General features: G+C 44.3%; 1 protein-coding gene across 3 annotated transcripts; it reads right to left on the bottom strand.

Annotated features, from left to right (window-relative positions):
• Positions 1 to 22,201: 22,201 nt before the first annotated feature.
• Positions 22,202 to 48,186, bottom strand: SAYSD1 (SAYSVFN motif domain containing 1). 3 transcript variants are annotated; one of them, XM_069954219.1, is made up of 3 exons: positions 48,101 to 48,186; positions 28,907 to 29,145; positions 22,202 to 24,805 (listed from the first exon to the last, which is right to left on the bottom strand). In XM_069954219.1, exons 2-3 carry the CDS (start codon positions 29,111 to 29,113, stop codon positions 24,473 to 24,475), a joined length of 540 nt encoding a protein of 179 aa, XP_069810320.1. In that variant the 5' UTR covers positions 29,114 to 29,145; positions 48,101 to 48,186; the 3' UTR covers positions 22,202 to 24,472. The 3 variants fall into 3 exon arrangements, with proteins under 3 accessions (XP_069810320.1, XP_069810317.1, XP_069810319.1); XM_069954216.1 differs by lacking the exon at positions 48,101 to 48,186 and adding an exon at positions 38,252 to 38,341 and having other exon boundaries at positions 28,907 to 29,119; XM_069954218.1 differs by lacking the exon at positions 48,101 to 48,186 and adding an exon at positions 38,252 to 38,341.
• Positions 48,187 to 72,089: the final 23,903 nt, after the last annotated feature.

Below are 72,089 nucleotides of genomic sequence, written 5' to 3' on the forward strand. Positions count from 1 at the left end.
TTATAAGGTATGGTTCTACAGCTGGCACAGAGAAGCCACTTTCTGATAAAAACGGCAGATTTCTTTAACATGCAGTCAAAACCATAGGGTATAGTCACATGGTATAGTCAAACCACATTTTTTAACATGATTAGTGCAAAACAGCAACAAAATTTAGTAATTCAGTTTTACAAAGAAATCAACTACAAACAAATTCTGCTTTTGGTGCAAATTTGCACCAAAATCCATTTGTTCACGCAGATGCTTTACTCAGGATTTCAGTCCTGATACAATGAACGTAGAGAGAGTGAGGTGGTATGACATCCACTTCCTACTTCCTCAGAGGTTTAGGTTGAAACCCCTTCCCCATGCTTTATACTGCAGCTCTGTTTGTTCAGTTAAAGGTCTATACATACACAGATGTAAAACAACCAAACACAGACTGGGGGAGGGGCTTCAGTAAAGGGCGGGGCTGGAAATCTTATTAAACATTTAGATATTTACTACATTAAATGCAAAGTTAGTATTGATGTATAAAAGTAACCTGATCCATCACCTCACTTTACAGATATGTCCAGACTCACCTTTTCATGAGTTAAAGAAAAAGTCTGGCCATTTTTTTTAAATCTGGCAGTCAGCAGGGGCAGGAGGAATTTGACCAGGAGTAAAAACTTACCTCTCCCCATACCTGCTGTGAGCGGCGGGATTGGGCACTGGGCTCGGGGATCTCCGGCACTGACACATCATGACCTGGCTGATGCACTGCCTGCTCAGCCAGTCAGTGACTGGGGCGGGATGCTGCTCCAGTCACTGATTGGCTGAGCACCCAGTCCATCCCCCGAGTTGGGATGTTATTACAAATCAGGGAAAATGCCTTCAGGGGTTGGTACCCGAGGCTGGCCCTGCTGCTCACTGTGGGCATGGAGAGAGGTAAGTTTCTATTCCTGATCCAATTACCCCTCCCCCACCAGATTTTAGGTAAGTCTAGACCTATCTGTAGAGTGAGGTGATGGACCAGGTTACTTCTATACATTTATACCAACTTTGTATTTAATGTAGTAAATATCTAAATGTTTAATAAGATGTCCAGGCCCTTTATCGGAGACATGAAAAGGCCTCAGATAACAATTTTTAGTTTTTCCTCTTATAGACGTACACAGGGATTACACTTACACTAGTGATCTCACTACAAGCATCACTAAGAAAAGGTAAGGATGGACACATCTATATGTCATCACTGCTTACAATGAAAGACAACTGATTCATTATATTGGGACAGTTAATAGATTGTGAGCTGACTCTGTTTTATTTTCACAAAAAAACAATAAACCCAAATGTTCTATAACACAGAGGAGCTGCTTATCCCTGACTCTACATCTGCTTATTTGTGTTCATTCTCCAGCACAAGCCGAGCTAATACTCTCTCTACAAATGAATCCACAAATAAGCTAAAACAATAAGAAAATTTCATTATGAAGAATTACAAAGTAACAACCATGACCGCTGCTCCGGAAGCTTCATTACCCCCTTAACCAAGCTGAACTTGTAGAGCGATCAGTCCAAGACCCAGGTCTACAGTTGCTCTTTGTTGGTGCATGTTATTGCAACGGCAGCAAGCGTGGATCGAGGAGTAAGTGAGCGCTAATCTGAGAGGTCGGCGCTCACTTGCTCCTCACCATCGGCCTGTGTAATAGGGGCTGAAGTCATCAGTGACCTTTCTTTTCCCATTGTCCCTCTAGACTACAGTCAGATTGTGTGGCTCCTTCTGGGATTGCTCTAGGATTCCTACGATAAAGTAGCTGTCATCTGATCGGCTGCCATTGTGTACCAGCTTCCGCCTTTGTGATCAGCAGGAGTACTATCGGAGGGATCTTTACCATATCTGAAGAGTCAGGGGGGACAGCTTACAATGGCTCTCCTACCTGCCCTGTGTTCACAATGAATGAATAATGAACTGAGTAATAACACTGAAGCTCAGCTTAGAAGTAACAACCTTGTATCTGTATGTACAGCCCTGAAGGTAGGATGATGGGGATGATACTCTTAGGAGTTGTACAGAGATGCAGGTCTTCCCTCTGATCCGGCATAACCTCCACACAAAGTCAAGCGCCAAAAATCAAGGAGCGTAAATAACATTATCGCCGCAATTTACTGCTTGTGGATCAGCGCTGCACAAAGGACAAAGATTTCTATCATGGCTTAATGGGAAAACAAGTGTCGAGTCCTATAATATACTGCAGATGTTCTTGTCTTACGGGCTGAGAAAGAGTCATTGATATTAAAGATGTTCAACCTTTACCAGAGAGCTCAGGGAAGTTAAGCAGGGTGAGGCGCTTCAAATGACTGTATGAGGTTGGACTACAGCTCCCATCTCCCTAAAAGCTGAAATCTTATAGCAACATATATTATTATATGTATTATTATTATTATTAATATATATATTATATGTATGTTAGTGATATGGAAATCCCAGATCTATAAGCCCAAAGCTGTAGGGGGGGGGGCAGTGGCCCCGGGCGCAAGCCTGTGGGGGGCGCCAGTCTCCCTTGACACAGAACTCCTCTGTCAGCAGCTTTATTCCGGTTCAATAAATTTTTATTGAAGTTTTTCAATACATTTCCGATTGAAATCAAAACCGATCCGTGGAGCCTGAACCCAACGCTATGATCTTTTCATAGTGGTAAGTATTATTTAGAGAGTCTATAAGTTCTTGTAATTCTGGAATTATAGGCGTTTTCCAATGCCTGGCTATAGTAATTTTAATGTAAATATAGAATAAGCTTATCAGTCTTCTATGTTTTATAGGAAAACAATCAGTATTTAGGAATAGCAGTGTTTGATGTGGACTGTGTGTGGCAGAAGCATGAATCACAGTATTAAAGGACAACTCCCGCGGGACCCCCCCCCAAAAAAAAAAAACAGACACACACAGACACCATACTCACCATCCCTCCGGTGACGATCGCCACTCCATTCGCCCGCCGTCCGCCTCACCGTCACCGCCGTCCGCCGTCCAGCGATGTCTCTGATTTCCGGGTCCTGGGGATGGAAAAGGCTGCCAGTGCGCTTGCGCACCGGCAGCCTTTTCATTGGCTAGAGCGCATCACATGGCTTCCAGCAACCTCAGCCAATCAGGGCTGATGAAGCTGGAAGCCATGTGATGCGCTCCAGCCAATGAAAAGGCTGCTGGTGCGCATGTGCACCAGCAGCCTTTTCCGTCCCATTCACTCTCTATGAAGACGCCGAGGAGGAAGAAGACTCGGACCGCCCCCCAGCTCTGACGTCGTCGTCACCAGATGCCGCCCGGGAGAAGAGGACCGTGACGATCGTAATAGGTAATGTATATATTCTTTAACTTCCGGGCGGGGGGGTCGGGGGTGCGAAAGTGGGGGAAGGGGGCCAGACCGGGTATTTAACCACATTACAAAGTTATATAACTTTGTAATGTGTGTTAAATAAGCTCAAAAAAATTTTCGTGGGAGTTGTCCTTAAGCAGTTGAAGGCCTTGTTCTCAGTATGCAATAATTTTTGGGCACGACCAAAGAACATGGGGCCAGGTGTATTAGGCGCCCTGTTGTTTTAAAAGCTGCTAGCAGCAGTCCTGTACTGTGCGGGGGAGGGGTGCGAGGAGCCTCTAGCTCCATGGGGGACATGTGGTATGTGCAGCTCTCCGGATGGCTCCGACCCGTCCCGAGCTACAGAGGGAAGAGGCTGCTCTTCAGCCGTGCACATACAGCCAGCAGCATTAAGTGACAGCCTCTCCTCCCCCGACCCAGCCTGGATACAGAGGAAGACAGGTCATGTAAGTCCTGCTGTCCACTATTAAGGCCCTATTCCACGGAACGATTATCGTCCGTATTCGGCCGATATCGGCCGCTACGGACGTTAATCGTCCCGTGGAATAGAGTGCAATGATCAGCCGACATCGTTCATGTCGGCTGATCGTTGCAGTCGCTTGTTTTTCAACATGTTGAAAAACAAGCGACTGATATAGCAGCGATCTGCTGCCGTCGCTGCCGCAGCTCCCCGCCGCCCCTCCCGCACTCACCCGCTCGCTGCAGCCGTGTTAAATAGCGGCGGCAGCGAGCGGGGAACGAGGAGCAAACGAGCGCTGAGATCGCTCGTTTGCTTCTCTTAACGACCCGTGGAATAGGGGCTTTACATTAGGGCTGAGCTGGGGGGAGAAAGTGGGGGTCACTAGACGGCACAGTGTCAGGGCCTGGATGGATGTGGATGTGTGTGTGTGGGGAGCTGGGGAAGGGGTCACTGTGGGACAGAAGTTCAGTGTCAGGGTCTGGATGGATGTGTGTGTGTGTGTGTGTGAGACAGGGCAGGAGCAGGGTCCGGATGGATGTTTGTGTGTGTATTTGGGGGACAGGGCAGGAGCAGGGTCTGTGTGTATTTGGGGGACAGGGCAGGAGCAGGGTCTTGGTGTGTGTGTGTGTGTGTGTGTGTGTTTGTGTGTGTGTGTGTGTGTGTATGGGACAGGGCAGGAGCAGGGTCTGGATGGATGTGTGTGTGTATGGGACAGGGCAGGGCAGGGCAGGGTTCTGGGGTGACCTCTACACAATGAGCCTTTACAGAACATCTCGGAATTCATCAAGACTAGCATACCCATACACTGGTCGTAGATAAAGCCCCATCCCTATGCACACTGTAGTAAGAGGAGCATGCCCCTAAGTAAATCCGTTGGACCTACACCTTTTCACTGATAAATGCCAGGGCCATAAATGATAAATTTCCCTTAGGTATTCTGATCTTCCATAATGTATTCAGTGTACAATGTTCCTAGGACCCTCCAAGTACTACAGCTGCAAACACTACAACTCCCAGCATTTACTGATGGCCTTAACCTCTCAGGATATGCTGGGAGTTGTAGTACATATGAACAAAGAACTCAAGGGGTTTTACCCTGAGAAACTACAACTCCCAGCATACCCAGAGAGGTCCATAAGTGTAGGGCACTCTGAGAGTTGTAGTTGTTAGTCATAAGGCAGCAAGGGCGGATTAACTTCACCACAGGCCCCGGGCTGTTCACCAAGCCTGGCCCCCCAATGCCACTGTAACTATGGCAGCACTAGTGTGGTGGTCATAGTACAGGATAGATAATGTCATAATGACCTCATTTGTGCAAAATTGTGGTAAAAATCAGCATTTTTTTGCAAATCATGGCAGACCTGTAGGCAGGAGACAATACACCACTGAAAGTAAAAGTCTTTTGGGTGATCATGGACAAGGCCCGAAAGGACCTATTATAATACACTACTGCAAGGTAGTTGTGGTCACAGATACAGGGCAGTGCAGGATGGGAGTGGGTCAGCATGTTGCATGTCCCCAGCATCAGTTCCACAATGGGACCCGCTCAGACTGCAGTACAGCACAGACATCGGGGCCCACCAAAGACCCATCCAGTGCACTTTGATGACTGTGCTGTGCTGTAGGGACCTCATGGGAATCCAAGACCAAGATACTTGGGCGAACATATCATTCATCTCTGAGTGTGTGCCTTTAAAGCAGGAGGTAGGCGGTACAATTAGGTTATGGGGGCCCCACACTTTTTACACTGGGGCCCTCTGCAGCCTGGGTTCGTTCCAGCTTCAGCTCCCTGCACCTCTGCTCCGTGCTCCCAGTGTGCAGTTACAGCTCTTAATGCCGAGGAGTTTCTGTTTGGGGCGTCTATGTGTGTGTGTGTGGGGGGGGGGGGGGGGGGGGGGGGGGCTCTAAACTGAATCTTTGCCCCGGGTGCAGGAAAAGCTGGCTACACCTCTGTATAAGCCGAGCAGCAATACTTCTCTTCATCAGCTTTAGCTTTTGTTGCAGCAGATTGGCATTGATCGCTATAATTTATTGTTCAGCTCCTTTTTAAAACTCACTGGACTTTATGTGTTTTCTACTTTCTGCTTCAAAGTTTACTCATTCTTAGGAGCTTGGATACAATTCAATACAATCTTTTGTTATGCACGACAAGAGACCTCCTGCCATGTGATGTCTGGAAGATGCCACGGCCCAGTTACAGATCCAGGTGCCTTTCAGGTGCTGGTTAGATTGTTTTGCAGCCATGTGCTTTCTGGGTGTTTTTGTCTTGTCCACTTTGTCTTCATGTAGGTGAAAAGGTTTTTCATTCTGCAATCTCTGTACCATGGTGAGCCAGTGTCATAGCACTACCTGGTAGTGCATGGAGATACCTCTCGGACTCCAACAAAGTATCTTCTTGAACTTTCCTGTCTTATCTGAATGTATTTCCTAAGAGGAAATTATCCATCCCAACACCACCACTGAGAAGGAGTAATCTATACTAACGCCTCTGAGAAGGAGGGATCTATCCTGACTATGAGCAGTGATCTATCCTACTGACTCCAAGAAGTAGCGATCTGTTACTGACTCTGAGAACAAGGGATCTATCCTACTGACTCTGAGGAGTAATCTATCCTACTGACTCTGAGGAGTGATCTATCCTACTGACTCTGAGGAGTGATCTATCCTACTGACTCTGAGGAGTGATCTATCCTACTGACTCTGAGATGGAGTGATCTATCCTACTGACTCTGAGAAGGAGCGATCTATCCTACTGACTCTGAGAAGGAGCGATCTATCCTACTTACTCTGAGAAGGAGCGATCTATCCTACTGACTCTGAGGAGTAATCTATCCTACTGACTCTGAGGAGTAATCTATCCTACTGACTCTGAGAAGGAGCGATCTATCCTACTGACTCTGAGAAGGAGCGATCTATCCTACTTACTCTGAGAAGGAGCGATCTATCCTACTGACTCTGAGGAGCGATCTATCCTACTTACTCTGAGAAGGAGCGATCTATCCTACTGACTCTGAGGAGTAATCTATCCTACTGACTCTGAGGAGTGATCTATCCTACTGACTCTGAGATGGAGTAATCTATCCTACTTACTCTGAGATGGAGTAATCTATCCTACTTACTCTGAGAAGGAGCGATCTATCCTACTGACTCTGAGGAGTAATCTATCCTACTGACTCTGAGGAGTGATCTATCCTACTGACTCTGAGAAGGAGCGATCTATCCTACTGACTCTGAGGAGTAATCTATCCTACTGACTCTGAGGAGTAATCTATCCTACTGACTCTGAGGAGTGATCTATCCTACTGACTCTGAGAAGGAGTGATTTATCCTATTTACTTTGAGAAGGAAAGGAGTGATCTATCCTACTGACTCTCAGATTTATCCTGTAGACTCTAAGAAGGACTGATCTATCCTACTATCTCCCCCACGAGGTATCAGCAGATGACTCACAGCTCGCTCAGCTCCGATTGGCTGAGCAAGCTGTCAGTCATCTGACGCTGCCAACCGCAGAAGAAGGAAGTGATGAAGAGATGAAGATGTCGACAGGAGCTCTGGGGACCGGCGAACGGCTGGAGATTCAAACCGACATGGAGCCAAGAGTGATGGTGAATAAAAAAATTTATTTTTTCACTGTTTTTTTTTTCTCAGGCAACAGAGTTGTCCTTTAAATTTCATAGGAACATTATTGCTACACAGGTACCCCATTGGGAGTAAAACATTGTATTACCTTTAGTCACCTTTGATGGAGCACCTTCATGTGCATTACCCATCAGCCTGCTCACTATTCAGGGCCATCACCAGGATTGTGAACTGATAAGTGATCACCTACAGAGGACATGGCTGCAGAAGAGGACGGGGCAGCGAGTGCGCGTCCGCGGCTCGTTCTTACCGTTCATGCTGAGATAACAATATAGATGTTCCTGGCAATAAAAACATCTCGAGGATGAAACCGGTTAATTAATTGTTTCTTCTGAATGTTCCATTAGTCAATGGATGAAATTTATCGCCGTGTTTAATGTCCCAATGAATTACAGTGCTGAAGGCGCCGCATCATGTGCAATGGATTCCTGCTGAGGAAATATGAGGTGACAGTAATTTATTGTATGACCTATACCTGCCCACAACCACCAATATCATTTTATTTCACAGCAACAAAAATACAATTATGTTGACGGAGGGTCCTCAGAATAAAGGTCAGGAATCTGAAGACGCCAGCGAATGACTAAAAAGTCTAACGAAAAGCAATGCCCAATCCTCAGATAAATGATGGATCATCTTCCTTTTGCCCTGTGTTCCTGGAACATCTGCCATATTGGCTCACAGACCAACATGTAATACTATAAAAAAACATTGTGCTGTTTTGTTGAATGCATTACCTGCACATATAAGGGGGCCCAACAGAGTCATGGCCCTGTGCCTAATGACACAGGTATAACTATCAGGGGACAGACAGCTACAATCTAGCCAAAAATGTCAGGGGTCCAGGTCCAGTAAAACTTACAATCTATCTGCCGGGATAGAGTGGTAAAGAACAGAAGAGGATACTTGTACTCACATATCGATATCTTTGATCTGACTGCCTTATGCCCTATAGTGTTGGGATACTTGTCCTATTAGGGTAGTATGAGTAGACTTCCCAGGGTTTCCAAGAATAGCTGTGCGCTGCAGTAGGATACATAAGCGTTAGCTGCAGCTGTGTCCTACTGTGGTTAGTTCCCCAGCCTCAGGTATGCTGCCCTATGTTGTGTAGAGAGTATCCCTGGTGTGGACAAGGTGATTCTCAGAGGGGGTCTAGCACTGCAGGCTAGTAGTGTCTACTTGTATAGAAAGAATAAGTCTCTTGGTCCCTGACAAGTGTCCTGGCCTGAGCCAGGCCCTGGCTTTACTGCAGCAGGAACTGATTTCTTGTGTTGCTCTCTCTCACTGAACTGACTAGAAAGAACTCCAGAACTCCTCCCACCAGGAACTAACCTCCCTTTAAAAGGGGCAAACTAAACTGACTTGTGATTGGTGGGGCTGTGTGTGTAGAGCAAGGAGAGCTAGGATAGGCGAAAGAAAGGAGGGAAAATATCCGCATCTGTGACAGGAGGAGAACAAACATGTGACAAATACAGCTAACCCAATGCTTCAGCTGTGCATAATACAACATATACAAGAAATACAGCAGTGATACCTAGTGGGGAAAAACAAATAATACACTTCTCCTTCATCCCACTGTGAGAACTTGAGTGACTTTCCCAAGTGCATAAGAAAACTTAGTGGCCCAACTGTGCCAGGACACTACAACTATGGAAGAGGAAACGGAATGGGGAAACCCCTTCTTTTCTGACTTTTTGCATTATGTCTCTGTTGTGAAACCTACTGCATTATTTTTGTAGCATTATCCCTGTACAATGACAATACTGTTTATATGTGCTGTAGGTCCTGTGTTATTACATCACAGAATAGCGTATCCTTGTATTCTGACATCACCATGTACATGTACTGGTACTTTACTATTTATATACTTCCTAGGGCATGTACTGGTACACTTTTTCAGGTGACCTGGGTTCGGTACACAATCTATAATACATGTGATTCCAGTGACAGATGTCATTCTACAACACTAGCAGCCGGCAGTGTTGTCATTTGGCTGGTCTCCCTGAGATCAGTGATCTGTTTCTCTTATGGCTCTACTAGGCATTGCTCCCACCTAGCCAGAATCCTGCTCCACACTGATGAGGGTCAACACCCCGAAACAGCTGTATGTGGATGGTTACCCGACCCTGGGTTTTCCCTTGTCATTACATTGACTTATAGGGCCACTTAATATGGTGGTTTCGGTGGTTTCCTTACAGGAGTCACCCCTTGTCTTGGTCCTTCCCGGAGGGATATCTGGCTAGTCCTGTGTTTCGAGACTCTTTGATGAGGCTCCACGGGCTCTTCTTTTACATATTCTACAACACTGTCATTCACAAGTAAAGCAGCACAGTGTATCTGGTGTCTTATATAAAGGCATCCAATGGAGAGAATCTGCTCCAATAAATGTACCAGTCCCAGATCCCACCCCGAGCCCCATGACACCTGCACTTACGACTATAACTGTTTACGCCATAAGCGATGAAATAATATTGGTCATGGAGGAGTAACAAGGATGCTTGATGTCTTGTGAGCTCTTCTTCCCTTTCGGTTACATGAGGCGTTACAGAGTTTATCTTCTGCATACATTTGTCTTTTCCATAGACTTCCCCCCTGTTTTGTAATCACTGTATTTCAGCCTCGGGCGGCTCAGGAGGATGACGCTTCAGCTGTTGGCTGTTATTAATGATAATTGAATACAGGAGCGCAGGCGTCGCTAGGAAGATGAGCGCCACGAACCGTAAGGAGCAGACTATGGAGTCTGCACTCACTGCATAGGAGCAGCGGGGCTTCATCATTGTACACCAAAAACCTCTGCAACTTTCTAATAGCCTACCTGTTCTAATTTCTGCTTGCTGCCAGTGAATGGAAACAGTGTAGTTAAAATTTGTAAAAATACCCAATACTTATACCTATGACTTTAAAGGAAACCTTACACAGAAACGCATCCAATGGAACATCACTGGCTGGAATCAAATAGAAAAAAATAGAGTGGAGTGAAAGCCTCACCGTACGGGACCCCTCCGTCCGGGTACAATCCAACAAAATAGCAGGAGACAGCACCTCTTGTGACAAATGTGATTCCTCTTTTCACATCTTATGTGAAAGCTTAAAGGAAACCTGCCACCTCCACGGCCGGGCACAACCCACCCGACCCCCCGATAGAGCCCCTCCTACTGGTCCCGCCAGTGATTTCCTATGGACATCAGACTCATCTCTGCTCATTTGCATATTGAGCACGCAAACAAGCGGGTGGTGATTTCTTCACGGTGGGACTGGCAGGAGAGTATGGGGAGCTCTATCGGGGGTCGGTTAGGTTTCACCCCGGGTGTGGGGGCGACAGGTTCACTTTAATATTGAGCCCAGACAAGGTAAGCCTGGACTATTGTAACAAACTGTCAGGATAGCAAAGAGATTTATTAAATCTCAAGTCTTCCAGTACTTATCAGCTGCTGTATGTCCTGCAGAAAATGGTGTTTTCTTTTCAGTCTGACACAGTGCTCTCTGCTGCCACCTCTGTCCATGTCAGGAACTGTATAGAGCAGGAGAGGTTTTCTATACGGATTGGCTGCTGCTCCCAACAGTTCCTGACATGGACAAAGATGGCAGCAGAGAGCACTGTGTCACACTGAAAAGAATACACCACTTCCTGCAGGACATCCAGCAGCTGATAAGTACTGGAAGGCTGGAGATTTTTAAATAGAAGTAAATTACAAAAAAAAAACATAACTTTCTAAAACCAGTTGATTTAAAAGAAAAATATTTTCTTCAGAGTACCCCTTTAAACAGAAGTAAACAAATCTGTATAACTTTCTGACACCAGCTGATTTAAAAACAACTTGTCCCCTATGGGCACTTGGGTTTCTTACTTATGGCGCATCACTCTGACAGTGTAGGTCAAAAAGGTTTTGAAAGTTTTTACAAATGGCCAGTGATGAAGTTAGCTGAGGTCAGGTGGTTGCAGTCCTGAAAATGGTGACTGTGCACTAAAGAAAGTCTGTAGGCGATGAGAAGTGTGGGCGGGATGTGCACGCAATGGTTTATAGTGACAAGGCCCAGGATGGATATGAGCTCAGGCTCAGATAAAGCATCTAGAGGTAATGTAGATAGCGAGCTAATTACTGCAGGGATACAGAGGAGAAGCAGAATCTGCCGGAATCATTACTATGGCCTATGTAAATCACAGGGACGGCAATACAGGCTGCGCTGCGTATATACAGTTATCAAAGTAAATGTAATTATCCTGGAGGCTTAGTGGTTGGAAGAACAGAGACGTGATAGACAGAGGGAAGTTTCTGAACTGAGTGGAATTGTTTACATTGCATATCTGGGTCCCGGAAGTTACTCATCTATCCAGACCCTAGGATTGCCCTGTAACTTTCTGTAACTTTGTTTCCTTCATGCATTGACTGTAGAGAATCGAGCAGGGAGGTTAAAAGAGAGGACTGTGCTGATGTAACTGTATGACTGCACAGTTCTTTCTATGATTTTAGAGATGAGTGCAGGGAGGGAATAGAGAGGACTGTGTAGCTGTAACTGTATGACTGCACAGTTCTTTCTATGATCATAGAGATGAGTGCAGGGAGGGGATAGAGAGGACTGTGCAGATGTATTTGTATGGCCACAGAGTTCTCTTTATGATCATACAGATTAGTGCAGGGAGGGAATAGAGAGGACTGTGCAGCTGTAAGTGTATGGTCACACAGTTCTTTCTATGATCATATAGATGAGTGCAGGGAGGGGATAGAGAGGACTGTGCAGATATATTTGTATGGCCACAGAGTTCTCTTTATGATCATACAGATTAGTGCAGGGAGGGAATAGAGAGGACTGTGCAGCTGTAACTGTATGACCACTTATTGCTCTCTATAATCATAGAGATGAGTGCAGGGAAAGCATAGAGAGGACTGTGCTGCTGTAACTGTATGGCCACACAGTTCTCTTTATGATCATAGAGATGAGTGCAGGGAGGGGATAGAGAGGACTGTGCAGATGTAATTGTATAACCACACAGTTCTCTCTATGATTCTCTTACATTCTACTATTGTACATTTACAATATATATTATAGAATCAGCTGGTGTAAACTGTTATTCTTCCTAATATTATGGACAGCTTATTCACACATACAGTTGAGTTGCGTACATTAATAAATCGGAAAATACGACACAACGATGATCATTGCACTTCTGCTGCTGTAAATCACTATTTATTTATTAATATAATCACATGGGAAAAATCATGATTATTCTGTGCATTACTTCTGTGCGGAGCATCTGGAGACATCATGTAATGAGGTGGGTGTTCCGCCATAGTCTCCCATACAAAGAGCTTGGCATCCTCTCCATGAAAGTTTGTCCCTACAGACTAAATTAAAGATAAAGCACTAAATCTCCGGGTTATGCGGACACTTTACAGGCGGTCATGAATAATAACACAAGGGGGAATGATACCAGGACCCCCCCTCCTTCCCGCTGCAGATTTATACAGAGCAACGGGAGTGAATTTATTAAGATTGGAACTTGGCAAAAAAACATTAAAAAAAAGTAGAAAAATCATAAATTTATGCCTCAATAAAGCAAATCCTGGAAGGTGGAAGCAGCTCGTAAAGCTGATCTCCGCACAGCTGTGTGCAGCAAATTGGAAACTAAAAAGACAAGAGCTTAAAATTCTGCCATGTCTCCTTAGTCAATAATGTGACAAAAATGAGATTTAATTAGCAGAGTCGTAAATCCAGCGATGTGCTCCCAGGAGTCATTACGGGAACAGACGCATTTCGGAACATGTGCCTTATAAACAAATATTAGGAAAGGTAGTCGCGGCTTCAATCTCCTGCGTTTGCAAAGATTTACTTTTTCTCACATTGAAAAACCGTAGTGTGAAGAAGTCTATCCGACTTAAAGGAGCTCATTAAGTCATAAGGAAGAGCCCAAGTGCCGCCTTTGTGATTGCATTTGGTAACCTGTTCCAGACAAAGGCATAAAATCGTTCAATGGGCAAATAAAAACATAAAAGGTACCAAATGGAAAGCGTGTTATTTTTTATGAGGACAACGAGAAAGAGAAGGGGACCTTGGAGCGATCGTTTTACACGACTTGAAAACAGACAACTGTGCCGTAAAACATTGGGCTGGGGAAAACAGAAGCCACATTACTGCTCATCGAGTGACTCCCAGCAAACATTATATTGAAAGATTACTAAATGCAGCCAAAAAGCAACAAAAAACTATGAGGAGAGATGAGGAATAATCCATATTACAAGGTTTCAGAAGCATCGCTGGCTGATCAGTCTGTTCTATGTTATGGGACCAAGGACAGGGTGACATGACTGGACCCATACTATCAGTCATAAAGCCCTCACCCCATCCTGGCAGTGGTCTACACCACCACACACCTGCGCCTAGGCTCTATTCAACATGTTTTTCATTGTTCTTTTTGTCTCTTCTATGATATACGAGTGTTTGACACCCAGGACCTTCTTCGCTAATCTTCTAGTAGATGTTCCGTTACACACCACCAACAACTTTTGACATGTCATAGAGAGATTTTGGTTGGTCCATGTCTGAGTGTTCAGACCCTGACTGATCAGGAGAACGAGTGGGGAGAGAACAGCGCTGCAGGAAAAAGTAGTCGGGCCCCATGGGCTTACACGTCTCTATGACATGTGAAAAGTTTTCCTAAATGAAAGTTACACTTTAAGTTCCATCAATGTACTTGGCACCAAGTAGTGACTCTTTTAGGGACTGGACCATGTCAATGGAATCAACTGAAAAAGTCCACTCCTCCTGGTGTTTTGGGTGAAAAACATGAATATTTCTCAGACTTCTTAACCCTGTTTAGCTATTGTCAAACCAGCTGTGGCTATCAGATCAATTCTCCTTGTATGGGACATAATAGTATAGAGGTAAGAGCCCTGTTCACATTTTAACAACTGAGTGCCAACCGGAGCAGTGGCTCCTATTCTATAGCACACCCACAGAAGTTGTAGCAGCATGGGGGACATTATAGAGCAGTACCGAGCAGTGTAAGCTGCCCTGATTGGAGATGTAACACTTACTAGAGGGAAGAGTTTTTTGATCAAAACTTGTTAAAAGTTTTTCTAAATTATAGGTAAACTTTAACACTATAACACTTCAGTGTACAGATATAATAAAGGTAGCATTGGCAGAATGTCAGAATTCTTGTCAGAATTGTCAGAATTCTTGCCATTTTTTTGAGGCTACAGGCGTAGACAGAGGCAGAAATTGTGATAATCCACCTGTTTGATGCAGGAAATTCCAGGATGAGCAGAGATTTGTGACTGTGCGAGACATTTATCTGCTGGAGATTAGTGTTGCTTTCTTGTATTACAGCGGCAGGCAGATCTACAGTATACCTTCCGCCCACCCAGGAGAATGCTCTACTTACATCTTAAAGTACGACTGCTGAGTCAGAGCCAAACATCAACGCTGCAAAATCTAATTCCCCGTCTTTAAATATTCATTGCGGCTGAATTATTACACTTCATAAATATTTCTGCAGGTTGTGAATTATCACCATTAAGCAGCATTCATCACGGAAAAACCATCATGTACCTTTAAGATTTACGGCCGACTCATATTCGCATAGACAAATGTAGGAACTTAGCGAATAACAGCACAAGGTTTCTTCATTCTCCACAACCTGGATGTAGTAAAATAAAGGTGAATTGTGCAGAGGGTCAGACCTTACTCACAGAGATGGAGCACGCTGTGCATCAAAGGGTCTCTGCTTGCTGTCATTTGTTATATGCAGAATTCAGAAACCTTCTTTGACCTAAAAATCTTTACAGCTGAGAGTTTGTTACAATTGTATCCAATCTAAACAACGTTCTGTGAGCCATATCAGAAAAACAAATCGCACTCCTGTCTTGAAAACATTAATGTAAAAGGGACTCGGACCAGATGAGGAAATCGTTGCTATTGCCTGTCCACAAGCTATGAGTTGTTTTGTGGCAAAGTTGTGGTGGTTTGGGGCTAAGCAGAAACATCAGCCGCAGTGTCCTACAGTGTTGTTTCCTAGGATCTTTGTCCAAGTAGTCAGACACGTAATCCCTAACCCGCACTCTTGGTTTTAATGGAAATTATCATAGATTTTTAAAATCTAATTTTTTTTTTTAATTTAAAATTCGCTTTGGTATTTTTCAATGTATTGCTATGTATATTTACTAACCAATGTGCTTAGTCTATTATACAGTATGACACACCCATATATGGTTAAGAAGGTTCTAGAAAGGAGGAGGAACCTGCTCAGCCACCAATCCTCTCTCTAGCTGGGGGAAGCAGGTCCAGTCTAGAAAGGAGGGGTCTAGTTATTGTAAAGTATGGCTGTAACAATGTTTTCGAGGCAACCCCAATTAGGATCCTTCCTCTGCATGGAGTCAGCAGCCTCAAGGATATGAGCGCTTAAAAGACAAGGGGCACTGCCTCCACCCGGTTCAATCTCAGGAGGCGACAAGCCTTTTTTACCAGTGAAACTGAGAACAGTAAATCTGTGGAACAGTCTACCCCAGGATCTGGTCACAGCAAAAACAGTGGAGGCTTCTACACAGGCTTAGACAAGTTCTTAGACCAAAATAACATCAATGTATATGTATAGAATGTACCCATCATCCATCCCCTTTTCTTCATCCATCTCCATCTTGGTTGAACTTAATGGGTATGTTTTCTTTTTCCTATCGTATCAACTAGGTAACTATGTAAATCAGTTTAACCTCTCCAGCTCAGGCAATGCTTAGTCAAAGGTAGGGAGACAAGAGACATTAATAGCATATCCTCATATACCAATACTCCACTATCACTGCACCTAGAGCATAAGAGAAAATATTGGGGCTGATACATAAGCTACTTATGCATTAGCTTTGTAACAGTTAAAGAGCCCTAAGAGGCTAGGGAAAAAATGTTTTTTTTCTGCATTTTGTGAACCTTTGTATTTTAAAATGACTACAATAAAGAGAAAAGTTTTAGATTGGAGAGGTGAGTGCTGGAGCAAACTTTTTGGGTGGATAGCTTCCTTTTTATAGTAAGCATACATACTGGCCAGTATAAAGCGGGAGGGTTGCAAAAATTTTAAAGAAAAAGTCCAGTAATTTATGAAATCTGGCAGGCGGCACGGGGAAAAACTGATTACAAGTAGGGACTTAGGGCCCTATTCCACGGGCCGAGCAGGGCCCGATCAACGATGTAAACGAGCGCCGATCTGCTAGATTGCCGCTCGTTTACTGGGCCTATTCCACGGCCCGATGGTCGTTGAGCGAGGGCTGCAGGGACATCGTTACCGATGTCCTTGCAGCCCTTGCAGCATACATTACCTGCAGGGCTTCTCCTCTGCTCTGTCTTCCTCCCGGGTCCCGCGCGCTCTGGCTTCAGAATGGCCTGTCAGCTGACGGAGTGCTCAGCCAATCACAAGCCGGGACCGCCGCAGTGTGATTGGCTGAGTGACCTGTCAGCTGACAGGCCATTCTGAAGCCAGAGCGCGTGGGACTCGGGGAGGAAGACAGAGCAGAGGAGAAGCCCTGCAGGTAATGTATGCTGCGCTTCTCAAATCGTCGGTCGCCTGCCACGCACCGCTATTCCATCGTAGCGATGCGCGGTGGGGGAACGATGATTTTAGGTCTGGCCCTAAATGAACGATCAGCCAATGACACGATCATCGGCTGGTCGTTCTCTCTATTCCACCGAGCGATAATCGTCCGACTGGGGCCGATTCTCAATCCTGTGGAATAGGGCCCTTACCTTTCTCCGTGCTCGTGGTGACCAGCTTTAGGACCCCCACCAGAAGGCATTTTCCCCCTAAGTTGTGATGATGAAAATGCCTGTCCCTGCTGATTGACTGGCCGCTCAGCCAATGAGTAACTGGAGCAGTGTCCCGCCCCAGTCACTGACTGGCTGAGCGACCAGTTCATTAGACAGGGTTCAGACCCCTGTCTGATTTTATAAATTGTCCCGACTTTTCCTTTAAGCTATGTAGACCAAGGATAATGTAAGAGATGGAATAATAGTGGTAGAAACAGATGGACAGAAGCTGCGGATTTGCTCAGGCCAATTCACCATGAAAATTCAACATGTTCAATAATTTAATTCCATAATGGTCTCACATTCCAGACTCCGCATTTGTTGTGATAAGACAATCATAAGATTTGGCGACTGAGTCGGCAAATATGAGTTTTATGTAGCTGAATTCTGTTTTGTTTGGATTGTCATATCCGTATCCTTGCCCGCAGGTAGTAATGCAGATACGCTGTTAATTTTACTATAGAACACACAGGCATTCATACCGAGCAGGTGATCTGGTACTGCAGTATGTCAGCCTCTTGTCTTGAGGTCTCAGCTCCCCTTGTAATAACCTCTTGGTTGTACCATCTACTTTTGATTTTTATTGAACAACAAAGCATAAGCCTATAGGTGGTGTGAGAATGTCACTGTCTTTCACAGTATCTGATAGCTGACCCCGGCTTTGGATCAGCTGATCTTAACTGCAATCCCAGGATTGTATAGAGTGCCGTTCCTATTGGATAGTTTCCCTTTAAAGATCCCTGGCCGTGCAGTTCTTCGCCAATTAATGCATAAAATCTGTTAATCTGAACTAAGCATTTCTAGTATAGCTTTAGTATTGCATCCTAGTCATGTTCCTAGTTCTTCCGTTCTGATCTTCATTCTCCTGTTTATTTTGTAGCATGTTTTAATTTCAGCTTAGTTCAGCTTCTCTATGCCCTTCTTATTGTTTCTGCTAGGGTGGGTTAACCATTGGATCATCGCAGGGACAATAAGGTCAATCTGTCTGGAGGTACAGTATATTAAAGTTCAGGGCAAGGTCCAGGGAAAGATTAGGGACACCTAGTTAGGATCAGTATTTTTATATATTCATCATGTTCTGTATAATTTTTATTGCCCAGTTCATCATCAATCGGCTCCTATCATCTATTAGTGAGTTGTTATTCTTCGTCTTATTACCTGTGGGTATTTAAACATGATCTGTATGGAGTTTTTGGTTAAACTGTCTGCTTGTTATACCACTTGGCGCTACTATAATCCCTGAAGGTTTATAGGAGCTGGTTACATACCATAAAATGTGACTGCTATAGGTGAAGCCCAGCATCAGCTGCTCAGCTGCGATTGGCTGAGCACAGTTATGCTCAGCCAATCGCGGCTGAGCTTCGGATGACGCTGCAGAGGGCGGCCGGCACTCGGGAAGATCCGCCGGCCGCACGAAGAAGACGTCACTGCTGAGGATCGGAGACCGTGGTCGGCACGTGACAGGTATGTATAGCGCACCACACTTCCGGGTACACGGGTGGGGGTGGTGGGACACGGGGAAGGGGGCCATTCACAGACATAACATACATTACAAAGTTGTATAACTTTGTAATGTGTGTTATTCTGTGAATAATTTTTTAGCTCCGGACAACCCCTTTAAGGACCCCTTGGCTTGTACAGTTCAGTGCAGATTATAGCATAAGATCTATTTATTTAAATCCCAAATTTCTTGTAACTTTCCAGTAGTTTATTCTAGTTTTGTACCTAGTTCTTCTTGTCTTCTATGGGTGAGTTGCTATTCTTGTTCTTTTTACCTGTTAGCATTAGTGCAGTAGCTCTGTTATTGTAGATTTACCAACCACATCTGCTGGACGTTTGTTCTAAGCATCTACTACTCTTTCAGTAAAGTAATATTTTCTCACGTTGCTTCTGTTTCTTTTCTTACAATTGTCTATTTGTTATACTATTTCTGACTGCTGTAAGTCCAAGAGGGATCTCAATATTGGGAGTCAGTTATGGCCCAGAGACTGCCATCGGTAAAGTCTGCTTCTGCCATCTAGTGGTCAGGTGGTGTCATTACACACAGTTGTAAGTTGCAATTTCATACTGAAATAAGGGTCTTGTGATGTGACTTCTGAGAAAGATGGTAGCTGCTCCTTTACAAGGGTTTTCCCACTATGATATAAATAACCTTATACATTAAATTACAAAAACTTCTGTAAACTTGTGCTTGTTTGCTGTGCTATTATAAAAAGCTGACAGTTTTTTTTTTTTAAAGCTTGCTTAAATGCAATGTTTAGGATGCAGAGCTCCCGGCGTCTACCATCCCAACCTCCTCCAATAACAGTGTTTTTATGTCAATTTTGGGCAACATAACCACATGAAACTTTTCTGTAAGTTTTATGGTACTCTGCATAAAAAGAGGAAGATTTAAAAACTGCTTTTTTTAGTCATTAGTGGCATCATTTTAGTGCCATTTCCATCCCTGCTATGACTGCACTACATGAAGTCCAGATAAATTCATACGTCCGCTCTTCACACCACTGACTAATGAGAACGTATTGTGTAGACATGACTGTGCCTGACTCAGAGAGATGCCCTCGGCTTTATGATGGTGCTCGAGTCATCAATGCATGTGTCCCATCATAAGCCGAATCCTTCACAATTCCCGCTGACAATGAGCCAAGCACCAGGCTGTGTGTCCTCTCCCAAACTGCACCTAATGTCACATTATGGGTACAGAGGCCTAATGGAATTCATCTTCAGTTTATCCAATGAAATGGAAACAGTAAATAATATGAGTGAAGAAATGAGGTGCAGCCTTGATTTATGGGTAATGTCTTTTCTATGTGGTTTAGGTCATTACTCAGCACATTACAGGATTATTCCCGCTTCACAAAAGAAAGGTTATTCATTGAATAAAAAAAGTTATTACATTTTCCAAGGTACCTTCTGTATAATTTTTCTGGTATTAAGATCTCCGTGATGAGATTGTTTCCAGGTTTAGAAAATCTAACCTTGTCATGTGATGGACACAGGGGAGTCAGGCTTATTACAAGAAAGGGAAGATTCACACACTTAACCCCTTCAGGACCGGGATTATTTTCATTTTTGCGTTTTTGTTTTTTCCTCCTTGAGTTTAAAAGCCCATGGCGCCATTTCACCCACAGACCCACATGAGCCATTATTTTTTGCACCAATAATTTTACTTTGCAATGGCAGACTTAGGTTTTGTGTTTACACCATTTGTTCTATAGTGAAACCGACATGTTATATATGTTCCTCAGGTCACAACGATATGTAATTTATATAACTTTTATTTTATTTGACGGCGTTTAAAAAATAAAACCTTTTTAAAAAAATGTGTTCAAAATTGCTCTATCCCCAGCCTTATAACGCTTTTATTCTTTAGTCTATGGGGCTGTGTGAGGTGTCATTTTTTTGCGTCATGATCTGTTTTTTTCTATTGGTACTTTACTTGCATATAGGCGACTTTTTGATCACTTTTTATTACAATTTTTATGGATTTGATGTGACAAAAAATTTGCAATTATGCACTTTAGCGGGTTTTTGCGCTTACGCAGTTTACAGTGTCAGATCAGGAATGTGATAATTTATTAGTTTGGGCAATTACGCATACAGCGATACCAAATGTGTTTATTTTTTTATTTTTATTTACAAAATGGGAAAAGGGGGGTGATTCAAACTTTTATTAGGGGAGGGAATTTTTTATTAATAAAAAAGACTTTTTTCTTACTGTACACTTTAACTTTTAGTCCCCCGGGAGACTTTCAGTATTACTGCAGTGATCTCAAATATAGATCACTGCAGGATGATTAATACAGCAATGATCGATGAGATCATTGCTGTATAAGTCTGGTCTGCTGCAGAGCCAGGATCATCATCAGTGCAACGCTGAACCCCGGCCTGGTAATCAGAATGAATCTCCTCTCCGCGATCGGCGATCACGGGGTGTGTGTGTGTGTTTGGGAGGTCAGATTTAACAGCTGCTTTTAAATGTATAATTAGCAGGCGTGGCGATCGGACCGCACTCGCTAATAGCCCCGATCCCGGGCTACACATAGCACCCGGGATCGCAGCGGTTCATAGCGGGGACACCGCGCGAACCCTCACTGAACCCTTCCCTCCTGCATCAAGATGTAAATGTACTGACTGATGCGGGAAGGGGTTACAGGGAACCTGTTAACAGTACAATGCTAAAAAAAGAAGAACGCATATGCACAAACAGGTAGCACATCAGCTTATACTTTATTGAAGAAAATTTCTATACAAAATGTCACATACTAATCCCACTTGCGTCCAAGTACAAATACATCCTCAGGGATCTAACATCTCTGTGGAAGCCGTTTGGACGGCGGAGCGCGTGGGGATGTTTCTGTCCTCACCCGACCCTCTGATTTGGACCACACATGGTGAACTCTTAGTAGTTCTATGTCTATTTTCCTTTTGATCTATACACTGCAATATTTATCTGATTATTGTATATGTGATGCTATATGCGATTCCATGTGATGGTGTCTATTGTTAAGTTTGTTTTGGGGTATCCCATACTTGGACGCAAGTCTTAGAGAGCAGTCTTAGAGAGTAAGTATTACACGGAACGATAATCGGCCAAATTGGCCCGATTCGGCCGATTATCGCTCCGTGTAATAAATGCAACGATCAGCCGATGACAACGATCATCGGCTGATCGTTGATATAGGTTAGACCCTATTTTCGTCGGGTGCCGACCGCGCACCGCTGCGTGTAATATTGGTGCGTGGCCGCCGACTAACGATATACATTACCCATCCACGTTCCAGGGCTGCTCCTGCCGTCCGCTTCTCCCGGGGTCCCGCGCGCGCTCTAGCTTCACAGAGGCCTGTCAGCTGATAGGCCGCTCAGCCAATCACAGGCCGTGGCGGTCCCGGCCTGTGATTGGCTGAGCGGCCTACCAGCTGACAGGCCACTGTGAAGCTAGAGCGCGCTCGGGACCCCGGGAGAAGCGGACGGTAGGAGCAGCGGACGGCAGGAGCAGCCCTGGAATGTGGATGGGTAATGTATGCCAGTTTAGCAAGGGTTGCAAGGACATCGGTAACGATGTCCTTGCAGCTCTTGTTAAGCGATTATCGGGCTGTGTAATAGGCCCAGTAAACGAGCAACGATCTAGCAGATCGCTGCTCGTTTACAGGTATTATCGGGCCCTGCTCGGCCCGTGTAATACCACCCTTAGTCAGGTTCCTGTACGGTGAGGAAGCAAGAAAAGATGCACCCAACAACTTCTCTTCAAGTAACCTTACTCAGCACTATGCAGTGTTAAAACCCTTACAGGAGAGAACAATTCAGAGATCATCATAACCCACAGTCACAGTGCAGGACAGTATCCACAAAGGCAAAAAGCTAGGAACTGATCCTGATAGAGCAAAGTTGCTAGAAGCCTATGAACTCTATTTTGCTGCGTGGTTGTTAGCAGGGAACTCTCAGCATTCTGCTCATCCCAGGTAACAGGGTCTGGGGCTTGTGTCACACTCTAGGACGGGTCCCCCGACACTGGTAGGGCAATAGGTGGTTCATTCCGACCAAGGTCAATGCATGGGCACAAATATTCTCTCTCAAGTATTCTTATATCTCTACCTCATCCTCCAACATCCTGGCAGAGCACATTACTACTTGGGTTGGGCTCTCATGACATCCTACTCTCTGCTCCTCTGATTCTTCCATGTATCTCTCAAGACACAACTCAGTCAGCACGAGTGTACTTCTTGCTATACTCCTGTCACAGATCTGGATCCTGTAATATCAAGTGTATTATTAAGTGTAACGTATCCTACATTTCCTGATTCCTCCATCCACACATGCCCGATCCCTCTCTCTCACAGGGGATAGACGAGAGGCCTCCACACACATTAGGCTGTCAGCCAACACACGTCTAGCTTGTATAGCCATCATAGATTTTTATTCACTGGAAACAAACAACTGAACTGGCTGCTATTAGTGTTTTTGAGAGAATTGTATCTTTTTGATTACATGATTTTATTTTCTTGCTGAAAGTGGAAAACCGTTTTAAAAGAGTCTTTCTGACATTTAGTACTGAGATGATTGACACAGTGATGGTAAATGAGTAGGTCAGGATCCAAATGGCAGAAATCCTTGGAGGTTGTGCAAAAGGAACAAAAGAAAAAGTATATAACCACATTTTTTTCTTTAGAAGACTTCCTGAGTGTTGGAAGATTACCTAAAAGGGATAGTCCCACAATTATCCACAGAGCTGGAACCCTTGACAGTCACCTGAATGACAGCAAAATGTCCCCCACAAAGAAAAAATGGGACCGGTCAGTGCTCCACTTGGAAGCTGTACAATGGTTATGCATATGTATGTTTCACAAATTTCATTGCAGGGGACAGTTCTCCTCCCTTCTGCTGATGGGCTTATTGAGCTGGACAGTGATTGCTTTTAGGGCATACCTTTGTTGTCTGTGTCTGTGTTTCAATTTTCATATTAAAAAAACCTTTATTCCGGCCATGAATAGTGTCATGGAGGCAGGGCCTATCATCCCCATGGCCTGAGCATCGATATGCCTCACTGTGTTGTCTGCAGTGTGCATCGCTGATTATGCAAAGGGCGGCCATACAACACAGTGAAGTGGTGCTAGAGCCAAGGAAAGATAGCCCAATCAGGCTGATATGATTCCCTAAATTGCTGTATACAGCTCATGCAGCAGCTGCGGAACGTACTGGCCGTGGCTGCAGCAGTAGCTGTACACCCAAAAAAAAGGACTTTAATCCCCCGCCCAGTAAAAGACCTCTCTGCCTGTAATTCATCCTTTTCGAGCGCGCTGACAGACAGAGCATGGTCACTAGATCGAGCGGGGAGCCGCCCAGATAACTACTTCACTGTTACTGACGGGGGATTAAAGTCCTTTTTTCGGGTATACACCTATTCCTGCAGCCGCAGCTGCTGCAGGAGCTGCATACAGCGGTTCAGGGAACCATATCAGCCCGATTGGGCTGATTGGTTCCCTTTAACTGTACTCTCAGCCTGAATAAAGATCTTTTTTTATGAAAATAAACACACAGACAACAAAGGTATGCCCTAAATGCTAATGCTTTTATTTAGTTGGTAGACAGACAGGGACTGACAAATTTACTTAAATTAGGGAACTACCCCTTTTAAGGTCTTTTTCACTGCTCTGGTCTGGGTTCTAGTCTGCACAGTGCTCTCTGGTGTGTATGGCTGTATCTGCTGTGCCAGGACAGTATACCATATGATGATCTTGGTCTGCTTATGCTACGTTCCAGCCAGTGGTCTGTACTGCAGCTCTCTCTCAAATTGCTCTGCAGTTAACGTTCCCTCAATGGCCTCACATCCGGGGTTGAAGACAGAATAGGCGCTTTTCTCTCCTTTCTTTCTGATGCCAGGCCTGCGGGTTCCTTCATATAGCCAATAGAACATAGAAAGGAGAAAATAAGCCAGTCCAAACTCAAGCTCCACAAAAAGTCCGAGCAGTACGAGCCACAGGAGGAACTTCAATAGAAGGATGGTTTTCCACGTAGAAGAGTCGGGAGGCTCCACATCACAATCTGCTTCTTCCTCTGCGATTACTGGCATCCTAGAGAAAATCTTTAAAACATAAAAAATAAAAATAAATAGATAACAAACCACCAGAAAACATGTCTAGGTTGCAACTTTTAAATCACAATGGGAATTGTATCCTAGCTCTCTGTCAGGTAACCCCTTAATGACCAAGGGCATACATTTACTTTCACGCCTGAGGGCGTACGTGTACTCTCTCCTGGGGTATAGCAATATGAAGCAAGCTCAGGAGCTGAGCTTGCTTCACAGTGGATGAGGACCGGCTGCTATCACCCGCCGTTTCCTCACCCGCAATAATGGACCACCGCAATCATGCCCCCCATTAAGGTTAAGACAGGAGCAGCGACTGTCACTTAACGATCGGGGGTCGATCGGTTGATTGCGGGAATTCTCCTTACCTCTGTGCGGTCTGATCAGCACTGTTCTAACAGGGTCTGCCAGCCACTATGCTACGGTATATCATTGATCGATGTATGGAATCCAATGATGGGCATGTAAAAGTCTTAAGGACATAAAAAAAATGCCAAAGCCCCTCTCCCAATAAAAATTTTAATCACCCCCCTTTCCCATTTCATGCATAAAAAGTGAAAATAATTAAATAAAAAAATAAATATAGTGGTACCTTGGTTTAACAGCGTTTTGGTTTAAGAGCTCACAGTTTTTCAAAATTGTAACTTGGTTTAAGAGCTCCCTATACTGGGTGGGAGCGCGAGTGGAGGAGGGGCATGGCCTTCAATAGCGGGGTCTACAGCACTGTACTCTGACCCAGGAAGTCTCCCTCACCTTCCAAATAATGGCAGATCCACTTTAGGCTGGGGCTTACATCAGGGGACAGGACTGTGGAGGTAATCTCTCCATAGCTCTAACCCCTCTCTCCCCAGACATAGAGTGCTGCATGTATGTGCCCACATCTGTCCTGCTCATTCCTTCATGCTCCCTGCAGTCTCTGTCAGCCCTTGTGTTTCCCATCATCTCCATTACTGTACAATAACTTATAATATCGCATATTCTGCTGTTTCTGAATGTTTGTTTCATTAGTTTTACATGTTATTCAGAATAATAAATATTTATTTATATGGGAAAATTTGCTTTGGTTTAAGAGTGGATTTGGATTACAAGCACAGTCCCGTAACGAATTATGCTCGTAATCCAAGGCACCAGTGTATATTGTAGCGTGCATAATTATCCGATCTATTAACCTCTTAGGGACATATGACGTACCGGTACGTCATTTGTCCCTGAGAGGTGTTCAGAGCCGGGCCGCGGGTATTAGCAGGCACAGTCCGATCGCCGTGCCCGCTAATACAGTAATCAGATGCAGCTGTCAAAGATTACCGGATGCAGCACTTCCCTGGTGTCTAGTGGAGTGGATCGCTCCTGGTGTCTAGTGGAGTGGTGTCTAGTGGAGCGATCCACACATCCTGCTCCGGCCGGGGTCTCCACCAAAATGGCGCTGATCCCGGTTTGGCACTCGGATGCTTTCGGCTGCAGCAGAAGCATCCGAGTGCTGATCTCATTGATCTTTGCTGTATAACTATACAGCAAAGATCTCAATGAGAGATCAATGCACTTATACTAGAAGTCCCCCAGGGGGAATAACCCTAAAGGGGGGGGGGGGAATAACCCTAACCCCAGGGGGGCTTCTAGTATAATTTAAAAAAAAAATAAATGTTGTTATTAGTAAAAATCCCCCTCCCCTAATAAAAGTCTGAATCACCCCCCTTTTCCCATGTTTTAAATAAAAGTAAATAAATAAATATGTTTGGTATCGCCACATACGTAATCGCCCGAACTATTAATTAAATCACATTCCTGATCTCGCACGGTAAATGGCGTAAGCGCAAAAAAATCCCAAAGTGCAAAATTGCGCATCAATTGCGCATGTGCATCAAATCCAGAAAAAATTTAATAAAAAGCGATCAAAAAGTCGTATATGCGCAATCAAGGTACAGATAGAAAGAACACATCATGGTGCAAAAAATGACACCTCACACGGCCCCATAGACCAAAGGATAAAAGCGCTATAAGCCTGGGAATAGAGCGATTTTAAGGAACATATATTTGTTAACAATGGTTTGAATTTTTTACAGGCCATCAGATAAAAGAAAAGTTATACCTGTTACATATCGTTGTAATCGTAATGACTTGAGGAACATGCATATCATGCATGTCAGTTTTACCCTAGGGCGCATGGAGTTAAAACAAAAACCCCCTAAATAAAAAAAAAAATGTGTTTTTTTGTTCAATTTCACCCCACTTTGAATTTTTTCCTGGTTTTGCAGTGTACTTTATGCAAAAATTCAGCCTGTCATTGCAAAGTACAATTAGTGACGCAAAAAATAAGGCTACGTTCACACAGAGCAAAAGGGGCGGATTACGCGAGGAAATATTTCCTCCTGAAATCAACTGACGCTGAATTCCGAGCAGAATATAAGCAGAATGTAAGCAGAATCCCTGCGTATTCCGCTAGGAAAGTGTTCAGCTCGTAATCAGCTCTAGACAAATTCAGCGCGGAATACTCGAGGAATCCGCGCTGAATCCGCATGCATTCAGCGCTGAAATTCAGCGAGTATTCCCCATTTCCGCGCTGATTCAGCGCGTAATTTCCGCTTGTATTACGCTTGTATTCCGCGCTGAATACGCGCGTATTCCGTGCGGAAACAGAAAATCAGAGCCCTATTGGTTTGTATAGGCTTCCGCTAGCGGAAGAATGAACATGTTCATTCTTCTGGCGGAAAGCGGATTAGTTCAGTGCGGAAATTCCACAGTGTGAACTGCAGAGCAGAATTTCCATTCAACACAATGCTAATTAGCTCTGCACCTATTTTAACGGCTGAAATTTCAGCGCTGATTCAGCGCAGAAATTCAGCTGCTTTTGCTCTGTGTGAACGAGCCCTAAGGGCTCATGTAGGTTTCTAGGTAGGTGGAAAAATGCAAGTGCTATGGCCTTTTAAACACAAGGAGGAAAAAACGAAACCCCAAAAACGAAAATTGGCTCCGTCCTTAAGGGGTTAAAATATAAGAATATTGTTCCCATGCGGTGAACGGTGTAAACAAAGAGCTGTAGAAAACACAAGTATTGCTGATTTTCTATTACATTCTATGTAAAAACTATAAAATGTGAACCATACGTCCCATTTACACAAATATGGTACTAATAAAAACTAAAGATCATGGTGCAAAAAATTACACCCCATACAGCCCCATAGGTGAAAAAAATAAAAGTGTTATAGTCACAAAAGGGCCATTTTAATCATACCTATTTGCAAAAAAAAAAGTTTTACTGTTAAAAAATTTGTGAAACATTATAAAATCTATGTAAACATATCAGTGAGGAGACAGGCCGGATGATGCGACAGTGATCCTAAGGGTGCCCGGAGAAGAGTTTACCCTGACTAACATCGCAGGACTGACGCAGAGGAGGAAGGTAAGACACATACCTTCCTCTTCAGCGTCCCCGGCGCTATAGGGGGCTATCAGCAGTTTAGATTCGTCTGCGCATAGTTCCCCTTTAAGAAAAATTGTATTTCTGTAAAATTATCATCTTAAGAAAAATAACTCACTAATATTATGTTATTACAGCTTCAGTAGGTTACTGCTTCAAATAGACAACAGGAACTGTCCCTCTCCTGAGACATCAAATCAGCTGCCTCAGAAGGTCTGGCTGGATCTTGCCTCTGAGATCATGCCCCTCACCTGAGTGATGTCACCACCTCTGACCAGCTCATCCAAGCTATAGCACCATCTCCTATATTATACACAGATACAAATATATCCTCATTGGGACATAAGACGTGTTTACAGCATGCTACCTTGTGCTGAATGATGCCTCAGCCAGAGGAGCCACCAGGGAATGAAGAACAGCAGGTGCTGCAGATTTACTGACGCAGAGTAATAGCCTTTTTTGGTTTTCATATAGAACACAATTTTTAAATCAATTAAATCTTGTAAGGAAATACTAAGCGAAAACTGATAGACTGTATTACACCTTGTGCTCTGCCTCCTCATTTCCTGCACTAGGGACAATTAAGTGTCAGCTTTGCCTGGAGTGTTCCTTTAACTACCAGATGGAGGAATTTGTCCCCTTTTTGGGCAGATGCTGTTTAATTTTCGCCTTTCCCCTCTCACCTCAGTCCTGGCATCAGATATTGGAGTTTCTGCAGGTTCCATTGTTTTCCACTTGCTCCAAACACTGTGAATTTTCTCTTTTGCCATCTGTATAAACGTATTTCTTCTCTGCTCTGTCACTGTCCCCCCCTCTTCGTGACTGCCTTCCCCATGTTGCCGATGAATTTTGGCTCTTCTTGCTCTGAATTCTGCCAGCCTTTGCTCCATGGGTCCCTGTATGAGAAAGGCCACGGGTGAGACTAAAAGAACAAGAGCAGAAACAAAATGAACAATCAATATAAATAAAAATTAACATGCAAGCGACTTCACTAAGAAATAAATTATGAGAGGAGCGCACCAGGAATGTGATGTATCTATTAAAGGATGGCGATGGTAAAAAACAAGTAACAAGTAAAGACAAAGGCTGCCAGGAGGATAAAACCTAAATATGGTCCATGAACCCCTAAACAACCTGGCAGTAAGCAGGACCAACATTAAAATGACTACACTTCACCAGGCCCCATATAGGTTTTTAGTGATGCATTTTGTAGAGACCTCAGAATCAGACCCCCTGCCGAATACAGACCCCAAGATCAGACCCTCTGAATAATATAGACCCCATGCAGAATACAGACCCCAAGATCAGACCCTCTGAAAATTATAGACCCCATGCAGAATACAGACCCCAAGATCAGACCCTCTGAATAATATAGACCCCATGCAGAATACAGACCCCAAGATTAGACCCTTTGAATAACATAGACCCCAAGACCAGAACCCCTGAATAATAGACCATAAAATCAGACCCTGCTGAACAATATAGACCCCAAGATCAGACCCCCTGCATAATACAGACTCTAAGTGCCCATTACATGGGATGATTATCGTGCAAATTATTGTTATATTGTTCGCAATTAAACGATAATCATTTCAGGTAAATGCAGTCAACGATTGGTGCTGACAACAGAATCATTGGTAATCGTTTGCTGTAATTCCAGATTCGGTCACTAATTGTCCAATGTAATTCCACATCGTTCCTTTATTTGCTGGGATCAGATTAAGCAAACAATCGTAATAGTGATCATAACTAACGACTATCGGTCTGTGTAATACAGTGAACGATTTACGATCATTTATTGTTAAAAACTGCTTTCTCTAATAGGACCCTTAGACCAAAGCTCTTAAAGCGACTCTGTACTCACAATCTGACCCCCCCCCAAACCACTTGTACCGTCAGATAGCTGCTTTTACTCCAAGATCTGTCCTGGGGTCCGCTCAGCAGGTGATGCAGTTATTTTCTTAAAGAATAACTTCTACACTTGCAGCCCTGTGTCAAATTGGCGTGGCCTAGAGTGTCTGTGCCCAAGCCTTGCACCGCCTCTCCATCCCTACTCAGCATTAGGAATGCCCCAGGCAGTATTTTTCTTATTCATCACCTGACTGAACACTGCACAGGTGCCTTAACGATCCAGCAAATGTGCAATGTTCACACAGGAGATGAAATTGTTCTAGGGGCATTCCTAATGATGAGGAGGGTGGAGAGGAGGGACGGAGGGGTGTCACTATCCTAGGCCACGCCAATTTGACACAGGGATGCAAGTTTAAAAGTTGTTTTTTAGGACAATAACTGCATCACCTGCTGAGCGGACCCCAGGACAGATCTTGGATTAAAAGCAGCAGATGGTACAAGTGGTTTGGGGGTGTCAGATTGTGGGTACAGAGTCGCTTTAACATCAATGTGTAGCTCACCTAGCACTACATGGATAACACACCCAGCACTACATGCATCACACATCCCGGAGCTAGTTTGTGACCTCAGGTTGTTCCATTAACCACAATTTATAAGCTACCATGTAGCAGGACGCTGGTATACAAGTATACTAAAAACACAACATTAGCTTCTTATTACGGTCAGTAAATCATAAAGCGTCACTGTAATGTATTCATGTTAATGTGTATCTGCATATACAGTAGTTGTAAAACGACACAGGAATGGCAGGCAGTCTGTAAGAATGTAAATGAGGCCGAACCAGGCCCCGGGCTCTGCTGGAACAATTACATACAGTAAGGTTTTATGGCGCAGAATATTTCCTAAGTACTCATTACCGCATCCTCACAGGTGTTATACTGAAGCACCAAACTGATGGAGGAACATCAGGGAGGTATCAACCTCAACTCCAGAACTGAAATACAGAGTTTATGGGCGCCTTCCAAACTACCAGAGGGTACAGCACACCCCGGTGACTGACGGTAATAACATTACCTAATGAGTGCAGGAAGCCACTCACACCCACAGCAAGAATAAAGAAAACTACTAAATGTGGGGCAGATTTTATGTTGCACTCCGCAGGGCATATAACAACTGCTGCAAAGCAACTTAACTGTATCATATTTATTGTGTAACCCAATCAATGGCTGTGACATCTTGCAGCCTTGGATTAAGAGGTTACCGTGTGAAGACAACCTACATGCTTATAATGGAGGATGCCCTCCAGGTGCCATAACAGAGAACTGCTCAGTAGCGTTGAGCGGACCTGTCAAACGTTCTCCGAACCTGAACACTTTGCATTTGACTCCCTGCGACTGCAGAAGTTGGAGGCTCTCCTAGGGCTGCCAGGAAAACATGGATACAGTCTATGTTTTCCGGGCAGCCCTTGGGCAGCATCCAACTACTGCAGCTGCAGTGAATTAAGTGCAGAGCGTTCAGATTCAGAAAACATTGCTGTACCCGAACAGTTTGACAGATCCACTGAACACTTATTTTTCCTTGTTCTATGCTACTACTGTGCTCTTTTCCCTCCTATCTTCTTTTACTGCTTCTCTTGCTGTTCATTTTATCCTATTTGTGCTGATCGGTCACTATATCCATGAATCTGGGGGTTTCTCCTTTGTGTTTCAGAGGGTGTCCTGCACAGGGCTCCATGCACCACATTTGGTGGTCATGCCCTAAAGTACAGGCCTTGTGGATGGCAGTTGTCCACCTGATAGAAGGCATCATTGCTAGATCTTAACCCAAGACTCCCCAAGCACGCCTTTTTGGAGTCAAACTCTCTAGGATTCCCAACCGTTTAAGTTATCAGCCCGTATATATGTAGCGCCTTGTTGGAAGCAACCACACTTACACTTAGATAAAGTAGTAGATTGCTTAATTGCCATTATGCTTTCTGAGAAGATAGCTGCGATATGTGGAGACACGATTGCAGCATATAAACCTGGTCCCCCTGGTATATTTTCCCCATGTTGTTGACATCTCTTATTATAAACCACTCAGAGATTGAATGCGCTTGTTCTCTATGTTCTGAAAGGCATCTGTGTCATTGTATTACCTACTGCTGATGTACTAGACTGTACCTATGATTATTTCCCTTTTGTTCTTTGTATTTTATTTGTTTTTATCTTCTTTCATTCTAATTGCTGACCATGTCGACCACCAATTGTTATGATTTTATACTTTCCAATAAAATTGATATGTTTGATACTAAAACTACCCCCTGAGGGAGTGACCAGGGGTTGCAGCAGATGTCCTCCGTTCCATAGTTGTGCTGAATTAGCTTTTAATGTTGGTTGACGTGATTATGGATCATTATGTTTGATATAGGTTTACAGGACTATGTTTGCTCCCCACTTCCTGTAACTAGAAAAAATAATCATAGAATAATACAATTTAATTTGGTGAATAGAATTTACTATACCCCTGTTTTCCTTTATAGGATAAGAAAGAGAGAAACAGCTAACTGTATGAGATGTGGTAGAGAGCCAGCGGGTTGGTTACATATGTTATGGTCCTGCTCTGAACTGCAGAGCTATTGGGAAAGCGTAGTAAGGGAAATTCAGTCCAAAGCTTAGCATTCCTTTGGAACCAAAATTGATTATTCTAGGGGAGGACTCTGGTCTTAACTGTAATAGGAAAAGAAGGGTCCTTTTAAGTAAATGGCTTTTCATTGCCAGGCTGCAAATAGCGAAAAGGTGGATGTCTGAGAAGGCCCCAAATATTAATGAGTGGAAGAAAGCATGTGAACTTTATGGAAGTTACGAATAAAGTGTTTTGTTTTTTTTTCTTTTTCCAGCTCTGCCCAGGGGGGAGGAGGGGGGGATAGAGGGTTGAATAAATGTTAAATGATTTTTGATTTGTCATATGAATTTTTCTAAATAAAAGAAAAAAATTAATAAAAAAAAAAAAAAAAAAAAAAGAAATGATTGTTCCCCTTTGTGCGGATAAAGAATAATAATAAAAAAAAAGTCATTGCCCCCTAGAGCAGAGAAGGGGGAACCTTCGACCCTCCAGCTGTTGCAAAACTACAATTCCCATCATGTCTGGACACCCATGTCATGTGAAGGTCCGAACTGAACATCAGTAGTAAACGTGTTTTGTTAACTTTTCACAAAGGTTGTTGAACTATTTACATACAGAATTGATGCCCCTGTGCTCTCTCCCCCAGTAGTATATAGCCCCCTGTGCGCTCTCCCCCAGTAGTAATTAGGCCCCCTGTGCGCTCTCCCCCAGTAGTATATAACCCCCCTGTGAGCTCTCTGCCAGTAGTATATGGCCCCCCTGTACGCTCTCCGCCAGTAGTATATGGCCCCCCTGTGCGCTCTCCCCCCAGTAGTATATGGCCCTCCGTGCGCTCTCCCCCTGTAGTATATAGGCCCCCGTGCGCTCTCCCCCTGTAGTATATAGGCCCCCTGTAGTATATAGGCCCCCTGTGCGCTCTCCCCCTGTAGTATATAGGCCCCCTGTGCGCTCTCCCCCTGTAGTATATAGGCCCCCTGTGCGCTCTCCCCCTGTAGTATATAGGCCCCCTGTGCGCTCTCCCCCTGTAGTATATAGGCCCCCTGTGCGCTCTCCCCTGTAGTATATATGCCCCCTGTGCGCTCTCCACCTGTAGTATATAGGCCCCCTGTGCGCTCTCCACCTGTAGTATATAGGCCCCCTGTGCGCTCTCCCCCTGTAGTATATAGGCCCCCTGTGCGCTCTCCCCCTTTAGTATATAGCCCCCCTGTGCACTCTCCCCCTGTAGTATATAGCCACCCTGTGCTCTCTCCCCCTGTAGTATATAGCCCCCTGTGCTCTCACCCCCTATAGTATATAGCCCCCCTGTGTGCTCTCCCCCTGTAGTATATAGGCCCCCCCATGCGCTCTCCCCCTCCCATATAACATGAAAAAAACACTTATACTCACCTGGGTCTGGGCGTCTCCTCTTCTCTTCCCTTCTGTTGGCCGCACTGCAGCGGTCACAAGAGGCCGCTCTCCCCTTGCCCTAGCGCTGGCGCAGTGACATCACTCAAGTGCCGACACCAGGGGCAGAGTGCGCCGCCTCTTGTGACCGCTGCGGCGGCCAGTGAGGGGTGACTGACAGGGAGGGAGCAGATGGCTCTCTCTCTGTCAGTGCTACCGCAGGGTAACTACACTCACCAGCCACTTTATTAGGTACACCTGTCCAACTGCACGTTACCACTTAATTTCTAATCAGCCAATCACATGGCAACTTAGTGCATTTAGGCATGTAGACATGGTCAAGACAATCTCCTGCAGTTCAAACCGAGCATCAGTATGGGGAAGAAAGGTGATTTGAGTGCCTTTGAACGTGGCATGGTTGTTGGTGCCAGAAGGGCTGGTCTGAGTATTTCAGAAACTGCTGATCTACTGGGATTTTCACGCACAACCATCTCTAGGGTTTACAGAGAATGGTCCGAAAAAGAAAAAACATCCAGTGAGCGGCAGTTCTGTGGGCGGAAATGCCTTGTTGATGCCAGAGGTCAGAGGAGAATGGGCAGACTGGTTCGAGCTGATAGAAAGGCAACAGTGACTCAAATAGCCAACCGTTACAACCAAGGTAGGCAGAAGAGCATCTCTGAACGCACAGTACGTCAAACTTTGAGGCAGATGGGTTACAGCAGCAGAAGAACACCCATTACTAGCATGGTGTACCTAATAAAGTGGCCGGTGAGTGTATAAGCGCTACCAATGTATATAATGTTAGGCCTATTCGCTATAGCTTCATCACAGTCAGCTGCATATATTCTCATAGTTTACATGCCTGCACAGAAGATGCGATGGTCAGCCAACATACGAGTTTCTCCATTGGTGGATCTCTGGTCCTTTCACATAGACCGATTATCAGCGGTGAACGTTTCTGTCAAGTGTCACTGTCGTGTTTTTTTGTTTTGTTTTGTTTTTTGCAGAAATCAATAGTTCAGGAGATTTTAAGAAACTTTTTAATTGGGTTTATTAGGCAAATGTACCATTATCTTCATTCAAAAGGACTTTTCCCAGGTCCCCCCCCCCCTCATTCACTGCTCATTATCAGGAAACCTCGACTCTTTCACATCAGTCAAGCCCTGTGTAATCTATGGGAAGGGGAGAGGGGAGGAGGGAGATTAGCCAGCCGAGAGCAGAGAACAAAAGATTACACAGTGGGACCTGTGTGAAAGCTGGTATTCAGAGGAGATAGCCCGGTGATGTAGCTGTAAATTAACTCTTTGTTGTCTTGTTTTAGTGCCTCATCTGCCTCCACCCCTCCCCTATCCATAGAGAACCATGAAGACAGGGGGGAGAGCTTCAAACTGCTTTTTCATGATAAAAATGCATTTTTCAGCTAATAAACCCAATTATAAAGTTTCTTAAAATCGCCTGTACTATTGATTTCTGGGAAAAAAACTTTTAAACAACAGTGACACTTTAACAGCAATCTTTTCTGAAGGCCCACACACACCAACCGGCGCATGTGCTGCCACCGCAATCATGGTGAAGTCTATGGAGTTCTGGAACACAAATACACGGATTATGACATCCACAGCCGTGTGCGCTGACCTATTGGCCTCAACAGGTCCTATACTGTCCACAATAACGGATGTATATACGGGGCCCTACCGAATGAACGGAAATTGACAGGAAAATAACTTCACGCACTTACAACAGGTGTAGATTGTGGCACAATAGGAGAGTGTCACTTGTTGTATGGGCAGACATTGCAGTCTCATCTTATTATGGATGTCTCGGGGCTGTATAGAAAAGCTCCTGAGATTATTGGAAGCCCCTGTAAGATTTCTATGCGACGTGCGGTATGAGGCAGCGGGATAAATAGTAATTCTACAACGAAATCTAAGATCTGCATGAAAAATATCTCATCAGCTTCAGGAAAATCACGGAGAGCCTTAAAGCTCAGCTTCCGAAGAGAAATGTCAGCTAAGGTGAGGCCGGCTCAGCACTGTACATACAGCACCGGAAATATGGGGGGAATCTATGGAGACCACCCCGTCAGCGTATCCGAACAGGGAATATGGATATTATATGGGGGATCTATGAAGACCACCCCGTCAGTGTATCCGAACAGGGAATATGGATATTATATGGGGGATCTATGAAGACCACCCCGTCAGCGTATCCAAACAGGGAATATGGATATTATATGGGGGATCTATGAAGACCACCCCGTCAGTGTATCCGAACAGGGAATATGGATAGTATATGGGGGATCTATGAAGACCACCCCTCTCAGCATATCCGAACAGGGAATATGGATATTATATGGGGGATCTATGAAGACAACCCCTGTCAGTGTATCCGAACAGGGAATATGGATATTATATGGGGGGATGAACCACTCAGGACCCCCCTTTATGATGGGCATAGCTACAACATGGGCTATACTATGGGCTTAGCTACAACATGGGCTACACTATAGGCTTAGCTACAACATGGGCTACACTATAGGCTTAGCTACAACATGGGATACACTATGGGCTTAGCTACAACATGGGCTACACTATAGGCTTAGCTACATGAGCTACACTATAGGCTCAGCTACAACATGGGCTACACTATAGGCTTAGCTACAACATGGGATACACTATGGGCTTAGCTACAACATGGGCTACACTATGGGCTTAGCTACAACATGGGCTTAGCTACAACATGGGCTACACTATAGGCTTAGCTACAACATGGGCTTCACTATAGGCTTAGCTACAACATGGGATACACTATGGGCTTAGCTACATGAGCTACACTATGGGCTTAGCAACAACATGGGCTACACTATGGGCTTAGCTACAACATGGGCTACACTATAGGCTTAGCTACAACATGGGCTACACTATGGGCTTAGCTACAACATGGGCTTAGCTACAACATGGGCTACACTATAGGCTTAGCTACATGAGCTACACTATAGGCTTAGCTACAACATGGGCTACACTATAGGCTTAGCTACAACATGGGCTACACTATAGGCTTAGCTACATGAGCTACACTATAGGCTTAGCTACAACATGGGCTACACTATAGGCTTAGCTACAACATGGGCTACACTATAGGCTTAGCTACAACATGGGCTACACTATGGGCTTAGCTACAACATGGGCTACACTATAGGCTTAGCTACAACATGGGCTACACTATGGGCTTAGCTACAACATGGGCTTAGCTACAACATGGGCTACACTATAGGCTTAGCTACATGAGCTACACTATAGGCTTAGCTACAACATGGGCTACACTATAGGCTTAGCTACAACATGGGCTACACTATGACACTATGGGCTTAGCTACATGGGCTACACTATAGGCTTAGCTACAACATGGGCTACACTATGGGCTTAGCTACAACATGGGCTACACTATAGGCTTAGCTACAACATGGGCTACACTATAGGCTTAGCTACAACATGGGCTACACTATAGGCTTAGCTACAACATGGGCTACACTATAGGCTTAGCTACAACATGGGCTACACTATAGGCTTAGCTACATGAGCTACACTATAGGCTTAGCTACAACATGGGCTACACTATAGGCTTAGCTACATGGGCTACACTATGGGCTTAGCTATAACATGGGCTACACTATAGGCTTGGCTACAACATGGGCTACACTATGGGCTTAGCAACCACAGCCCACTGTATCACACTATGGGCTTAGCTACAACACAGCAGATGGTATCACACTTGACAGGCTTAGCTACAACAGCAGACTGTATCACACATAAAGGCTTAGCTACAACACACAGATGACAACCTACTTATGACTAAGCAGACTGTATCACTGAGGGTAAGGCTTAGATACAACTGCTCAGCAAGCAGTATCACATGACTGGATACAATGGCTCAGCATTCTCACACATGATAAGCTCAGATACAGAAGCTTATGGTACAGGACTCTCTGGGGCCGCTGTCACCACACATGGAGCCCTCAGTGATTGTACCGTCGTGTACACACATGGCGGCGAGGGGCGGCTCTGATAACTACACCATATGGCGGGAAACAGAGCCTGGGTGCCGGGCTAATTTGAGGCTGCTATAGCGCACCCTGCTGGCGCTCACAATCACTACCGGAGCACACGTGACCAGGTCTCCCCGCTTCTCACCTGCGCCCCGCAAAGACCTGACACAACTTCCTCCAGCTGAGGCTGCCACGTCCTCCTAGAGACTAGTGACGTCATCGGCTGGAGCATAAAACGAGCACTGATTGGCTGTGGAGAGAAGCGCTCACAGTAGGCACGTGATCTTGACAGTATAAGTACGTGTAGAAGGCGGGAGTTGTGAGGTGATTGTGTGAGGAGACAGAAAGCGGCGTTAGTACATCAGTCAGTGATAGTGTTAGGTCAGTGAACTGCAGGAGCCTGAGGGGTTCTTCATGGTCAGTATTTATTTATTAAAACTCAAAGTAAATTGTATAAAGCTGCTGAATTTTCAGAAATTTACAGTATTACTTGAAAGTTGTGCGGGAGGTTTTATCTGTGGTGAGGATTTGTTATATGTTGGTTATACTGGGAAAAAACTTACTGCATCAAAGTACCGTATTTCAGTGTACTGTAGAAGTGATCGAACAAGCTTTTCTACCAGTTCTCTAGAGGAATTTGTAATTTACAATTATTCTTGAAAGTATAAAAAAAATTATATGAAATGAAATGCCCCCCTCAAAAAAACTGTAATTGGTATCACTGCGTGTGCAAAGCATTGCATTGTTTATTCTTAACGGCAAAAGTCATAAACTAGAAATATGCTGAAATATCCCATTTTTTGTCACCTTGGTCTCAAAAATATGGTATACAAAAAGTATATAAATATGGTATACAGCATGGTACTACTAAAACTACATTTCGTCACATAGCTCCATAGACCAAGAAATAGGGCATAACACACCAAATATTTTACAGTTCAGGCATAGGAATTGTTCGGTGGCCCCAAAGAGAATGAATAGAGTGCAAGTGTCATGAGAGTCCCATATTGCATCTCTGGATCAGTGAGGGTCCCAGCAGTCCGACCCCCAGCAATCACCTTGTTATCCAGCAAATATGCAAAAGAACACTGCAGAGACACCATCACATGTCTCGACGTCGGCGGAAAGGAGCAACCAAGCCAAGGAATGTCTCCAATTAAGGAAACCACCTAAGCAAGGTACCCATCCACAGACAGCTGTTTTGGGGGTTTTGCCCCTCATCAGTGTGGAGTAGGTTTCTGGTTAGTGGGAGCAATGACTAGTAAGTGCATGCAAAAGGATGCTGGTTGACCTCAGGGAGATCAACCAAAACACCGCAGAGACACCATCACGTGTCTCAACGTCAGTGTATTCTAGAACATTGCCCCCTGGGAAACCAAATATGCAAAAGAACACTGCAGAGACACCATCACATGTCTCGACGTCAGTGAAACCTTCTCCGGAAAGGAACAACCAAGCCAAGGAACGTCTCCAATTATGGAAACCACCTAAGCAAGGCATTGATATTTTAGCATCGGTGGTGTGGCTGCGATATGTAGACCTGTTACTATAGGCTTCTAATATTGTCGAAGTTCACGAAAAACGTGAGGTTTTACACTAGTATTAGAGCCGTACAGCTAAACTATTGCTGTGTTACGATAATCTGAAATTGTCTTTTTGCAAAAGTTTGATGTTCTGCAGTTATTACAGAGAGACTTGAAGCTGATCTTATAATATTGCTCGAAGGCTCAATCTCTGATTCTATTACTATTTGCCATTTTTTTTGTATTAAAACTATTTTTGTTTCAGTCGTGGAGAGTAAATTATTAAAGTCATCTAATGAAATGGCCGTACACACCTTTAGGTTACAGGAGCTCTGAAGGAGTCATAAGAAAAAGAAATTAAAGCCTATAGGTTCTCTTCCCATTATCCTTGGCCGCTGCTTCAAGAGTATTGTACTCTATTTTATAGTCAATCATGATGGGGAAAAATTGGGAAATCTTATTAGCAGTATAACAGTGTAATTGTCAGGCATCTGTAAGGCTGAATTCATACAGCATTCAAATATGTGACATTGAAGAAGCTTGGGAAAAGTGGAAAGTATTTTATGCATATTTTATATTTTATTTAAAGGTGGCTATGGCCATAGATGTTAACTCGAACTCTGCCGAGAATAATATGCAAGTTAGGACAGCTTTTCCACAATCTGCTCTATATTTGTGAGCTTGTTTGTATTGAGATGGACAGAGGGGGTAATTAATAGTACTGAATAGATGCAGTTGTGTATGGAAACCTTTTTTTTTTTTTAGAAAATGCTTTATGGGAAAAAAAGCTATGCAAATTATCAGTCATTAAGGAGAAGCAACAGGCGGCTCAGCCAATCGGCCTGTTACTGCAGAGACCGCTTCAGATGCTTTAGCAGCGGCTGCGGTGATTGGGAAGAACCTAGAAGAACACTGGGGAGTGTGGAGAGGTAAGTATATAACTTTATTATTTTCTATACACTTTCATCAGCACTTCCTATAACATGGAGGGATGTGTGGTCGGTGGCCGATTTTCAAGACAATGCACTTTGGCTGATTGTTGCCTTTATCACACAGTGCGGTATGTGCCTGATTGGGCAGATAATTGGCCATGTAATAGGGCCCTAACACTCCTTCATGGACATCCTCTACCAGTTCCTTAACAAAGTGTCCTTAAAACACATAATAAAGCACCAGGTTACTTGGATAACGTCAACATTGCGATCTCTAGGAAATCATCTATAAAGTGGGTGGTTTGAGTCTCTTCTGTTTTGCAGGGCATCTAACAGTGCCTGCGTAAAATGGGCACTGCCAGGTGTACAGATGTTTATTTTGTGAATGGGCAATATGTTGTCACATACTCCATGGGCATGAATGAAAGTTCTTGTGGGGCAGAAACTCCTAAGGGGCAATCTGTGCCTGTGTATCAACATCCTAGACATCTGGTTATTCCTAATTAACTGTTGTGGCAGCAGGGAGCCTTGGAATAGTATGGATAGTCTTTGACTACGAATTATACTTGGTCCCTTATGAACTTAAGAATACCCTAATAATAGTAATGTTCCAGTTGTAGGAAGCGCAGCGGTCCCACTCCATCCTCCTCCAGAAAAGGAAGAGATAATTGGGGCATGGACTGGCCCACTGAGGCACATTAGACACAGTTACAAAAGAGGTACACAGTAAAGTGGGGATGTTGGTGAAGGATATTATTCTCACCCTTGTGAGGCTCATTGTACATATATCCATATCACTATTTCCAGTTTGAAGCTCCAAACAAAGGACAGTCCTTGTAATGGCCTGACACATTCCTTAAAGGGGTAGTTCGCCAAAAAATTCTTTCAAATCAACTAGTGCCAACAAATGCCAGAGATTTTTAATTTACTTCTATTAAATAATCTCAAGTCTTCCAGTACTTATCAGCTGCTGTATGTGGTAGTATTTCCAGTCTGGAGAGCAGGAGAGGTTTTGTATGTGGATTTGCTCCTGCCCTGGACAGTTCCTGACATGGACAGAGGTGGCAGCAGAGAGCACTGTGTAAGATTTGAAAGAATACACCACTTCCTGCAGGGCATACAGCAGCTGATAAGTATGGGAAGATTTGAGATTTTATTATAGAAGTAAATTACAAATATCTGGGATTTGCTGGTACCAGTTGATTTTGAGAGAAAAACATTTTTGGTGAAAAACACCTTTAACTTGAGTCTTTGCCACAATATTGAACTCTGTTCTGATTATGATGAAAGCCACGCTTCTATGTCTTCGGGTGCATGCACACTATGGAATACGCCCATAAAGGCCGCTGCGGATTCTGTCGCTGGCCCCTGCTCGCGGGCATGCGCATCTTTGCCTGTGTCATAGAATCTATTCTAGGCACAGACGGATTCCGCCGTCCGTCGATTCTTTTGGCGGACGGCGAAATCGGCCTAGCCATAAAATGGTGTTTATGGCACGGGCAGAGATGCGTGCTGCCGCGAGCAGGGGCCAGCGACGGAATCCGCAGCAGCCTTTACGCGCGTATTCCGTAGTGTGCATGCACCCTATCACAGTAGTCTTGTGATGTTGCCAATATTGTCTGCAATGTATGTGGAAACAGAACCTTAGGGCTGCATCTTTATTTCTTCATGGATCAGATTCCCAGACAGCTGTTCCTGGGTTATTGTCCCTGATTACAGAAGCGGATACTGGTTAGTCAAAGAGACCATATCTTGGCTGCGGGGGCCGCAAATGAGTGCTGATCAGCAAGATTGGTGTTTTGTTTGCTGTGCCTTTACACGGCATGAGAAATCGAGCAGATAGGCTGCATGTACAGTACGATCCTAGTATCGCTCATGCAGCTCTGGAAACTGACAGCACAGATATGTATATTTATATGTATATATCCGCCCTGTCAGTTTCCAGATCACAAGCAGCAGTCTATACTACCAGCCACTCTGCTTGTGATCTGGTATCTGTCTTTCCAGTCAGTTTCTCTTCATCTTTCTTGGCTACACAAACCACTATTTACACAGGGAGATGTAAAGCCGATAGAGATACATTTTTGAGCAGGCACAAAGGATACGATCAGCCGGCAGTCGGTTCTTCAGCTTATTGCTGCCCCTTTTACACAGGCCGATTATTGTTTGTAGAAATGTTTCTAGCGATGCCCCCATGTAAAAGGACCCTTAGATGCAGCTTGGCTGGCCTTGACGGTTTTACACTGCATAATAGGATCTATGGCCAGAACTTATGGAGTTCAGATGAGAATGACTGGACTGGTTCTGTTTCCTAGAAAGTTAATCGTATCTAAAATAATCATGTGTTACAGAAAAAAGTAAAGAATTCACCAGGCTCTTTCATCAAGAAACTTAAAATTGGGACAGTATTTCAGGCTGGTGCTGGTGTATTGGTGTTGAGCACAGGTCTATAAAGTTCTGTAAATCTACTGTATTTGGACCTCTTCCATAGAAAATAATAGAAAAGGTTATATCATGTCTGTCACTGTAGAGACTCTAAAACTTTCGTGTGCAGATACAGCTGAAAATGTGCGTTGCCATAAAAATATCCCATGCATTGGTAATCCACACAATTTTTTTTTTAAGTATGCCATTCTATATTAAAGCAAATACACAATAAAAAAATACTGACACTGCATTTTTTCCTATGGGACACAGCAGCATGAGAAGGGCCTATTTAAAAGAGAAGTCAGATAAAATAAAAGAAGAAAACAATATATATAGCCTGATTTGCCATTCTTGGTCGCCTTGCCTCCCATATCACTGCACAAATAAGCCCTTTTCTATAGACAGAAAATTAAATTAAAAAGTTTTTTTTTTTATTTTTAGTAAAAAAAAGAACACAAATTTTATTAATCAGGTTTTACTGTAATTGATTCACAGTATGTTCTCTGTCCCTGCACATTGGGTATTTCTTATGAGCCAACTCCTTGCCAAGGCGGGTCAGACAGTCGTTTTACAGTTAGGTGAGTGTTACTATTGTTTCATAGTTCTGTATTCTTTGTAGGCCTACAAGTTTGAGCTTTTTGTCACAATGTGTCCCAGATGTGGCCATTGGTCCCCCATAGAACAATAAATTGGAGAAGAATTGACAGACTCCAGAATGCAGGCCCCTTCCTTTCCTCCAGATGCAGGCGTTTTTCTTACTGTCCAGTTCCCTAAATAACTGGATGTGTTATAGATCAAAGGCAGGAAACATCAGTAACTTGTTTCTGTCCCTGATACTAAACCCATCAGGGCATTAAAAAATTTAAAAAAATTACATTATTTTGTGTTTCATTTTTTTCAGATTTGTTGGGATGAAACAAAACATCAGAAATGCTAATTTTCCTGGCTTTACTTTAGAAATACATTAGACCCATAGGAGATTATACTATTATAATGCATTCAGGAATTGGACAGCTCTGGGCAGCAAACCACACTGCCCCCTCATAGCCACTAGATGGCGGCATTTTACTGACTATCACCATAATCCATATGACAAACTTGACTTTTCTTTGCTGTAGTTTTTCCAAGTGTTTGTTTGGATTGCTTTCTATGCCGCATAATAAACTGCAGTGATCTATGACAGTAACCCAAGAGCTGAGCTTAGTTTCACATAAACCTCAGTCAGTTATGTTTTATGTTATCCTGGCACTTGCATAAGGAGAACAGTGCCAAGAAATACAAATAAGCTGTGTATTTAACATCTTGTCATCGAGAACTTAATAAAACATAAAGATATTCATATCAGGGGGAAGTTAAGGCTAAATGGTGTTGTTACAGTCTGGGTTGTAGTCAGGTGGAAAGTCTGCACAAGGCAATCCATGTAATGAAGAAGATTTAGGAGATGTAAGGACCGGCATCTGTAATGTGTATAGTCAGGGTTCTGTTCACACAGCGGTCATGGTTTAAGTGTTAACAGAAACCATGTAGGCTGTGCTGGAACTGACAAACAATGGTATCCATAGCACTGACTTATGATGGGGCTTGGCGATGCTGTCTGACTGGCATTATAGGTCTGTGGCCTGTGCAATTCTTCCTATTAAATCTGAAGGAACCACTGATGAAGGATCCATATGAGCCTGGTAGTGTGAACACAGCCTAAGGACAACTTCCGTTGTGAGATGCTGGACGCATGATGACACTATTACACTATTCTTTTCTTTATTGAGTTGTCATTCACAATAGAAGTGGAAGCCATTTTCTGAGCTTTATGTGACTGCCTTTTGAAGTTGTAAAAATGCACCTGATGCCTAATCTAAACCCTAGGTTCCTGTGATACATGTCTCCATGGCACATTGATGCATCTATAAGAATGCATTGCATAACAACCTGTTATGTAGCATGGACATGTATAGAGATGATATTTTCTGCTTTGCTTCAAGTTTATAACATTGTCACTCCAGTAGAAGTTAATTAGGGCAGTAGCAGTCACATCATTTTTAATTTTTGTAATTCAGGATACTGCTGGAGCTCCAGTGTTGTGCAGCTAAAAGAGCCCATATAGGGTCCTATATGAACAACAAATCCTGCACTCCAGGCTAATAAGTTTTTATTTCCATTTTATTTTGCTATAACTAATTGGGACCTCTTATACAATCCATGCTTCATTAGTTCCTTACAAGAAAGAGACCAGGGCAGAATGGTAAATAGACAGATAGCAATATTATTTTTTCTTCTGTTAATATGGGTGCGGTGTCCCTTTCTACTGTTTAGCTAAACGTTACTATTATAGTGGTGGAAGTACTGGATGTGCATGTGTCTGTATCCAAATCCACCTACTTATTTTCCATTTCCCCTCCTCCCTGGATGTGATATATTGATACTGTATGTAGCTAATAAGTTCTGCAGGTGTCCGGATGACACTTAATCTCAGTAGGATGCGTTGACTCCCACGTATTTCTTTATAATTTGTGGAAGACTGGTTATATACTTAAAGGGATACTCTGGGGGAAAAACTGTTTCTAAATCAACTGGTTTCAGAAAGTTATACAGATTATATAATGTAATATAAAAGGTTTTTGTAGCGCTGGATAACCCCTTGAATGTATCTGAATTGTAATACCACACACAACCGGATGACAGGGGTGGTGCTGTTAAATAGAAACAGAAGATTGTTGGCAGAAAAAGATAATCTGGTCCATCTAGTCTTTGTGCAAGAAAGTAGCCATGTTTTCTCTAATCACTGTAACCAGAGAGAAGTGTTTTACAATGATTACTGTCTATCTATTCTATCACAGCAGGTATCAATATTTGGCTAAAATCTTCTCTTTTAAAGCAATGCAGATATTCAGCCTTCCTGTTATTTGTTATCCTGGGAATGATGCCAAGCCAGAGCTATTGTTCCAGTAATGACAAGACCTGTCATGATCTGTAATATTTGGCATTGAAGTCAATGAGTGACAAGGACTAGAACGATACAGTCTGATGACAAATTTATATCAGCTTCCATTGAAAAGAAAGTGCAAACTTAGCCTTAAAAAAAGGCAAGTGTGATTTAAGTTCTGCCAAGGCGCCTTTCATACACTTCTATGGTCCTTCTGACTGAGCTATAGACCAGAGTATTCCAGTGAAGACTGGTTTCTAGGGAGTGAAACTCCTTGTCAAACCTAGAATTGGGGTTGTTCCAACATACCGCAGCTACCGGGCTGTCAGGCAGAAATCAGATTTTAGGCTATAGCTGTATTGTAAGTGTCGTGCCAGCAGAAAAGTGAACCAGCAGCCTGACAATAGGCATGTTATTATGATTCTCTAGGCTTAGTTAGCAGTGTCCCACACAGCCTTCACCAGGACATCTACAGACTGATGAATCTGACAGACAAAAGTGAAGACTCTGAAGAAAAGCTGAAGAGACTAAGGGCCACATGTATCATCCTGCGAACGGATGATTTTCGGCAGAAAGTGCCGATTTGCTTATTTTTTTATACGCAAATGGCCGATTCGCGAATAAAATATTTGCAAATCGGCACTTTCCGCCGAGTACGCCAGGGGGAGGAAAGGGGGCGTGTAGTGGATTCAGAGTCCGCGCGATTTACCATCCGTTCCGCCCAAATATACGCCGAAAACCTACTCCAGTCCTCAGCTGGCGTAGGTTTTCGGCGGTGCGCACCGGCGCGCACGGGATTTATGTAGAGGCAGTCCGCCTCTACATAAATCTCCGTAGCGCCGGAGCTGCGGTGGCATTTTTAAGTCCGGCGTAAAAAACGCCGGACTTAATAAATGCCCCCCTAAAAGTATAACTATATTAGTTGAGATGGGGATACCCCTTTAATGGTCACTTCAACTCTGTGTCCAGCTATACTGAGTAATGGTTACACTTCTATGCACTATACCACAGTCCTACTTTATCACTTTCAGTAATATCACCACAGTGAATGCGTCTTTAATACAGAGATTCGCCAAACTGATTCATTTCCCTCCTCAGTGTATTGAACACTTTGAAGCATCATCATTATCCCATAAATAGAATGACCAAAACCACAGTTGTTAGGAAACTGATAGAGACATGTGATATATCGCTGTAGCAATGCTTATGTCACTTGTCTGGACACCAAGGCTTTAATTAATTAATGTGCCCAAAATATTACACTATTACAGGAATATCTTTTGTATTAAAAGGGAAAAGTTATTTATTGGTAGTTATCACTGACCAGAGAACAGGATGCACTTCCTATATTCCTCATTAGTCATGTTGAAACGCATTACTTTAAAATTAGTACAAAAGTGACATTTTACAGTTTATGGCTATGTTCCCACTTCAGGAACTTATCGGGCAAACTTGTTAAATAGATGGCCACTAATATTGATCATGACGGCTGCCTATCCCAATTTTTTTTACCAAAGTGGGAACCTGACCTAGGGCTGTGTTTTCACCACATCTTTTGAGGGTGAAATAACGATATACTGACGGTATAATGATGGCTATAAATAATGATCATGATAATTTTCAACGACCATCGTTGTTTAAAAAGACATTTTTTTTGTCCAAAAAAAAGCCACTCCAGTCTCCATTTTGCCCTTGACAAAAGCCACTGGTGTGGCAAAATGTCTTGGGGGGTGAAGGTGCAAGGTTTTTTTTAACTTCGTTATGAGTTGAGCCTAATTCTTCAACACTGGGATTTACAGACACATTAGTTAGTACAGTATTACCGTGTTTTCCAGACAATACGATGGTACCTTATATTTTTCCCCCTAAAACAGCCACTATGTCTTATTTTCGGGGGATGCCTTATTTCTCTCCCCCTGGGGGGGTGTGTGTGTGTGTGGGGGGGGGTGCCGTACTTTAGGTTAGAGGGAAGAATGGGTGGGGTGTCTTATTTTCGAAGTGTGTCTTATTTTCAGGGAAACACGGTAGTTGGCACTGCTGGCCAGCGACTAGTGTATATATAGAGATAGTGTATGTAGGGACGCACCTAACTGACATTTTTTAAGGGAACCTGTTACTAGGTTTATGCCGCCTTAAATGAGGGCAGCATAAACTAGTGATATAAATACTGAACAGATTGGTGTATTACTAACATTATTTTGTTAAGACGTTTCCTAATATGCAGGAGAACAGGATTCTTGACACACCCCTCCTCCCACCCTCGAGCTGCTGGTTGACAGTTGCTGCGTATACACAGCATGGATAGATAACTGCCAATCGTCAGTTGGTGGGCAGAGTTTTCTGCTTCTCATGAATATTAAGGACTTCTGGGCTCATGCATGGACATTATTGTCCATGTTATTCTGGAGGAAATTTCTGAATCAGCTGCACAGAACTATGTAAGTTCTGGTTTACATTTTGGCTGGTTTACATTTTGTGTATTTGCAAACAACAAAGTTTTAGTTTGAAGAGTGCCCCCATAGGCTACATTTTAGGGGATGGCACTTGCATGCATTGGTGAAGCTTTATCCTAGGTGCTAAAAGTCAGAGGAGTTTTCTCTAGACTGCTGTTAGCCGCCTTTTAAAGTAAACGTTCACTTCATTGATTTACTTAGTGAAAGGACATTGTATTTATTTACCTTTCATTTACTTTACAATGTTACATCTTCCCTCAGTATCTTTTGATAGCTATTAACACCTGGAGCCGCAGCATATTGATTCACATTTACAGAAAAGCTATTCAGATCTAATCTGGAGATGATTGTCGCCCATCATCCAAAGTAATTGACTCTCAGTGGACTCTAGATATCAGTTGATATTAGCTGCTGAGTACCTGTTTTTTAATAACTTGTATCTAACATCGGAGAGGTTCATGATTTTTACTTCAGAATAGATTAAATTGAATGATACTTGTTCATCTCTACATGCCTTATACAGTTGTACCTTGGTTTAGGGTAACTTGGATTAAAAGCGTTTTGCAAGAAGAGCTCACAGGTTCTCAAAATTGTAACTCCCTGTACTGGGTGGGAGCGCGAGTGTGTGTGTGTGTGTGTGTGTGTAGGGGGGGGGGACAGGGTATGCCCAGGGTGGTCTACCCAGGAGGTCTCCCTCACCTTCCAAACCATGGCAGATCTACTTCAGGCTGGGATTTACATCAGGGGGCAGGACTGTGGAGGTCTCTTTATAGTTGTAACCCCTCTCTCCCTGGACAGCTGCATTTATGTGCCCACATATGCCATGCAGTCTGTCAGCCCTTGTGTTTCCCATCCTCTCCATTCCTGCTATAATGTGCTCAGTCATTCGCACTGCAATATAGAAAAGTTTTCTACCACTTTCCTCCTGCACAGCTCTGTGACTCTCCCTTCCTGATTGGTCCATGCTGAACAACCCCCCCCCCCCTCCCATTGCTGCCATGTGACCACACAAACCTCTGACAGCAGCCCTGCTTCTCTATTCTAGCCTGTTGTACTACGCTACTGCATTATGGGTATCTGCATCACCATTCTGTATCTACAAACTGCTGCTGTTTTTTAAGGTTTATGAACTTACTATACATTATACTCCACATGCTGATTGTTATGACATGTTTGTTATGAGTTAAACTGGCTATAAACATTATATATTTATCAGGGGTAAGAGATTGTGAATGTTGGATTTCAGATGTCTCATCTTCATGAGGGGTGTCTGGTAGTGGGTTTCATCCCATATAGAACACATGCATGCTCAGCAATGCATACATGTGTATGTGAAGGAAACAGATGTGGCTCAACCTATACTGTGCTGCAGGAGCTCATAGCACATAATAGCAGGTTTTTACATTTTGTTTAGGTATGCATGTTCAGAAGTCCTGAGAAAGTATGCGCATCCAATAGTTCAAACATATTTTTTATTGAGAAAATGCAGAAAACACAGAAAACAAAAACCGGAGGAGGCAAAAAGGTCCATCCTGATCTCACACGCAGAGACACATATGTATGCATTGTAATGCATTAAAAATCCACCCTCCACATGTACAAATAATGCTTTTTAATGCATTACATTGCTTGTATGTGTGTCTTTTCCTGTTTTTACAAACTACTGTGTTTTCTCTTTTTAAATCATAATGACAACCAAAAACATCCAGATGACTCTGATCAAAAGTTTAGCATGTATCGCCCCCACTAACATCCATGACAGCTTGAAGTCTCCTGTGATAGTTGTGGATAAGGCTCTTTATTTTCTCAGATGGTAAAGCTCCCCATTCTTCTTGGCAAAAAGCCAGTTCCTGTAAACTCCTGGGCTGTCTTGCATGAACTGCGCACTTGCGATCTCCCCAGAGTGGCTCAATGATATTGAGGTCAGGAGACTGAGATGGCCACTCCAGAACCTTCACTTTGTTATGTAGTTAATGACAGGCCAATCAAAAACATCCAAATGACCCGGATCAGAGGTTCACACACCGTGGGGATTTTGGCCAGATAACATGCACAGAGGTTGAAACAAATCAACAAAAATTTTGACCATAACTGCCAGAAAAATTGTTTGGAATTCAAAGAAAAAACAACAAATAACATCAGCTGAAATACAGGACTCTTTGAAAACTAGCGGTGTGGCTGTTTCAAGATGCAAAATAAGAAGGCATCATCAAGTTGCAAGTAGAAAGACGTTACTGTGCAAATGCCACAACATTTCTCATCTACAATATGCCAAACAGCACAGAGACAAGCCTCAAAACTTCTGGAACAAGGTAATTTTGAGCGATGAGACCAAATCGAACTTTTAAAGTGTCACTGTCGTTATAACTTTCAAAATCTGAAACCAACAGTAGGTGTGATATTAAGCAATTTTGCAATTTACATTCCTTATTTATCATGGGAAACACAGCATTTTTGTTTTCAGACTTTTTTTTTCTCAAAAAACAGGAAACAGTCAGAAAACAGGAAGTCTTGTGTATCGCAGGTCATCTGAGCGCTCACAGAGAGAAGGCAGTCATGTGATTGATGGACACATTGAGCTGTGATTCTGTATTGGCAGGATTTCCTGTGTTTAGTTCGTTTTTCTTTAACCAGAACAAGTCAGAAAACCTGCCTTCAGAAGACTGGACCTGGATGTCTCATAAGTTCAGCTTTTTTTTTTTTAACAGCATGATAAAAAAAATAAAAAAAAAGTATATTGCATACTTGCTTTATTTCACATCTAGGCTAAGTTCACACTATGTACAACTACGGCCGTAGTTCTCACCGCAGAACTACGGCCGTAGTTTTGCGGGGTGGAACATAACCTTACTTTCAATGGGATCCCGGCCAGAGTGTACACACATCGTATACGCTCCGGCCGGGATCTATGCGGCGCCGCAAATAACTGACAGACCTGTCAGTTCACACAGTGAAGCGAGCGGCTCCGGCCGTTTGCTTCACTGTGGGCTATGGGAAGCTCTGATGCAAGCGCACGCTGATGCGCCCGCATCAGAGCTCCGCGGCCGAAAGATCATCCGGCCGGTACTTAAGTACGGAACGGAATGGCCGGTCTCTTACATAGTGTGAACATAGCCCTACTGTTGATTTAGATTTTGAAAGACAGTGACACTTTAAGGCATGACCATAAACGTTACATTTGGAGAAGTGTCCACAAGGCCTATGATAAAAGGAACACCATTCCTACTGTAAAGCACAAAGGTGGATCACTGATGTTTTGGGGATGTGGGAGCTAAGAAAGCACAGGAAACTTGGTCAAAGATGAAGGAAAAAAATAATGCAGCTTATAAGCAAATACTGGAGACAAATTTGCAGGCATCAGCTGTGCATGGGATGTACTTGGAAGTTCCAACATGACAATGATCTAAAACACATGGCCAAGAATTTACAGGGCAGCTTTACCATCTGAGAAAATAAAGAGCCTCACACACAACTACCACAAAAGAATTCAAACTTTAAGCTGTCATTGATGATAGAGGGGGCAATACACGCTATTAAGAACTGGGGTATCTAAACTTTTGATCGAGGTAATTTGGATGTTTTTGGTCATCATTATGATTTAAAAAGAAAAAAACAGTAGTATGACAATAAATGGCTTCACCCAACCACTAACCACGAGTGGGAAAAAAAGTTTTTGTGTTATTCACATTCTCTGAAAAAAGGACAAGAAAGCATGTACATGTTAACTTTTGAGCACAACTGTATATACTTGGCTGAGCATTCTGTGTATAGAGGAGTCAGAAGATACAGTGGTCAGCAAGAGAAACATATACCCATTTTAACACAACTTCTTAATGACTGACAGGTAGTGTTAACTGGGGCTGAGGAAGAGAAGAACCTCATGACTGCAGGATAAGATTACAAAAGCTTTGTTTATAGTCTGTAATCATAAAGATACATACCTGCACAGAAGCTGTGTACACAAGACGGTAGGAGACTTTGTACATCAGGATTGTTTGTAAAGTTACTCACATACTTGATGATTTGTAAAGTTACTTACATACTTTAGATGATTTGGAAAAATAAATACAGTATTTTCCTGCATATAAGACTACTTTTTAACCCAGATAAATATTCTCAAAAGTCAGGGGTCGTTTTATACGCCAGGTGTCATCTTATAGGGCAGGTGTTGAAAAACTTCATAACCGGACTGTAGAATCTGCGGGGAGCTCAAAAACGACCGCATTCCCTTCATATGCAGTGACAGTATTAAGGGCAGTGCGAGCTGCAGGCACTCGGGGTATGGAAAAATGAGATACGGTAGAGTGGAGCTGTGCCCAGAAAAACACACCTCTATCCCCTGTCTGACCTGCCCTTGGATCCTACCAGTATAACTGTACCTCCTTCTCTGCCTCTCAGATCTCGCTGCTGTCTGATGTTTTTAGTAATTTTTATTTGGTGTGCGTTGGAAGAGGGGTAGTCTTATATGGCGAGTATATTTAAAACAATATATTTTAACTGGAAAAGTTAGGAGTCATCTTATAGGCCCAGTCGTCTTGTACACCATAAAATATCGTAATTGCTTGTTAAAAAAAAAAAAAAGAAAGTACTGCATGTACCCTTATATGCTCCGATCTGGTCACAGAGAAGGGATTATGGGGTCATGGAATGCATCGACAACTTTATATTAGTTTCATTTCTTGCTTCCGCTTTGTAACCCCTTCCTCATATTGTTTGATTACTACAATGATGATATTTTCAAGGACGCTGTTGCGGCTTTCACACACAATGTTAGATGTCCGCATGCCATAATACAAGAGCATGAGCCAGAATTAGATATTTTATTGCTTTGTAACAATAAACAGGATGTTAATCAGTAAATTTTCCTTCTTGACCACCCAAAGCCCCATCGTCAGAAAAGACAACTGTATCACTCTAGACAGATGACATACTAACTGGATTACTTTAGAAGAAATTAAGATGTTAAGATGTTGTCATGCAGTGTTTGATAACCGACTGGTATGTGGTTTGGGATGTCTCTAATTATTTTTTTACTGTATGGTTACAAAATATGATGTTTAATTACACATGAAAAAGGCAATCTAAACACAATTGACATTAACCTTGACATTGCAATAGATATTACGAAGACAAAATAGTTTTTCATTTTACGTATTTAAGTGATACTGTATACTGTTAGCTCTGTTTGCATAGATGACGTTCTCCTCATCAGTCACAGCATCTGCTGCACATTTCAAAATTGCCTTTGTTAGTGATGTCCTGTACTTCTTTTATGTGTAAAGTGCTTTTACTCCGCTGAGTTCCCTCTCCGTGCCTTGTTCTAGCACTGAGGAAAAACACCACTAAACTCCAACAACGGGGATCCAGGCGCAGGTCCGACTAATGGTGACCAGATGAATAATGTAAAACTAAAAGTTTATTAAAAAGGGCCAACGCGTTTCGGAACCGTACCGGTTCCTTTTTCAAGTGTCATATAACATTACAGGAGAGACACACAACACAACTTATACCAAAAAGAAATAGTGATGTCAATAAGATAACACACAAAAACACAGAAAAATGCAACAGCTCACCGCAATGGCAAGATACAGACCCACTATAGACATGAAAATAGTTAAAAGCAGCCCCCCCAACTGCCAAAAAAACTTCCATAAAAATAATGAGGCTCTTGGTTACCACTTGAAAATCGTATAAAATGCCCCACCACGTTACGGTGGCCTCATGCTCGGGACAGTCCTACACTGTACTATGGCCTCTCAATGGCATGAAATACACCTATGCTCTGGGCATGCAGTTTATACCATTTTCAAGTGGTAACCAAGAGCCATTATTTTTATGGAAGTTTTTTTTGCAGTTGGGGGGGGCTGCTCTTAACTATTTTCATGTCTGTAGTGGGTCTGTAACTTGCCATTGCGGTGAGCTGTTGCATTTTTCTGTGTTTTTGTGTGTTTGCAACTTCAGCCATAGCAACGTGCTCCTGCCTAGTGTGAATGGTGTTCTAAGAGAGCTGACCAAATTTGTCCCTTTTTTTTCTATGTCAATAAGATAGGTTGAGCTACTCCACCCATCAGGGTTAACTCCTAAAGAGCTGACACAAAACATATACAATTTATTAGTACTACAGCTGTAACTACATTAAAAAATATGCAAATAGCATAAAGACATGTACAATTGGTTAGTACTGCGGCTACATACAACACAGCGTGCAAAAATATATAAAAAAAAGAGAAAAATTTTCCCAAAAATGGGAAAAAAGTGTAAGCACAGCAAACGATCAAGCGACAAGCGAGAAATCGTTCATTTTGATCTTTAAACATGTTCTCAAATCGTCGTTGATCGTTTGCAAAAAATTTGCAGATCGTTCCGTGTAAACATTCTTTCAACGATTTCACCTATGTGTGAGATAGGCTAAGCGATCGCATAACGATTTTTCCGTACGATGTATCGTTCCGTCTAAACACTGATCGTCATGAAAAAAACATTGTTCATTCAAAATCGTTAATCGTGCGATCAAGCGAATTATCGCTCTGTGCAAAACCACCATAAAAATCCAAAAGGATTCCCTATTTATGAGCTGTTTAAACCTACCGGGTACATCTTCTTCAATCTGTTCTAAAATAGTTAACTTTAAACTGCTAAAATCAGAGTTGTGTTTCAGATAATAGTGTCTAGAGACACCGCAACAAAAAAAACGTTTTAATATCGTTTTTACAAAAAAAACTAGCAAAAAAACCTTGTTCTACACTATAAGGGTAATTCACACGTAACAAATCCGCAGTGGATTTCATGCTGCGAATTCACAGCGTAATCCACTGCAGATCTTAAGCTGTTATTGTCAATGAGAATCCATACTTGCAGCAGGATGCAGTTTTGCAAGTATGTAAGTCAGTCCACAACTCCGGCGAAAATTTTTTTTGGCTTATTTAACACACATTACAAAGTTATATAACTTTGTAATGTGGTTAAATACCCGGTCTGGCCCCCTTCCCCCACTTTCCCACCCCTGACCCCCCACCCCGGAAGTTAAAGAATGTATACTCTGGTGACGGGTGACGTCAGAGCTGGGGGGCGGTCTGGGTCTTCTTCCTCTTCGGCGTCTTCATTGAGAGTGAATGGGAGAAAAAGGCTGCTGGTGCACATGCGCACCAGCAGCCTTTTCATTGGCTGGAGCGCATCACATGGCTTCCAGCTTGCTCAGCCCTGATTGGCTGAGCTTGCTGGAAGCCATGTGATGCGCTCCAGCCAATGAAAAGGCTGCCGGCTTCTCTCTCATGGACCCGGAAGCAAGAGACATCGCTGGACGGCGGACGCAGGTGACGGTGAGGCGAATGGAGTGGCGATCGTCACCGGAGGGATGGTGAGTATGGTGTCTGTGGTTTTTTTTTTTTTGGGGGGGGTCCCGCCGGAGTTGTCCTTTAACCCCCTGCGGCTTGGTACATGTATTACTGGGTCCGCACTCTAGCTTGCTTCGGGGTTCCCGGCATGCCGGGAACCCCCAAAGCAAGCCACAGCGTAAAAAATCCGCTGCATATCCGTTATTTGTGAACCCACCCTAAAACTGCTCCTATGTACAAGAATATAACTACTATAATACTGCTCCTATATACAAGAATGTAACTACTATAATCAGCACAAGATTGTGCACTTGTGCTGATTAAATGAACTGCTTTCTCATTTATGCTGAGCACCACTATGATGCAGAATTTTCACTGAGATTACTCAGTTAACAAAGACTACAACGCTCCCCATTTCGCAAGGTCATTCAACCTGAATACATAAATAGTTTCAGACAACCACTGGTTATTGATAGTGCCAACACATCTACCTGCTTGTGCATATAACTACTATAATACTGCTCCTATATACAAGAATATAACTACTATAATACGGTTCAGGGAAGAAAAAGAGTGCTGCACCTCACACCTATGGCTGATACTAGTACCTATAAGCTGCATAAAAAACATCAGAATTCTGTATGTGAAGAAAGCTGCCCCCAAACAGTCTGGATAAGGTATTGCACTCACCATAGCTATCAAAGATAGAATGGGACAGATGGGAGCTTCCTCCGCCGGTGGTGCTGGCTGGGTTTTGGTGTGGCATTTTTGGGTCTGGTCCTGTGGCATGGGGGTTGCAGGGCCGTTCCATGGCCTTCCTTTCCCTGACTGTGTACGCCTGCGGGGGTGGTGGTCGCTGACTGGCACAGTGTGGACTTAGTGTAGGGACCCATTGTAACGCCTGGAGTAGTGGATCCACTGGACCGTCACCAGCGATGGCACTAACCTCCCCAGGGAGCGGAGTCTAAGGGGCCGCTGGTTTTCACCAGAGCCCGCCGCAAGGTGGGATGGACTTGCTGCGGCAGGCGACCCCCAGGTCGCTACCCCTGGTTTGGTTGCTGGTGACGGCAGGCGAGGCGTGGCAGGAGCAGTAGGCAGGAGATGGTGCTGCAGAGGTCAGTGGACGTAACCGCAGGTGACAGACTGTACACCGGAACAGTGGTGACGCAGGGGAACAGGGACCAGGAATAAGGACTAGGGACCAGGTGGCGGATAGGAATCAGGAACAGGGACTAGGAACCAGGTAGCGGACGGGAATCAGGAACAACAGGGAGCTGGGCCAAACGCTAAGGAAGCATGTAGAGGCTCCAACACCTGTGGTGGGGCAGGGCTGGAATAAATAGGGAGTGATTGGTGCAACTGTCCAATTAGGGGCGGACTGGCCCTTTAAACCTGAGACAGCCGGCGCGCGCGCCCTAGGAGGCGGGGACGCGCGCGCCGGCCGGCACAGACGGAGGCAGGAGCGGGACCAGGTAAGGCGCCCCCCGGGGCCGAACATGTAGCAGCGCCGGGTCCTTGCACAGGGACCCCGGCAGCTGCATGAGATGGAGGGAGGTCGCGGCGGCGGCCCGGAGCACGGGACGCCGCCGCGGCCGTGACAGTACCCCCCCCCTTTGGCCTCCCCCTCTTTCTAGCCTGCAGGAACCTCTTGATGAGATCTTGATCCAGGATGTTAGCCTCGGGTTCCCAGGACCTCTCCTCAGGACCAAATCCTTTCCAGTCCACCAGGAAGAACCTTCTCCCTCTGACAGTCTTCATGGCCAGAATGTCTTTAACAGCGTAGACGTCGTCAGAGACGGCTTGAGGAGCAGAGAACGAAGACTTATCTGAGAACCGCTTCAGGACCACTGGTTTTAAGAGGGAAACATGGAAGGAGTTCGGAATCCGCATAGTGGGGGGTAGGCGGAGCTTGTAGGTGACAGGGTTGATGCGTCTTAGCACCGAGAAAGGACCGAGGAATCGAGGGCCCAACTTGTAGCTGGGAATCTTGAGTCGGACATATTTGGCCGAGAGCCAGACTTTGTCACCTGGGAGAAAATTTGTGGCAGGTCTCCTCTTCTTATCAGCCTGATCCTTCATGCGTTCAGAGGCTTTGAGTAATGACTGTCGAGTTTGTTCCCAGATCGATTGCAGGTCAGATAACAACTCCTCCACGGCTGGGACTTCGGAGGATGGAGAGAGAGGCAGAGGAGGACGAGGATGATGCCCGTAGACCACATAGAAAGGAGACTTGCCTGTGGAAGTCGAGTCCAGATGGTTATATGAGAATTCTGCCCATGGGAGTAGATCGGACCAGTTGTCTTGGCGGCTGGAAACAAAATGGCGTAGATAGTTACCCAGAATCTGATTGACTCTCTCCACTTGCCCGTTAGTCTGAGGATGATAGGCCGATGAGAAGTCCAGCTTCACTTGGAGTTGCGAGCAGAGGGCACGCCAAAACTTAGAGACAAATTGAGAGCCTCGGTCGGACACAATGTGAAGAGGAAGTCCATGCAGGCGGAAGATGTGTCGGAAGAACAACTGAGCCAGACGAGGAGCAGAGGGCAGACCAGGAAGGGCCACGAAGTGAGCCATTTTGGAGAAGCGGTCCGTCACCACCCAAATGACTGTATTGCCCGCAGATGGAGGTAGGTCTGTGATAAAATCCATCCCAATGTGGTGCCAGGGATGGTCCGGGACTGGCAAGGGCAATAGTAGGCCGGCAGGTCTTTGACGGGGAGACTTATTCCTGGCACAAACTGCACAGGAAGCCACAAAATCCTTGACATCCTGGAGGAGATTGGGCCACCAGTAGTGACGGGAGATCAATTGCCCGGTCTTTTGGGCTCCTGGATGCCCGGCTACCAAGGAGGAATGCCCCCACTTCAAGATGCGTTTACGGAGTGCGGGGCGCACATAAGTCTTCCCGGGAGGCAGTCTCTGCAGAGCAGAAGTGGCAACTGGTACTAGGCGGTCGGGAGGTATTATGTGACGAGGAGACTCCTCTTGCCCCATGACATCGGATGCTCGGGATAATGCATCGGCCTTTAGATTCTTCTCGGCTGGACGGAAGTGGATGGTATAGTTGAACCGAGAGAAGAAGAGGGACCACCGAGCCTGCCTGGGATTGAGGCGTTGAGCCGATTGGAGGTAGAGGAGGTTCTTGTGGTCCGTGTAGATGTTAACAGGGTGTTTAGCCCCCTCTAATAGATGACGCCACTCCTCCAGTGCCAACTTAATGGCCAGGAGTTCACGGTCCCCAATGGTATAGTTCCTCTCGGCAGGGGAGAAAGTCTTAGAAAAGAACCCGCAGGTTCTGGTCTTGCCTGATGTGTCCCTTTGCGAGAGAACGGCTCCTGCGCCCGCAGAAGAAGCATCGACCTCGAGAGAAAACGGCCTGGAGACATCCAGGCGGACTAGAGCAGGAGCAGAGGCAAAGGCAGACTTGAGGCTATTGAAGGCTTGTTCGGCCTCTGGAGGCCAACGTCTGGGGTCCGCCTTCTTTTTAGTGAGAGCCACTATGGGTGCGACCAGGGTAGAGAAGTGAGGGATGAATTGCCGGTAATAGTTGGCGAAGCCCAGGAAACGATGGATAGCTCTAAGTCCCACAGGGCGTGGCCATTGAAGGACAGCTGCGAGCTTGGCTGGATCCATTTGTAGGCCCTGATCGGAGACGATATAGCCAAGAAATGGAAGACTGCGCTGATGGAAAACACACTTCTCAAGCTTGGCGTATAGATGATTGGCCCGTAGTCTTCGTAGGACCTGACGCACTTGTGCCACATGAGTCTGCTGGTCCGGGGAGAAGACCAAAATGTCGTCCAAATAGACAATGACGCAGACATAGAGGAGGTCTCGGAAGATATCGTTCACGAATTCCTGGAAGACCGCTGGGGCATTGCATAGGCCGAATGGCATGACCAGATATTCGTAGTGCCCATCTCTGGTGTTGAAAGCGGTCTTCCATTCGTCTCCTTTACGAATACGGACCAAGTTATACGCTCCCCTGAGATCCAGCTTGGAGAAGATCTTTGCTCCACGAAGACGGTCGAATAGTTCAGGAATAAGCGGAAGAGGATAGCGGTTCTTAACAGTCACCTTATTTAAGCCCCGATAGTCTATGCATGGGCGGAGGGAACCGTCCTTCTTCTGAACAAAGAAAAATCCTGCGCCAGCTGGAGACGTGGATTTACGGATGAAGCCCTTTTGTAAGTTCTCCTGGATGTAGGAGGACATGGCTTCAGTCTGGTTTTCACCAGAGCCCGCCGCAAGGCGGGATGGACTTGCTGCGGCAGGCGACCCCCAGGTCGCTACCCCTGGCTTGGTTGCTGGTGACGGCAGGCGAGGCGTGGCAGGAGCAGTAGGCAGGAGATGGTGCTGCAGAGGTCAGTGGACGTAACCGCAGGTGACAGACTGTACACCGGAACAGTGGTGACGCAGGGGAACAGGGACCAGGAATAAGGACTAGGGACCAGGTGGCGGATAGGAATCAGGAACAGGGACTAGGAACCAGGTAGCGGACGGGAATCAGGAACAACAGGGAGCTGGGCCAAACGCTAAGGAAGCATGTAGAGGCTCCAACACCTGTGGTGGGGCAGGGCTGGAATAAATAGGGAGTGATTGGTGCAACTGGCCAATTAGGGGCGGACTGGCCCTTTAAACCTGAGACAGCCGGCGCGCGCGCGCCCTAGGAGGCGGGGACGCGCGCGCCGGCCGGCACAGACGGAGGCAGGAGCGGGACCAGGTAAGGCGCCCCCCGGGGCCGAACATGTAGCAGCGCCGGGTCCCTGCACAGGGACCCCGGCAGCTGCATGAGATGGAGGGAGGTCGCGGCGGCGGCACGGAGCACGGGACGCCGCCGCGGCCGTGACACCCATGTGTATCAAATACCTGCACGCGGTACATGGGGCAGTGTGGCTTGATCAATTCACATACAAAATTCTGATGTTTTTTAAGCAGCCGAGAGTTACTAGTATCAGCCATAGGTGTGAGGTGCAGCACTCTTTTTCTTCCCTGAACCATAACTACTATAATACTGCTCCCTATATACAAGAATATAACTGCTATAATACTGCTCCTATATACAAGAATATAACTATTATAATACGCGAACTGGAGAGAATGGAACCGCTGTACATCCCATCTATGGCTGATACTAATGCCGCTAGGCCTATTTTAAAAATCAACACCAGAGTGTCTGTATATGAATTGATCAAGCCATATTGCCCCGTGTACCACCGCGCAGGTCCTCTGGTCCACACGGGTCCCTACGCTAACTCCACACCGTGTCGGTCAGCGACCGCCAACCCCGCAAAGCGTGCACGTGCAGGGGAGGGAGGCCATGGAACGGCCCTGCAACCCCAATGTCACAGGACCAGACCCAAAAAGCCCCACCAAAACCCAGCCAGCACCACCGGCGGGGAAGGCTGCCCCCAAACGACACAAGTATGGATATGGTATTACACTTACCATTGCTGCTCTCACAGAATGGGGAAGACATAGGGTCCAGACATGTGAGCACAGGCATATCCTGCTAATTTTGGTCATGTGGGTCTTATAAAGGAGTGCTAGCTGTTCAGAGAGGGAGAACTGTAAAACACGAACTGGAGAGAATGGAACCGCTGCACATCCCATCTATGGCTGATACTAATGCCGCTAGGCCTATTTTAAAAATCAACACCAGAGTGTCTGTATATGAATTGATCAAGCCATATTGCCCCGTGTACCAGCCTTCCCCGCCGGTGGTGCTGGCTGGGTTTTGGTGGGGCTCTTTGGGTCTAGTCCTGTGACATTGGGGTTGCAGGGCCGTTCCATGGCCTCCCTTCCCTGCATGTGCACGCTTTGCGGGGTTGGCGGTCGCTGACCGACACGGTGTGGAGTTAGCGTAGGGACCCGTGTGGACCAGAGGACCTGCGCGGTGGTACACGGGGCAATATGGCTTGATCAATTCATATACAGACACTCTGATGTTGATTTTTAATATAGGCCTAGCGGCATTAGTATCAGCCATAGATGGGATGTGCAGCCGTTCCATTCTCTCCAGTTCGTATAACTATTATAATACTGCTCCTATATACAGGAATATAACTACTATAATACTGCTCCTATATACAGGAATATAACTACTATAATACTGCTCCTATATACAGGAATATAACTACTATAATACTGCTCCTATATACAAGAATATAACTAGTGTAACACTGACCTGTTTATGCAGTTATTGGGCTACTGGAATATTAATCTTTCCATGTGGGACATGTTGTTGTTGCTGTAAAGCTTTATGCCTCTTATAGGACAGTTTGTGTTCATGTTCTTGTATTTGTTTTTTTCCCTCTTGACTACAACGTGGTTATGAAAAATGTTGTGCAAATGACTTTATGTTCTTCTTATTGTTCCTGACCTTCTCTTTTCAAGGTTGCCCTCTGGCAGGCCATTCTTAAGCTTTGCATTCCTCCTTCCTCCAATCATCTTCTGGGAATATTCTTCCAGATGCCTTGTAGATTGTAGGGAGAGGATGTCAGGCTTGAAATCTGCTTATCCTGCATTGTTTGTGAACTGTTACTTCAAAATATTTATGTGTTGCTCGCGTACCACCATCTGCCATATCTGATTTTTGTTTTTTCACAAGACGGCACTCATGGTCCAGTCGTGTCCCCTTTTTTAATGATATTTCATTATATAAGAGTTTTTTATGCTTATGTTCATGATGTATACAGAGCACTTTGTGTCAGATTTACTAACCTTGTCTTTTCCACATGACATAAACTCGAACCATGAAGCCTTTATTTTTATGTTTTACTTTCTCACCCTCTAAAAGCTGTAACTTTCATTTTTGCATCTACAGAGCCATATGAGGGCTTGTTTTTTGTAGACCCAATTTGTTTTTATAGCATTCACTGCGCGTTAAATCTGACATGTTATCTGTATAGCTCTCGTATGGCTCACATGTACAGTAGATCTGTTCCAATCACCGCTGGCTTCAATATGCACATTCAGCTGTGTATTAGCAAGCATGTCTCATTCCTGTGCATGTGCAGTAACAGTGCCTGAACAGGGCAGGGCTGCTGTTCCTGTGCCAGGACAATTCATGCCTGCTTATGCATAGCTGAATATACATAAGTAGGCATGCACATTCGAAATGGCAGGCAGGAGGAACAGTGCACTGAGGGGCCGAGGAGTGCCCCCCTTCCCCCAGTGCACCAAAGGAGCAAATTGCTCCAAACAGCACCACTTAGAAAAATAAAAACAATGGTGCTGGAAGGAGTAGCTAGGCCACTACAGGGACATATCAGCACATTTGTTTTTCTTTTTACTAGTTAAAGGTAATTTACAAATTTGTATGACCTTCTGGCACCAATTAAATAAAAAAAATCCCTGCGGAGTACCCTTGGACTTACTGCCATTTGACTACCATTGTTAATAAGGTTTTATTTTACAGTCCTCATCCTAATTATCGCTGCTCATTCTTTTTTTTTTACCTACATGGGAAGCCAAAAAAAATCTTGAGTATTGTGTATTTTATATTGCATAATACACTTGCTGAGTTACTGGTATGGGTTTAAACTCTTCTATGAAAAGTTTGGAAACACTGTGGCATTTAATGTAAATATTTAGTATAGACACCCATGAAAGGGTCATAGACTCATCTAATAAACTCTTGATAATCTTTTTATTAGTTTTTTTTTCCTCCCTAAAAGTTTGAGACTATGGGGGAGAATTATCAAACTGGCGTAAGGCTATGTTCACACTATGTGAACATCCGGCCGTTCCGTGACCCCAGTCTCAGCCCGCATCATCCCGGCCGGTACTTAAGTACCGGCCGGGTGATCTTTCCGGCCGCGCAGCTCTGATGAACTGACAGGTCTTTCAGGGGGGACTTCAAGTATAAGTGCACTGATCTCTCATTGAGATCTGTGCTGCATAGATATGCAGCACAGATCCATGAGATAGGCACATTGATTGCTTCCGGCTGCTGCAGCCGGAAGCAATCGAGTGCCGAGTCGGGATCAGCGCCGTAATGGAAGGGGTAAGATGTGTGAATCGCTCCTCCGGGACAACGTTGATCCTCCCCACTAGACACCAGGGAACTGCTGCATTCGGTTATCGGATGCAGCTGTCAACTTTGACAGCTGCATCCGATTACTGTAGTAGCGGGCACGGTCCGCTAATACCCGTGGTCCCGGGCTACAAGTGGCACCTGGGACCGCGGCGGTTCAGAGTGCGGCCGCCGCGCGGCCCCGCTCTGGGAAAAAGTTTAACCTTTGGCACCCTTAACAAATAATGTTCTACAAAATACAAAGCACCTCATTTAGTGACTCACAGGTGATGACTTGGCGTCATAGTAAAATGCCTCCTGCTCTGCCCCTCTTATAGTAATGCCCCCTGCTGAGCCCCATATAATAGTAATGCCCCCTGCTGTGCACCCCCACATAGTTAATTAACTCCCTCTGATCCCCCACTGCCTGCAATTAACTCCATCCAACCCCCTACACCGCCAATCATCCCCTTGGCCCCCCCCCCCACACTTGCAAATAACCCCCTCTGACCCCCCACACCTGCAAATAACCCCCACATACCTGCAAATAATCCCCTCTGCTCTCTACCTCCTGTAAATAACCCCCTCTGCCCCGTCCGCATTTAACCCCGGAACCGACAGCTGCAAAAAAAACAGGACAGGTAAGTAAAGTGCACTGTTGTGTCCCCCGCAGCCCAGACAGAATAGTAGATTCTCAGTTTATGCCAGGCAACCCCTTTAAGCCAAACAAACATTTCAGATAGCTATAGACACATAATAGGCAGACATGAGGACATCTAAAGCAGTGCAAACACCCTGCACACAGTAGCACAGATCCCAGCTTTTTTGCACCTGTGTATATGACATGGAGGGGAGTGGGATGGATCCCACTTTAATGGGTTGGGTTGCATGTGCTTCAAAGGTGTTTTCCAGTTTTATGTAAATAAAGCTTAATGAAAAGTTTTAATGCTGTCTAATACTTTTTTCCTTTATTTCATTATTTACTTGGCTTCAGTATACAGTCAAGATTCCACAAAAATGTGCCAATAAGGAGGCAAATCTGGGTGGATATATATATATATATATATATATATATATATATATATATATATAATATAACAAATGAAAAAATGGGACCATCAGCCCATAACACATCCGGACTGGCTCCCACCAGTATATTAAAATATAACTTTTACTTAAAAGTCAGTAGTACTACTGACTATGGTTTAGTGTAACTTTAATTGAGTCACTTTACTCCTACATTTTATTAAGCAAATGTCAATAAAAGTCACATTTTAATAAACTGGTGGGAGCCAGTCAGGGTGTGTGTTGGGCTGATGGCTCAAATTTTTGACTAGCAATATACAGTCACACTCTTGTTTACAGTAGGGGGCGCTGCAAGGTGGGGAGGAGGTGTGGCCTCCTGATTTAATATACTTTACACCTCTGATTTAATATGCTTTACCTGCCTGCCTCAGTGTCAGTGTCTCTCTGGGATGGCTTAAGCGCTCCATTGGTCTCCATTCAAAGAATTGACATGTCAATTCTTTAAGCGGAGAGCGGTGGGAGCGAAGGGTTGCGAGCCATCTCATAGAGATACTTAGGCAGGCGCAATTCTGCCACGATATTCCACCTCTTTTTCTCAGTGTGAACATACCCTTACACCAGGCGTAAAAGATAGCAGAAATCTACACCACATGCAGCAGGCGCAAGTTCCGCTGGATTTACCTAAGAGGTGTGGGCCTCTTAGTAAATCTAAAGGGGGGGGGGGCGCGAATGGGGTGGGGCCTAATTTAAGGTGCTGGTCCTAATAGATGTCCCCCAAAGTCTATTATAATGGTGCAGAACTTTTTATTCTAACAAATACTCAATGTGTGTTTCATGCCAGAAGGTTTGGAATAAGCCATGAATAGCTTGATTCAGCAGAGAGAGTGTAATTGTGTGGGCTTTCAGGACAGATGACCCTGACTGTGTATTAGTGATGCTAATAATTTTATTCTTTAGTTCTAAAAAGCTTTTTTATTTTCAGCATTGAATTTGTTCATTTATTTCCAGTTATGATAAGTAAGAGCCAATAGACGTCATGTTACTTAGATAATAATCATTCTCGTCTTCTCTGTGATTTCATACCTATTAGGCAATGCTTATCGTCTCTAAACGCTGTGCCTCCCGTGCCCTCTTTCCCTTTTATGTATGTGGTCCGTCCAGTCTTCAGAATAACCTTTTATCCTGCAGAAACAATAAGAGCTCTGTCTGCATTCGCTCTGTGATACAGTGTGCAATTACACTTATTAGAGCCATCTAATCATCGGGAGTTTCGGACAATGCCGCCATTTTTCATCATAGGTATATAATGTGACCAGATTGTGTTAATGACAGTCTTGTGGACTTGCACTGCGGTGCTCTATTTCAGGTGTAGTGCTACAACAAAAAGGGGTCTGGACTGAGGCTTGAATTAAGATTAGATATCATTTTCTCATATACATCATGATACGGCCCATGTGCTCAATTCGCCGGGCTCGAAGGCTTCTGTCTAGACATTTCGGGGGAAATTTTCAAGACTGGCGTATGGGTATGCCAGTCTTAAATAAAGCCCTGCCTCCTATTCCCAGGCCAGATTTTCTAAGAGGCTTTTGCCCCTCAGTATACCCATCAGCTCTGCACCAGTGCAAAGCCAGATTTATGTGAAAACGGCCAGAGATAACAGTACAGGAGCTGGATTTGCCACAAGGGAAAGAATTCAGCCAAGTGGAAATTAGATTGATGAAACTCAGGTACCTGCAACTCCCCCCCGCCCTGTAAGAAGCAGCCAGACTGTGTGGGTGCTAGGAAGCATTTCATCATTGTCACCACTGATGTTTCTTTCTGTTGGAGTTTTACTGAATAGATCACAATAAATCATGCTAAATTTCACTACAATGGAGCCTGCTTAACTGCTTGAGGTGTGCTAAAGAGAGGATACACTTAGGAGACCTGACTCAAGGCACACCCTCCCTCCCCCCCCCCCCAAGTCCCCCATAATCTCAAAGAACTTACAGTACCCCACACTGCCATACCATAAGAATGACTGTGGATAACAGAAGCAGATTGAGTGATGGGCAGATACTACAAGATGAGGAAGATACTTGCCAGTTGGATCTTAGGTGCAGTGCATGCTGGGAATGTATTTTCCTGGCCGGCCCCTTCTTAAATATTAACCGGCTTTTATACAAACTTGTAGCTCAGGAATGGTGGAACTGGTGAGTAAGACCAGCTAGGTATAGGAGCATTTCATTTTTTTTTTTTTAGCTCTTGGATGGAATACCCATTTAAATACATCCAAAAGAAGGGAATCAATGTGTCATCATGCCATACAGTGGATGCTTTCTATGTCACTACACAATACACAGTTTGTTTTATACATGCAAAAACTCCTATGTTATAGAGTTGGAGAAATGCAACTACTTTACTGTGCTGTACCTATGGGGACAGGCATCCATAGCATCTGACCAGCGCCATGCCAGATTTAACTAGCAGATCACTGTGGCATGACTGAATGTCATTATCTGGAAAAAAGTTGTCTCTGTTAGAAATTTATAGAGAATAAAAGTAGTTTAGGCTGTACAGGCATGCTGAGCACTCCATTCATTGTGATACATATTATGTTGTTCTTACACAAATCTCACATCTGTACACAATCTGTGAGCACAGCACAGGGACCAAATCTGAGAGCAGAGTCAGTCCTGGAAGCTGACAGTCAACCAAGGAGGAATAAGAATGGGAGGGGGAACGAGAAGGAGTTAAATCCAATTCATGTCAGGCACATGGGCACGCCTCTATGACACTCTATGGCACAGGATAATAGAATAATTGTTTACATTATTGAAGCACAGATGGATATTTGAAAGGTAAGGTGTCTACTTGCCCTAACATCTGTCTAGCAGTGTCAGCAGTATGAAACATGAATTGCATTGGACAGATTCACTTTAAGCAGTTGTCTGGTATAGAAAATTGTGATTTATGAAGAGAGGTCAGCTCACCATGTAGACTTGTGCAGAGCAGGCAAATTATCCCAATGGAAGCAGGTGGATATGAAGCGGGCCGCACCCGGTAAGTAGACAATAGTAAATGTAGAAGGTCCACAGCTTCCAAAAAACGTAGATTCTTTATTTCAGCATATAAAAAGTACAAGGAATAAAAATGCAGGCCTACATGTTTCGGGGAGAATACCCCTTGATCACGGCATCAACATACACAGTGGTTTAGTGAGTATATATGCTCATATCTAAACACGTCACTTGGGGAACGCCCCTCAAGAGGGAGGGATTACAAGAGGAGAAACACCTGAAAGTACAAAAAACATAAATATATATATATGGAGCAGTACAGCGAACTGAGTCAGTATAGGTATGTTAAATCAGTTTTAAAATTTAGACCTTTAGGTGTTCTAGTCTCCAGGCGGAGTATCCATAAAGCCTCACGCTTGCGGAGGAGGCGGACCCAATCTCCCCCCCTCTGTGGTTTGGATACTCTCTCAATCGGGATAACACGTAAGGAGCGACACGTGTCCTTACGTGTTATCCCCATTGAGAGAGTATCCAAACCACAGAGGGGGGGAGATTGGGTCCGCCTCCTCCGCAAGCGTGAGGCTTTCTGGATACTCCGCCTGGAGACTAGAACACCTAAAGGTCTAAATTTTAAAACTGATTTAACATACCTATACTGACTCAGTTCGCTGTACTGCTCCATATATATATATATTTATGTTTTTTGTACTTTCAGGTGTTTCTCCTCTTGTAATCCCTCCCTCTTGAGGGGCGTTCCCCAAGTGACGTGTTTAGATATGAGCATATATACTCACTAAACCACTGTGTATGTTGATGCCGTGATCAAGGGGTATTCTCCCCGAAACATGTAGGCCTGCATTTTTATTCCTTGTACTTTTTATATGCTGAAATAAAGAATCTACGTTTTTTGGAAGCTGTGGACCTTCTACATTTACTATTGTATAGAAAATTGTACCCATCTTGTTCTACATTACACAACCCATTAATGTGAAGGAACACTATGTGTGCAATGGTATGGTGGAGGTATGGCCGGTCACATGTCAAATGGTAAACTGTGACGCCAGTTCTATGGTGGTTGGCCGAGATATAGCTGGGCCCAGTGATATGTCATGACACCAGTGCCGGTTGGGCACACAGGTATGGTGGCACACCTGCTTTTATTTTAAAGGGCCGGTTATACCTTGTTCCCCTGTGGTCAGTGACCTGCCGAGCTGTTGCGGGGTCCCTTAGGTTGTAATCACGATGGTCCGGAGTGGAGTAATGACCCACCTGGACTATTGGCACTGCCACCCACAGGAAGGGGAGATGTCCCAAGAAGTGTTTGTGTGCTTTGTTAGTGTGGGTTGAGGAATCACAGAGTCTCTTAATCATAAATAAGGTCTGCTTTACTTGAAGAATACTGGTATACAGCAAATCATACAGCTTTGCCTTGAAATGATACGTCACACTTAATAAGACACTGAACAAGTCAGAATCCAGATCCGTAATGAGCGGAGGATGAGGTAGAGGAATACTTGAGAAGAGAGAGAGAATACATGTGCCCGTGTTTTGACCTTTAGGTCTTCGCACCACCTAATGCCCTACCAGTGTCATTAATCCCGTTCTAGTGGGTGACACAAGCCCCAGACTTTGTCACCTGGGATGAGCGGAATGCTGAGGGTTCCCTGCTGACACCCGCGCTGCAAGATAGAGTTCACAAGCTTCTAGCAACTTTGCTCTTTCCGGATTAGTTCCTAGCCTTCTGATTTGTTGATACTGTCCTGCACTGTGACTCTCCTTGTCCACGGCGTGGGTTGAGATGATCTCTGATTTGTCCTCTCTAAGGAATGGTTTAACACTGCATAGTGTCGAGTGGAGTTACTTGAGGAGAAACGGTTAACTTCACGTGCCTGAGTATGCTTGTGGACGACACACTGGGGACCTGGCAGAGGGCCAGGGCCCAACTACTCTGCTATAGAGAGCGTTGTGGCTTGTGTCCTTCCTCTACAAAGTCTAGTAACAAAAGACCTCTCTACAATTCCTCTACCCATGTGACTTCCTATCAATAGCCCCCTATAAGGTGCGCTGTGAATAGTGAAGAGTTCATACAGAAGAAGTAAAGAGAGAAGTGATGGGACAGAAGAAGAGAACACGCTCATTGGTCTACAGATTCATGTGACATATCAATAAACAATAACCCTTACAGTTCTGCAGCTGTGCATCAACTTAGTATATACACGTACAATAGCGACATCTTGTGGCGAAACTTTAACACTACTTCATCACCACTGACACACAAAAAGTACAGGCATTTGCAAAAGGTGTAACTAGGAGCAAAACCCATGGTTGGACATCACATATGTAATATTTTATTCCTCCTGTGGTGGCACTTCGGGAGAAGTTAACACTTTGGGCCCTTGCACACTGAGCAATAGGTGAGGAATTAAAGAGGAATCCGCTCTTAAAGGGGAACTCCAGGTAGAGGATAAAAAAATGAAACTTCTGCAGAAGCTTAAAGCATTACTTACCTATTTATTGCATTTTTGAAACTACCAAAAATCCATTTGTTTTGGGGGTTTTTGTTCTGTTTTGTGTTTCTGCACTTCATGGTTGAGCAGTTGTACACAGTACTACAGGTTCCAGAATGCAATGCTTTCCCTCAGCTGTTCATCACAGTCCCCCACCCTGCACATTCCCCGCCCAAATCTATTGCAGAACATCTAGGCTGTGTTCACACATTGCGGTTTCATTGTGTTACTGAATTATTTGCAGATTTATCAGAGAAATCAGTGCAGCAGCTGCTTCTGGCCGGTCAGAGATGGTGAATCACTCAGGGGATTGGGGGATCCAGCCAAGCCTTCTGGGACATCACGCCCTGTCCCCTGTCTGCATCATCAGCCTGATCTCAGCAAACACACACAATGTGAGACAGAGGCATGGAAGATTTGTCTCCTAAGGGGGGATGGCAGAAGGAGCAGGAGACAATGTTGATTGGCACAGGGGCCATTTTTTTCCCAGCTACCAGTGTGGCAGAACCGCACAGATACGGTAATACATTATATTGACACATCTATATAACTTGTAATGTACTTTTAATAGAAAACAAGTTTTCCTTATCTGGAGTTCCCCTTTAATTTCTGCTTGAAATTGCTCCTGTGAAATATGAACAGAGCAATGTCCTATTGTGTTTATTGACATGTCACTTCTTTGGGGGAATTCCGCTAGAGGGATTCTATAAAAGTCAATGGGGCTTGAATTCTGCTTAAAATTCCTCTTGAATTCTGCTCGAATTCCACTCAAATTCTGCTCAAAGTCAGCTCCTATTCTGCTCCCAGAGCAGAATAGAAGAGGAATTTCAAGCAGAAATCTTTCCTCTTCAATTCCTCGTCTATTGCTCAGTGTGCATGAGCCCCTACTGCCATGTTTCCCCTCATATCATAGCTAATGCCTGGAGGTCCCAACAGGAGGACGTTCATGTGTTTTCTATGGGGTAAGCTGCAGCCAAATAGCTCTGACACTGGCTTATCTGTATTAGAAGGGTCAGCCGAAAAAATCCAGCATGCCCGACCCTTCTCTCCACCAACATCATCTGCTTGTGGTAGTGAGTTGGCCGAACATGCTGGTGATGGTGGGTTTGGCCATCTGTTGTATAAGGTGTATGGGCATGGTAATAAGTATCTATCGTCCAGAGGAGAGGACCCATGTAAGGAGTTATCGTAGATTCATTTGCACAATTTTTTTTTTTGACGTCAGAAACCCTAATTATATCCTTTGAGAGTCAAGGCTGTTCCACAAGAAAACATAGCGTCCAGGAGGGGTGTGAGTACTTTTAATAGGCATTCGCTTTCATCCAAGGATAGTAGAGGGTTCATTTTGGGCATGGCTTCATACAGATTGGATCCTTTGACATAGTCCCAGCAGTGCACTGACTTTTGATGGAGACCTTAATAATAAAGAACTGGCGTGAACAAGATTCATTACGTGATAAGAAGAGAACAACACAACTTATAATAATATTTGAGGCATTCTGCAGATTCCTGGCACTGGAGGACACTTTTTTCCAGTGAAGCATATTTTCCACTTAAATTGATCCAGACGAATTGCATAATGGAAGAAAGAATTGACAGGAGTCGGGGAAACACGTGTGCCTGCAAACACAGGGCTGGAAAGAATAACAGAAGCGGGTGCAGGCTGCTTGGGACTGCTGTGGGAAAAGTAACAATAAACTTGACTTTGGACCTTGTTCTGGGAGGATGGAGGGAATCCCTTATTCACGCTGAGAGTTCCCCTCGGGGGACACAACCCGTATCCTTCCCAGAAGTCCAGGACACACTGCACTTCAGGATTACATTATACAGTATGTGCTCTTCATG

Source organism: Dendropsophus ebraccatus, chromosome 15 (genome assembly GCF_027789765.1).
Source record: "Dendropsophus ebraccatus isolate aDenEbr1 chromosome 15, aDenEbr1.pat, whole genome shotgun sequence".
Classification (NCBI taxonomy): Eukaryota; Metazoa; Chordata; class Amphibia; order Anura; family Hylidae; genus Dendropsophus; species Dendropsophus ebraccatus.

What these genes read in the sequence shown, in the direction of transcription:
- SAYSD1 (XM_069954216.1), bottom strand. Translation starts at nt 38,338, where the DNA reads ATGCTCCAGCCGATGACGTCACTAGTCTCTAGGAGGACGTGGCAGCCT. An exon ending in CAGGTCTTTGCGGGGCGCAG is followed by an intron (nt 29,120 to 38,251) that starts GTGAGAAGCGGG and finishes TTTCTCATACAG; the next exon opens with GGACCCATGGAGCAAAGGCT. An exon ending in TATCTGATGCCAGGACTGAG is followed by an intron (nt 24,806 to 28,906) that starts GTGAGAGGGGAA and finishes TATGTTTTAAAG; the next exon opens with ATTTTCTCTAGGATGCCAGT.